Genomic DNA, 68,561 nt, shown 5'->3' with positions numbered 1-68,561 from the left:
TGGGAACTGGAGCACTTTGTATTTTTTTTTTTTTTTGAGACGGAGTCTTGCTCTGTCACCCAGGATGGAGTGCAGTGGCGAGATCTCAGGTCACTGCAACCTCTATCTCCCGGGTTCAAGTGGTTCTCCTGCCTCAGCCTCCCGAATAGCTGGGATTACAGGCGTGCACCACCACGCCCAGCTAAGGAGCACTTTGTTTCACTTACCTGTTGCTGGCCATTCCTTGTGGGAGTGAGTGTGGGAGCGAATGTGGGAACCAGAGCAAATGAACGCTGGAACCGGCCAGTCGCTCCTTCTGGCGGGAGCAGGCTCTGTTCGGGCCCTGCAGCATCATCCATGTTCTTTCAGCTCTGCTGTCAGGGGATGGCCAAATACCAACCAGTTCAGTGGAGGGTCAGGGTGGCAGCCCCTGCCTTCTCAGCACCCAGGTTCTTTTCTGGCATCCAGGAAGAAGAATCAGGTCACATGGACTGCTTGAAAGGTGACAAATGTAGAATACTTTACTGAGCATTGGGTGGCTCTCAGTGGAAAGGGAGGATGGAAAGGGGATGGGATGGTGATCTTTCCCTGAAGCCCCACCATCCCCGGCAGGGACCCTCTCCAAAGCTGCACCATCTGAAGTTAGCCAGATCTATCCAGAGTCTCCGATGCTCAGTTGCTTTTCTGCTCGCCGCTCAGTCGCTTGTATCCTCAGTGCTAAGTCACTTGTGTTGATCTGCCAGCTGAAGTCTTTTATGGGCAGAGCATGTGGGCAGGCAGGCCAAAAAGGTAACATTTTTGGGGAAAAATGGGGTCCTTTAGGGCTGAGGTTCCAGGCTTAAGGGTAGGTTTAGCCAGTAGCCCAGCCCTTCTGTATCAACTTGACGGAGTGAGGGAGGCAGTCAAGCATGTGTGGGGACCACTCCAGGCACAGCAGCTAGTGCTGATGATCATCCTAACACACAGGACCTTGAGCAGAGGAGTGACAGGCCACTTGAGGAGAGGTTGCGAGGCTAAGAGCAGAAACAGAGAGCCCAGTTTGCAGGGAGGTAATCCAGGTGAAGAGCCCCTGGCACTCAGAGTGAAGATAGTCAGAGGTGGCTGGATGCTGGGCATCACCTGAAGATAGCACTGCAGGGAGTTCTTGAAGGACTGCATATTACAAAAGAAAGAAGTCAAGGAGGCCTCTGAGTCTTTTGTCTGAGCAACTAGATGATAGGAGTTGTGGGATGGAAGATGGGGAGTCAGTTTCAGACATGCTAAATTTACATTGTCTTTTGGACACCCAAACAGATCTTTTAGAAGTCTCATGCCAGTAATCACTCTTGTTACTAAATTCTGTATCCATCAGGGTTTTTGCCTGCAAAGAAGAGAAGCCACACTCTGAAGCCAGTTTGTTAAAGGATGTTAGGTAAGCCATAGACTCTTCAGGAAGAACTCCCAGGAAACAGGCTTGAAGGCAGCACAGCCCAGAGGAAGCCCACACTTGCCACCATCTGCAGGTGCAGATTCAGTAACCCATTCCACTTGGCGCTATCACCAAACTTGTGGCACCGCTGCTTATAGAAGCTGGAGGTCTGCAGTTGTTGCTTCCAGCATGGATTCAACCAGGTGCCTCCTTTTTTTAGGACAATTAGCTCCCAGCTTACAGGCTTCTGTGATGTGTGTGACTGATTATGTGTCTGAGCTCCAGCTGCAAGGGAGGCTGGAAGGCTAATTTCTGGCTTCTATAGCAGGGAGGCACAGACACCAGAGGGGGAATTCCGGGTAACTAAGTATAAGAACAATTATCCACAAGGAAGGAGCAAGGACTAACACTGATGGCGCACTTAATAATGTTCCAGACAGGCCGGGCGCGGTGGCTCAAGCCTGTTAATCCCAGCACTTTGGGAGGCCGAGACGGGCGGATCACGAGGTCAGGAGATCGAGACCATCCTGGCTAACACGGTGAAACCCCGTCTCTACAAAAAAATACAAAAAACTAGCCGGGCGAGGTGGCGGGCGCCTGTAGTCCCAGCTACTCGGGAGGCTGAGGCAGGAGAATGGTGTAAACCCGGGAGGCGGAGCTTGCAGTGAGCTGAGATCCGGTCACTGCACTCCAGCCTGGGAGACAGAGCGAGACTTCGTCTCAAAAAAAAAAAAAAAAAAAAAAAAAGTTCCAGGCACTTCGCTAAGCACTTGATATAAGATAAGGGAATAAACCCCTTATCTAATCCTCACAGCAATCTCATGATGCTGTCCACGTTTTCATTTTACACATGAGGAAACACGGTTAGCGAGATTAAATGACTTGCCAAAAAGGTCACACAGCTCCTAAGCAGTGGAGACAGGAACTGAATCTAGGAAGTCGGATCCAAGGACACTGGGATTATGAAGCCCGTTTTATAGATGAGCAAATTCTAAGTTAGATTTGAGGTTAAGTAACTTGTCCAAGGTCACACAGCTTGTAAATGATCAAGCAAAGATATAAGATATAATTCCAGTTTGGCCTGGCTCCAAAGCTGGTGCTCTGTTTCCTGTTCTCTACGGCCTTGAGCAATTATTGAGCCCCAAAGGAATACAGAGGTTAGCAAATCCCATAAGCAGAGGCTTGTCAAAATGCCTTATGTGGGCTGGGTGTGGGGGCTCATGTCTGTATTCCCAGCACTTTGAGAGGCTGAGGTAGGAGGATCACTTGAAGCCAGAAATTTGAGATCAACCTGGGCAACAGAGCAAGACCCTGCATCTACCAAAAAAGAAAAAAAAAAGTTAGACAGGCATGGTGGCATGCACCTGTTGTCCTAATTACTGGGTTACTTGGGAGGCTGAGGTGGGAGGATCACTTGAGCCCAGAAGTTTGAGGCTGCTATGAACCATGATCATACCACTGTACTCCAGACGGGGCAACAGAATGAGATTCTGTCTCTAAAGTAAAAAAAAAAAAAAAAAAAAAAAAAAGGAAAAAAGGAAAGAAAAAAGGCTTACGTGGGAAGTATGAAGAGCTGAGGATAAGACGAGTGACCTGACACAGGTAGATTCTTTTCTGGGATCTCAGTTTCCCCCCTAGAAGGCCCTGGGTCTATGCTTGTCAAAGGGAGGAATGGGGGAATGAGCAAACAGTGGAGGGACGTGGATGACAGAGGAGGGTCTCTATTATTATTCATATCATTCGAACACTCCGCAAATCTCTACCCAAATCTCTAGAGCTTTGATCTCGAGTCTCCGCCCCTTGGAATGTCCTTCTTGGTTGTGGAGGCTGCTGCTGCTGCAGCCTCTTGGCTTCGGGCTCTGAAGTGCTCCCCATCTCAGGCCCAAACAGGAATAAAATCAGTTCCTTTCTCTGTTCCTCTTACTAGACCGAGCTCCACTGGGATTGTCTGAGGGAATTCTTGTGAAACCAGAAAAAATGTTCAAGAAACGAGGCAACAACAACAAAATAAAACCCAGACAAAATAGTACGACATGAAGTTAAAAGATCGTGAGGAAAGATAAGGCGTGGTAGGTCCTCACCTGCCTCTTTTTGAAAATCTCATATTGGAGTCCCTGTCTATTTTAATCCCCTCTTTAAGTCATTCATTCATTCATTCAACAGATCTTCATTGGGTGCCTATTCTGTGTCAGGGGTTGGGAATAGACGGAATTGTGAGCAGAACAGACGAGGTCTCTGCCCCCATGGGCTCACAGTCTGGTGCCTGAGGCAGACAGGCCGATGGGCAAGTGCCATCGGTGATGAGAGGGATGGGCTGTACTTTCAGATGGGGTCTCCTGACCTGGCCATGGTGACTGGGGAGGCGTCCTAGGATGGGCATGGGCCAGGAAGCTTCCATATGTCATTTTGTTGATTTCTCACAACTGTGTGAGGTTGCCATTGTTGCTTCCATTTACAGATGAGGAAACTGAGGCTCAGAGAAGAAAAGTTCCTGGCCCAAGTCACCCACACCAGTGTTGATCTGGCTTCCTATCTCCTGCTCCTAGCATGACCTATCTGGCCTCTAACAGTTTTTAACACTTTTTAAGATTGTGCTGTGGCCTCAATTTTCTCCAAAAGGTACCCTGATCTCTCCCGAGGAAGATCAAAGCTGTCGGGGGACACAAGAGTGTCAGAACCAGAGTGTTGGTGCAGAGGGGTCCTGGGTGAATAACCCAGCAAGGACAGACAGTCCCTAAGGATGGCTCTGCACCCACACGCTGGGTGTGACACTCATGTTGTAGCAGGACAAGCCTCAGACAAAACTCCTCAGACACCTAGTTAAAGAAGGAAGGGGTTTATTCGGCCGGGGGCATCGGCAAGACTTCTGTCTCAAGAGCCGAGCCCCCTGAGTGGGCAATTCTTGTCCCTTTTAAGGGCTCACAACTCTAAGGGGGTGCGTGTGAGAGGGTCGTGATTGATTGAGCAAGTAGAGGGTATGTGACTGGGGGCTGCATGCATCGGTTGCACCTGTAATTAGATCAGAACAAAACAAGATAGGGGTTTTCACAGTGCATTCCTATACAATGTCTGTAATTTATAGATGACAGAACCAATTAGGTCAGGGGTCGATCTCTAACTACCAGGCCCAGGGTGCAGCGCCGGGCTGTCTGCCTGTGGATTTCATTTCTGCCTTTTGGTTTTTACTTCTTCTTTCTTTGGAGGCAGAAATTGGGCATAAGACGATATGAGGGGTGGTCTCCTCCCTTAATGTGTCCTCTGACGGCTTTGATCTTCCTGAGCTTTCTTCCCACCCAGGAATCCCTTAATCCGTCTTTGCTGCCACCAGCACCCTCAACCTTAGAGACACGCCATCCTCACCTGAACTCAGGCCAAACTCTCAAACATGATTCCTTTCATCTCTTGCCTTCACCACGACTCAGTCATGTTGGGGTTGTCAGAAGGAGCATTTGTCAAGACGGAGGGAAACCTCAGGGAAGTGAATCAACACCAAACCTATAAGAGTCAAGCTTGAGATCCAAAGGTGGGGTGTGGGTGGGGAGGAAGGTTAGCTTCCCCAAGCTCTTTGCTCACTGGGGGTCCCAAGTGGAGACTCTGCCTGTCATTGACCCCTTCATTCAATGGGTACTCACCGAGGGCCTGCTCTGTGCCAGGCATGGGGCTAGTGGCTGGGGCTACTACAGTGACTCAGGCAGAGTCTGCCCCATAGAGTCTTGTCGGGGAGACCAACAGGTAACAGTCACCTCCATACAGTATGCTGCATTCCATTAGGGGGAAGCCCAGGGACTCCGGGCCATACAGCAGAAACAACTAACACAGTCTCGGGAGTCAGGGAACATTCTTTGGAGAAAGTGCTGGGCCAATACACTAGGAAGATGTTGGATTTGATATTTGATATTTGGTGGCGGTGATATTTGGTGGAGGTGATGATATTCGCTGGAGGTGGAGGTGGTGGTGGTGGTGGTGGTGGTGGGGTGTGTGTGTATGCGTGTGTGTGTGTTGGGGGTGGGCAGTTCTGGGCAGGGGGAACTGCATCAGTGAAGGCCTGGAGGTGTGACTGAAAGTGGCGCACTGGAGGAGCTGGAACTTGAACTTGCTGGGGCTACTGTGCAGAGGGTGAGGAGGGGCTGATGAGGGATGACGGAGAGCTGGTGGGAGTAGGGGGTCAGTCATGGAGGACTTGCTCATAGTGGGGAGACTGAACTGTACCCCGAGAGTCGCAGAGAAGCACATGTCCCTTTTGTTTTCACCTTTTTTTAGCCCTGCAGTGGGGGAGGAGAACCTGTTGGTCAGGAACTGCCCACAGCTTTTGTTCTGGATAAGCCCCTCATGGAGGAGGTCACAGGCAAGACGAGTCTTCATCCCGACCCACAGAAGCAGCGTTGGACTGGGGAGCACCACCTGCCAAACTCCCAGCCCCACTGAGTAACCCTCAGGGCAGGGGCGTGTCCCTGCGTGGGAGCTCCCACGTGCCTGTCACCGCCCCCCCCACCTCAGAGGCTCCTGCCTCCGACCTGAGCGAGCTGTGTCTGAGTTGGGTCCCTTCTCCCTCCAAGGAGTGTGCTGCATGGACACTGCCTCTCTCCTCATTTGCCCCTTCCTCCAGGTGCCTCCTTCTGCACCCTGACCCCGCTCCAGGCTGTCACCTCCTCTGTATGGCAGCTGGGCCTCATCTGTCCTGGGACGGTGGCAGCCTGTACAGAAGTCATCTTCCTTATTTCTCACTACCACCAGCTTCCCAGAGGGGAAACTGAGGCTCAGAGAGATGACATAACTCAGCTCTCAAAGAATCTGAATGGGTGTGACCCGCAATCCCACCCTCTTTGCCTCATGCTGTCTAAAACAATCACAGATGCCTCCCACGAGCAGCAAAGCTCTGGAAATGTCTTCTTGGAAAGCAAGCAGCCACCCATGAACAGTGAGTCTCTGTCCCAGGTATTTCTTGTCTCTGGGCCTCAGTTTCCTCACCAGACTCCTCAGTGCGTGGAACAAATGCAGTGGCAATGAAGGAATGAGGGCACCAGGGAGGTTGGGCTCCACTGACTTTTTAAGTCATGGAAAATCCATGGTCCAAAAAGCTCTCAGCATTTTCTCTGCCCCTGGATCTCACATCCATCTCAGGCCCCGCCAGCCCCGCTGCCCCAGGGGTCCTACTGTTCTCCCTCCTCTCAGGCCCAAAGGAGAACAAAGCCAAGAGCCTTCCCTCCATTCCCCTTGGCATGACTAACACATGCTGGGATTTTCCCAAAGGAACGTCTGTCAGCCCTAATTGAAAACTCCGCAAAATACAAAGGAAACAAAGCAAATTCAGAATCCACAGCAAATAGCCACGTTTGAGGTACAAAAATTTGGGGCAGGGGATGCTTGCTGAGAGTATCCCCTTCATACTAGTTCTTTTTTTTTTTTTTTTTTTTTTTTTTTTAATTTTAGGTGGAGTCTCGCTTTGTCACCCAGGCTAGAGTGCAGTGGTGCGATCTCGGCTCACTGCAGCCTTGACCTCCTGGTTCAAGTGATCCTCCCACCCCAGCCTCCCGAGTAGCTGGGATTATAGGCACCCGCCACCACACCCGGCTAATTTTTTGTATTTTTAGTAGAGACAAGGTTTCACTATGTTGGCCAGGCTGATCTCAAACTCCTGACCTCAGGTGATCCACCCACCTCAGTCTCCCAAGTAGCTGGGATTACAGGCACATTCCACCACACCCAGCTAATTTTTTGTATTTTTAGTAGATACGGGGTTTCACTATGTTGGCCAGGCTGGTCTTGAACATAATAGTTCTTAACTGGAGCCCCATCCTGAGTTCTTTGGGCCCCTGGATATTCCAGTGTGTGTTCCCTGGGGTGTTAATTAATATAAAATAACCCCAAACAAAACTCTTGTGGTAAAATCCAGTGGAAAACATGGAGATAAACAAACTAAACCTTTTCTTCTTTTCTTTTTTTTTTTTTTTTTTTTGCAGGACTTCTCAAAGCTTTTGGCCTTGGCCTCCCAAAGTGCTGGGACTACAGGCGTGAGTCACTGCACCTGGCCAAACCTTTTGTTTGCCTAAAGTGCTTTGTAAGTTTCCAAGAGGAGGCTACAGAACCCAGAAATCCCCTGTGGATTTGAGCACGAGATGCGCTGCTGAATTCATGGTGGGAAATGCTGATGATCTCTGATGGAGGCTGCCGGGTAGCTGCTGCCCTCATCCTGACCTGCCCTCCCCAGCAGGACGGGGGACTTCTAGGAGGGGGAGGGTCCCCACTGAAGATGGACACGTGTCTTGTCAGAGTTTCTGAGAAGCTCCAGGCCTTAGGCAGAATGGGACAAGGAGAAAGAGCTGGGTCTCTACTCGGGACTGCAGAAGCTCAGCATGCAGAGTAGTGGGGACAGTGCCCCTCCTCTATCCCCACCTCCAGCACCCCCAATATCTCCTTTTCCCCCTGATCCTTCCCCTGATCAGGCCAGGGCCCTGTCGTTGTCCCAACAAATGCCCACACCAGTTCATCACACCTTGTTTTCTCTGATGTCCTCGCAGTCACACAGCTTGTGCCCCTGAGCTGGGTACACTGTCCTTTGCAATGTGTGCTAAGAGAACTGTATTGCTGATAATAAAGACAAAATTTAATGACTCCACTGGCTGAGCTTCTGGTAGGTCCCAGGCACATTAGACAGTCTCATTAATTCTCACCTCGGCAACTCAAGGAAGGTCTTGCTGTCTCAGTACCCTGAGTCTTAGGTTCAATGACTTGCCCAAGGTCGCATAGCTTTTAAGTGACAGGGCCTGGCTGACTTTGCTCTGAAGTGAGTCCTCTTTGCAATACCCTACCCTGCTGAGCCTCTCCTGTGTTTAGAGAAGGCTTCTCCTCTGAGGTGGGAAGACCTGACTTTGACCCTCAATTCTCAGATGACAACGGTCCAGTCAGATGGGAGCTAGCTGTGCTAACTTCTAAACAAGTCACTTCTGCAAGGAGAGGCAGAGGCCAGTGCTTGTTGAACTCATGTGTGCAAGCGTGACCGATAAAGGAATGGGGCGAGGACTGAGGACTCCCTGGCTCTACTGATTTATCATTCTGAAAGTCATCAATCTTAAAGAGAGATCTGCATTCCCCAAGCTTTCTTCTCCCCGAGGGCCCTCTCCTATCTCTCTCCGATGTTGTGGCTCCCCTCAGCTGCAGGGGAAAGCTTTCTGGTTTTTCTCTTAGCTCCAAACACGAACAAAATAAAATCCTCTTTGCCCTTCTCTTAGTCTCTTCTCTTCCTTCCCCTTCTTGGTTACACTTTGGAATTTCAGAGGAAAAGTTTGCCAAGTCCAGGGAAGACTTTACGGAAATGAACAAGAACCTATAAAACCCCACGAACTATCCGTGAACTATATAGCCAGGTGTGAACTGTTTCCTTCACAACTGTGGCTGCAGCGGCCCCTTGTGGCCGTGTTACACGCCGGGAAATTGAGTGTCAGAGAAATCACAGTTTTAGCACTGAGGGGAGAATCACTGCACCTGGCCAAAGCTTTCGTTTGCTTAAAGTGCTTTGTAAGTTTCTTTAGCTTACAGAAGCTGAGGGGAGCTCTTTATCCCTTAGAGAGGTGGCCTCCTCCACTCTTCTGTGGCCCAGAGAGGGCAAGACACATGCCCAGGGCCACACGGGTAGAATGCAGGCATTTGGACTTCCAGCCCTCCTGGGGCTCTTTCTCTTGTACTGCTCTCAGCTCAACGTCCCTTTGTTGCTGTAGGGAGGCCAGGGAGCAGCCTGGAGTGTGGGGCCTGCCTTTGCCCAGACGGCCTCCCTCTGACCGTTCCTCTCACACAGCACTGAGCAGGGTCAGGGGTGCAGAGGGAGGCGGTAGGAGGAAGGAGCCCGCCTGCAGGCAGGTTGTCGAGTCCCCGCGCGGCCTCCAGGAGGCGCTGTGGCGCCGAGTTGGGGAGGCCCTGGGCTCCTCCCGCACCGGTGGCGGAGGGAGATGTTCAGTCTGAGGAGAAAGGAAGCTGCCCCCTTTCTGGGGAGCTTGCAAAGCCGTGGCCTTGTGGCCAGCAGCCTGCCCTGTCCGGAGCCGAGGCTGGCTCCAAAGCGGACATCACCGCCTCTCTCCGGGCTCCCGTGGCGGGCCGTGGACGCATCCCACAACTACCTACAGCAGACTTCACTTTGCAGACGCAGCTGCTTCTCTCTTAGCCTCTGAATGCCCGGTGAGGTGGGCAGGGCAGGATCACTGTACCTGTTATGGACTGGAAAACAGTTTCAGAGAGGCTGAGGGCTTGCCCGAAGTCAGCCAGCTGATGAAAGGTGGAGCCTGGCCTCAGGGCTTTGGACCGCCAAGCCAGCGCCCAAGCCCTTTCCTACACAACTCATGGCTCCCCCGAGTTTGGCTCAGGGTAGAGGCGGAGATGCTACAGAGGAAGGCAGGGGGCTTTGGAGTCAGCTCCACTACCACCTGCCATGTCATGTAACCTCCCCGAGCCTCAGTTTCCTCATCTGTAAAATGGGCAGTAATCCTCTCCCTTGGAAGGTTGTTGTAAGGAGTGAACATCATGGATGTCAAGAGACAGCAGAGTTGCCAGAATCAATGGTGTCAGTGTGGGGGCCTTGGGGCCCTGCCCACTTGTCAGTACAGTCACTTCCTTGGAGATCCAGGCTGGGAATGTCAGAGCCTGGCTCTTCCTCATTGAGGTGCAGTGAGCTGCCTTAGTCTGTGGTGCAGGGCGTGGGGGTGGACGTGCTCTGGCTGCTGTGAACCAGTGCAGAGATGGAGCCAAGAGAGGCCGAGTTTGGTGGGGTCAGGGATGGGGCACGTAGGAGGACGGTGGGATGAGTCACTCACCAGCTCAGATTGTGGTGTTAAGGGGAAGGAGTGTGGAGGCTGGGCCGGGCCTGGCAGCACCAGGCACAGACCTACCAGGCAGGGAGGCAGCCCTCTGGGACCAAGGCATGATACCCCGCCAGTCCCACTTGCCCAGCCTCTGCGCTGCCCTGAGCTCCCCAGGGGTGAGGGTGGGCAGAAGGAGAAATGTGGCCTGGGACCTGTCAGCATGTGGGTCTGTGTGAGGAGAGACGGGGTAAGGGTCTGGCTGCTTTTTTGTCCTGCTCACGGCCCCTCTTGGTCTTCTAGTGCCAACACCTTTCTTCCTGCCTGTGTGCTGGGGATGGGGAATGCCCCTCCCAGCCAACCCTGTGGGGCCACCATCTAAGACAGACAGACCGCAGTGGCCACACATGTACCAGGCATGTTGCACCTGGCTGTCCATGTAGATGATCAGCCACACCGGCATCCACCAGGGACCCCACAGAATATGATGGACTCTCAGGGTTGACCGAGTGTAGAGAGAGAACTCTTTCTGGAGGTGTGGACTGGAGCAGCAGGGATCAGACAGCCCAGAGTGGAGCAGTGGGAAGCTGTGGAATGCGGAAAGGGAGTTTGAGGGGGTGTGGCTAGGGGAGGGCTGCCCTGCAGGAGCCTCAGAGCTGTGGCCAGAACCATGGCTGGGAAAGAGAGGTGAGGGGATTGATACACAGGCCCCGTTCTTCCTGTTCTCCATCTTCCGCTGCTGCCTCCTGATGGATGGCTGATTCCAATGGGGCAGCTGGAGGGAAGGGAGACAGTGACGCAGGGATCAGCCTTCCAGGTACAGAGCAGGGCAGAGGAGGGTGGAGAGTGGATCTAAGGATCCAGGGAGAATTATCAGCACAACCAGTGACTGGGCAAGGGGGGCACAAATACGAGCCAGACCCCAGCCTCGAGGAGCTCACTGGCTGGTAGAGGGGACAAGAGCCAATGAATTCTCACCCATATAGGGAGAGGACAGTGCCCGAGAGAGGGTCAGGTAAAGCAACAGAGGAGCTCAGAGGAGGAAGAGTGTGTGCCAGGGATCACACAGGCCTGAAGGAAGAAGTGATGTATGAGTCCCACGTTACTGCTATAACAAGTAGTGGCAAACTCAGTGGCTTAAAACAACACAAACTTACTATCTTCTAGGCCTGGAAGTCAGAAGTCTGAAATGGACTTTATGGGCTAAAATCAAGGTGTCATCAGAAATGCTTTCCTTCTAGGGGCTCTGCAGGAGAATCTGTCTCCTGGCCTCTTCCAGCCTCCAGGGGCTGCTTGCCTTCCTTGGCTTGTGGGACCTTCCTCCTTCAAAGTGCCTCACTCTGACCTCTGCTTCCACGGTCCCAGCTCCTCTCTGTGACCTTGACTATCTTGCCTGTCTCTTACAAGGACCCTTGTGATTACCTTGGACTCAATAGGATAATCCAGGATAACCCAACCCCCATTTGAAGATCCTTAATGTAATCACATCTGCAAAGTCTCTTTCTGCCATGGAAGGTACATACTCACAGGTTCCGATTGGCACATCTCTGGAGGGCCATTATTCTGTCTACTCCAGGCAATGGTGAAGAGGCAGAGTTTCAACCTGTAATGGCCGAGGGGAAGGACCCTGGAGATGGATGGGATAGCCTGAGTAGAGGCAGGCATTTGAGAACCTAAGCACCATGGCCAGCACTTGTGTGAAATTGCAGGAAGACTGTGATTTTGGGGGACAGGGCTGGAAAGCCTGCCTGGACATGGCCAGTGCCTTACTCCATTTCCAAATACATGCAGTTGGCCTCTGAGGCTGACTGGCAACCGTCAGTGCCTGTGGAATGGCGGGGCTGGCGGGGGCCCTCCTGGATGTGAGGTGAGACTTGCTGTTCAGTGTCCATCCCTCCCCGACCCACCCTTCTCCAGGCCCAGCATGGCTTTATTCAGGATCTGCATGGTGAGTCGGACTCTTGCAGTTGTCCCCTCTGTGAGGCCCTCCATTGGCTTGTCTCTTATCCACCCACAGCCCCACTGCCAACAGGCCCGCAGGCAGCACCAGTCCCCTCCCCTGCCTTCCCCAGACTCCAGACCTTTGACTCTCTCCCAGTGTTATGCCTCCAACACACTGAACTGCTCCTTGAACTCCCTGCATTGTCTCACCTGGCCAGGCCATTTCCCACAGCTTTCCCTGTGCCAGAAACACCCACCACCTGAGCCCTTTTCTTTCCACTCCTCATTCTTCAAGTCTCAGTTTTTTGGAAGAACACTTTCCCCTTCCCTCCACCCTACTGCACAGGGAGCAGTGAGCGACTCCCACAAAAATCTTTTTTTTTTTTTTTGAGACATGGTCTCACTCTGTCACCCAGGCTGGAGTGCAGTGGTGTGATCATGGCTCACTGCAGCCTCAACCTCCTGGGCTCAGGTAATCCTCCCACCTCAGCCTCCTGAGTAGCTGGAACTACAGGCACACATCACCATGCCCTGATAAGTTTTTGTAGAGATGTTACCCAGGCTGATCTTGAACTTCTGGACTCAAGCAGTCCACCTGCTTGACCTCCCAAAGTGCTGAGATTATAGGTGTGAGCCACTGTGCCTGTCCTCTCACAAAATCTTTTATAAAAACCCGTACCTGGCCAGGTATGGTGGCTCATACCTGTAACCTCAGCACTTTGGGAGGCCGAGGCAGGCAGATTGCTTAAGCCCAGGAGTTCAGGACCAACCTGGGCAACATAGAAAGAACATGTCTCTAAAAAAAAAAAAAATTGGCCCAGGCATGGTAGTGCATGTCTGTAGTCCTAGCTACCGAGGAGGCTGAGGCGGGAGGATCACCTGAGCCCAGGAGTTTGAGGCTGCAATGAGCTAGGATTGCGCCACTGCACTCTACCCTGGGTGACAGAGCAAGACCCCGTCTCAGCAAACAAACAAACAAACACACAAAAAACCCCAAAAACAAAACAAAAAGCTCTTCCCAGCCCACACGTGCTGAGTGGTTGTCTCCTGCGGTGATGATTGACACATGCCATTTAACCTTCACGTTGCTGTAATAGCTATTGATTTTATGGAGTGCCAGATACTGTGCTTCACACCTGATTTTTCATTTATTCCCCCGAAAGCCCTCTGAGGTTGGTGTTGTTAGCCTCATTTCAGAGGCGGGGACACTGAGGCTCTGACAGGTGAGGTAACAGGCATTGCACGACATGGCTTTGAAATAAAATGGTGGCTGTCTGAATCAAACCCAGGCCACCCTGGCTCCAAGGCTCAGGCCCTAAACCACATGCCACACTGGTGTGATTATGGTCCATGTTTTATAGGGGAGTAAACTGGAGCTTGGGGAGGTGAATACCTGGGCCTGGCTAATGAGTGGCTCTCACCCCAAGGTGTGGCTCTTTTCAAAGGCCAGGCCTGTCACTGCCTTGGTACATGGTCACTTATTAATCTTACCTGCTACACTATACTGCTGGGCCTCTGTTTTTTTAACTATTTGTATAGATCCTTCCCTCCCCCACTCTTCCCTCTCCCATCTGCAGGGAGCTTGCTGGGGGCCTGGCCTGAGTCTCTTTTGTCTCGAATTCTGCATGTGGCATAGGGCCTGGCTCAGAGCCCATGCACAGCACACGAGTGAATGAGGGAATGAATGGTGTTTCCTGGGCATGGCTTTGGGCAAAGCAAGAAACTGCTCAGAGTGGCCATCTGCAGCCAGCAGATCCAGAAAGACTGAGGCTGTGAGCTCCTGCAGGGCCTGGGCCTGGGGTCCCAGCACCCCCCAAACCTCTTGGCAGATCTGAATGCCCAAGTTAGGTTTTGTTTTTTTACAAATATATAACTTTGTACTGAATTATGCATGTATTACTTCTTCCCCAATATATATGTAATATATATTATATAATGTATAATATATAATTGTTATGTTATATATATTATATATAATATATAATTCTGTATAATATAATATGTAATATATTAATATATTTGGGAAGAAGTAATACATACATAATTCAGTACAAAATTTTAAAAGTACAAAGGATATTCAGCAAAACATTAGTCTCTCCATTCTTTGAATGCAGTCTCTCAGCTCCCTTCCCAGAAGCATCCCCTGCTATCTCACTTGCTTGTGTATCCTTCTAAAAAAACCAGTGCATTTACCAACATAGATGTGCATATCTTCTTCCCTGGCACACACATAAAAATAATAGCAAACTGTCTACATTACTGCACCATCTTACATTTTCACTTAATAAAACACTTTGAACATCTTTCCTATCAATACTATGCAGAGCTGCCTCATTCTTTTTGATGGTGGCACAGTATTCTATTGCATAGGTATCATATGTATTTATCGTATGTATCATGTAATGAACATTTGGGCATTTCTGGTCTTTTGCTATTATAAATAATACTGCAGTGAGCCTCCTAGTACTTCATGTCATTTGGCACATGTGCAGAAGTACATCTGAAAGATAAACACCTGTGAGGGAAATTGATAGGTCAAAGAATTATATTAAAAAAAATTTTTTTTTTTTTTGAGACAGGGTCTTGCTCTGTTTCCCAGGCTGGAGTGCAGTGGCACAATCTCAGGTAACTGCAGCCTTGAACTCCTGGACTCAAGCAATCTTCCCACCTTGGCCTCCTGAGTAGCTGGGACTAAGGTGCATGCCACCATTCCTGGCTTAAGATTTTGATACATATTGGAAATGACTGTTTGTAGACCTTATACTACCAGCAATGTGTGGCATGTCCAGTTCCTCATATTCCCAACAAATGGTAAGTTAGCAAACCTTTTTTATCGTTACCCGTCTGACATGTAAATCATGGGATTTCATGGTACTCTAAATTTGTATTTCTCTTCTCGATTAAGGTTGAATGTTTTCATAAGTCTAAATGCAACTCGTAGCTCCTTTTCTGGGAACTGTTTGCTCATATGCTTTGCCCTTTTTCCTGCAGGGTTCTTGGTTTCTTGCTTAGTTATTTGTAGAAGCCCTTTATAAATATTAAAGATATTAACCTTTGGTCTGTGATAAGGGTTGTGAATATCTTCCTGCTTTATTGTCTCCATAAATTGTGTTGCAAGAGTTTCCCAGTTTATCACTTTCCACTTTCACTCTAGTTATTTGCCTTCATGTTCTTATCGCCTCCTATTGTAATCGTCCTCCTATTTCCAGGAAATTTCTCTCACATTATCTGATTTAAAGCCTGTTACCTTCATGAGAGACGAATATTGATATTCCCATTTGTTTGGGGAGGCAATTGTCTGTGGATCTTTTGTATTTCTGCACATCTTGCAATCAGAGGCACTGACGGCTTTTGTTCTGGTCTGTGTTTTCAAGGATGTGTTAGTAGCTCCTTTTGTGGGAACTGTTCGCTCATATTCTTTGCCCTTGGACGATAGAGATGACGTCTTCCTCTGGAAAAGAGGCAGGTTTTTTTTTTCTTTTCTTTTTTTTTTACTGTTCTGTATAATAATAACAATATTTCTCTCTGGAGCAAAGATCAAACAGGTTTTCTTGCAGCCCATCATAAAAAATTTGGTTCCCCAAAGTGTGGAGTTCCTCAGCTGTGATGCAAAACCCATTGTACATGTAGTGTAGCATCCACTAGAGTCAAGCTTTGTGTTGTCCTCATGGTACTTGGGGGGAGGGGGCTACTTGCTTAAGCTTAGTTTAGTAAGGCACAAAGCTGGGATTTGAACCCACAGCTCTTTGCAACATAAAGTTCAAGTTGCTTGCTGTGCTGTGAGTCTTTGTCTCTGACCCAGGGTCTCGTGTCTTCTGCCAGCATCCATAAAACTGTGGCAGGACAACTTTTTAACTTGCAAAAAGAGTAAAATTTTTGACCTTTCAGTTCTTGGCAATTTGGCAGCTGTGCCAAGTGAGGCTTTGATCACCTGCATCCAGGGTCACCCAGACAGAAAGCAGCAAAACTAGGTGTCTAACCTCACACTGCAAGCTTTAGTTATGCTAACGTGGACTTCCTCTATTAGCAGGTAAACGGCCCACAGCTAGGCTTCTTTCAGCCACTTTATCTTGCTTTCAGCTTACCCACTTTCGGCTTATCCGGGCCTCGCTCCCTCACTCAGGGTGCCCTCCATCTTTGTCCCTCTCCCATATCTCATGGATCTCATGCGTCAGGCTAGTGGTTCTCACACTTCAGTGAGCCTCAGAATCACCTGGAGAACTTATTAAAAATTCAGACTTATTAAAGATGCAGGTTCATTCACAAAGACTCAATTCAGTAACCCTGGCTCCCCTCCCCATGAGTTCTGTCCTGAGGGTGGAAGGACCACACACTGAGTTCCTGCTGTAGAGAACCGGCTGACCCTGAGAATTTGTGAGCAGGGATTTGATCAAAGCTGGCTTGAGACAGATGAGCCTGGTGCTGGGGTGAGTTGCCAAGAGAGGTCAGCTCTGGGGGAGGTGGCTGTGGTCCTTGGGTCTTGAGGTGATAAGGTGATGATGAGGGGAGCGGCAGAGGGAAGGAGTGAGGGGATGCTGGGATAGGGCTGCAGACCCAGCTGGGCGATAGCCCTGTGTTTCCAGCCTCAGGGCTTCCTGCACCTGCTGTCTGACTCACCTGGTACTTTGCATGTGTCATCTCCTGGCTCAAACAATCACTGTTGGCTTCTGCAGGAAAAAAATAAAAAATCAAATCTGGTGGCTTGACCTGTGAGGTCCTTTGTTGTCTGATTCGAAGCAGCTCTGCAGCCTCTGCTCCCCGATTTTCCTTTGGCACAGTGGTTAGACCGCATGGTGCAGGCCCAGACCCTGTGGGTTCAAATCCCAGTTCTGTGCCTTACCAAAATAAGCTTAGGCAAGTTTAATTTCCTAGTTGGCAAAATGGGAGTGATGACAGTGTCTATTGCATAGGGGAGCTTCGATGATTTAAAAAAGTTCATGGATGCCACTTACTTGAACAAAGTTAGGCATAGAGGAAGAGGCCAATACATTTGGCCTGTCTTTGTAAGATTTCTTTTTTACTGGAACTTCCCACTATCTGCCACCTCCATGTCCTCACTCCAGGCACCATTTACTATGGCTCACCCTAAGACTATGCACGGCTCCCTCCTCCAGGGCGCCCTCCCTGCTTACCCAGGCCTTGGTGTCTCATTCGGGGTGCCCTCTGTCTGAGCTCCAGCAGCCCCGGGTCTGTGTCCCTCCTCTGACCCTGGCCTGCCTCCTGCCTTTGTCAGGAGCCTATAGTGTTTACCTCTTTCTCTTCCCCGAGCTCAGGTCGTCCCCTGGGAACAGACACCCTGGGTCCCCTGCCTGCTGGTTTCTGCTGAGCGGGACACCAGCTGTGAGACTTTAGGCAGGCGGAGGCCCCATTCTGTCTCAGTTTTCTGACCTACACAAACTGCCGGAGGTAGGTTAAAGCCTGTGTTTGAGCTTTAAAAGGGGGAGAATCTTTGCTGAAGCAAAATCTCACAGAAAGCTGAGTATATAAAACCAGTGTGAGTGCATGTGTGAGAAGGCCTGCGAGTGTGTGAGTGTATGTGTGAGCATGTGTCTGCATGTGTGCATGTCTGTATGAGTAGGTGCGAATGCTGTGTGAGGTGTGTAAGTGTGTGTGAGTGTGGCTGGTCACAGCAGATCCGCTCAGCTCCCACCTCCCTGCTTAGGGCTCAGCAGGCGAGGCTTGAAAATCTCTGGGCTAGAAGATTTCTGTGCCCCCATCCTACCAGTGTAGGAGTTTTGTCTAAATCATCTTGCTGGGATTTTAGATGTTTATTGTGTTTCTTTTTCCTTTTTTTTTCTTTTGAGACAGAGTCTTGCTGTGTTGCCCAGGCTGGATTCAGTGGCTTGATCTCGGCTCACTGCAACCTCCGCTTCCCAGGCTCCAGCAATTCTTCCTGCCTCAGCCTCCCTAGTACCCACTCCCTAGGCGCCCACCACCACGCCCAGCTAATTTTTTAGAGATGAGGTTTCGCCATGTTGGTCAGGCTGGTCTTGAACTCCCGATCTCAGGTGCTCCACCTGCCTTGGCCGCCCAAAGTGCTGGGATTACAGGCACAAGCCACTGTGCACGGCCGAGAAGAGGCTTATTATGTTTCTTCACAGTCGAGGTGAGGGTAAGGATGAGGTAATATGGACACGGCAGGAACGGGAAACTTGGGGTACCTGAAGCCTCCTCTCTTCTCCCCATGCTCCAGCCCTTTCTTCTGAAGCCCCAGACACGGATCTCCCTGTTGGGAGGTGTTTGTTTGGTTTCTGTGTGCCAGGTCCTCATTGTATGTTTACTGAGCAAGGACAGATATCTCTGGTGGATCTTCTCATCCCCACAGGCTCCAGCCCTAATCCCAGGCAAGGCCTTTGGAGGAAGCACTTTCCTCTCCAACTCTAGCACATTCCACTGGAGGGGGAAGGGTCTTGGCAGGACTGAGCCAGGGCAGGGCAGAAGATGCTTCCTGGCACTGTGGTGCCTCCCTGGTGCTGGCCTGGCTGGTAGGCCTTGGGTCGGTGCTTGGGCAGCCTAGTGAGGGCTGACGCTGGCACTGGGTAGTTCGTGCCTGGAATGGACGTGAGATGCCTAAGGAAGCCAGTGAGGCTTTGTCTTCTGTTAATACTCTGTGTGTGTGTCTTTGGGGTGGGGTGGTGTTCCCTTTCAACTGACTTCAAAAAGCCCTTCAGATACCAGACCCCTGTCATGGGATCAGGCGTCACCTGCTCTTCCTTGGGGCAAAGGGGATCTCCCCCGTTCTCCCTCATCTCCCCCTGAGTCCCCAGACCCAGGCATTCCTGGTGTTCCCAGCTCCTGGCAGCCCATCTCACTATGCAATTCTCTGTGGTTTCTGCCTGATGAATGTTTATCCTGCAGCCGGTTGGAGCCGGGATGAGCAGGGCCTCGGCATCCTGTCTCCAGAGCAGCTCTGAAGCTCCTTCCAGCTGCTATTAGGAATGCCCCTTCTCCCCCAGACTCCTGCTCACCTGGTCCAGAAACTCACTCACCTGACCACCCCTCCCCCAAGTCTGCAAGGCCCCGCTTGCCAGCCTAAAGCCAGTGGAGCCTGGAATGAGTCAGAGTTGAAAATAATAAGCACTCCCCTCAACCCATGATAGAGGTGAGAAGTGCTCACTGCTGCTTTTTTGAAAACGTGGAAAACACAGATCTTCATTAGAAATCATCTGTCTCTTGGCCGGGCGCGGTGGCTCATGCCTGTAATCCCAGCGATTTGGAAGGCTGAGGTGGGTGGATCACTTGAGGTCAGGAGTTTGAGACCAGCCTGGCCAATATGGTGAAACCCTGCCTCTACTAAAAATATAAAAATTAGCTCAGTGTGGTAGCAGGCACCTGTAATCCCAGCTATTCAGGAGGCTGAGGCAGGAGAATCACTTGAACTCGGGAGGTAGAAGTTGCAGTGAGCCGAGATTGCGCCACTGCATTCCAACTTGGGTGATGGCGTAAGACTCTGTCTCAAAAAAAAAAAAAAAAAAGAAAGGAAAAAGAAAGTCACTTCTTTTCATAGCAACCCCTAACTGTGGGCTCCATCTGTGAAGGCAGGGCCCAGGCGGACACAGCCCTTGTCCATCCCCTCCCTCAGCGGGCATCAGCGCTGGGCTGGCAGGATCAGGGTAGAGTCATTGCTTGGTTAGTAGAGACTAATTCTGCCAGAGTGCCTTCCAATACAGATCCAGGAGGGCCCGGGTGTGACTCCTGTCCTTCTGGAGGGGGATCAGCTAAACCACCGTCCCAGATCAGCTTCCTGACTGCAAATGCGAGGCTCACACTTTAACCAGGAGCCATGCAAGATTCTCTCCTTCCCTTGTCCTCCCCATGAATCATCAGCCTGACCTGTTGGCTCTGCCCTGGAGATATCCCTTGCACCAGGCCACTGTTCCTGAAGTCCTCTGATGTCTCCCTGGAACAAGCCCCCAGTGTCTCTCACCTGGACTCTGTTAGAGCCTCTTATTAGATCTCCATCTCCCTGGGCCCCACGGTCTATTCCACAGGGAGTAGCTAGGGGCTGGGAGGGCATCCCAGTGCTCCTCTGCTCAGAGCACCATTACTCTCAGGATAAAAGCCAGTGCCTCCATTAGACTGCAGACACCGAGCGCTTTGTCCTGGCCTCCCCTGGGCTCATCTCCTGCACACCCTCATTCTGGCTCACCCCTCTTAACTGCTGGGCCTGCTTGGTGTTCCCTGAACAGACCAAGCTCCTTCTTCCTTAGGGATTTTGCCTCTGCTGTGCCCTTGGCCTGGAATGATCTTCCCTGGGGGTCTGAGGGCTCCTTTGCCTCATTCAGGTCTCTGTTCATGCGTCACCTCCTCAGAGAGGCCTTCCCTGATCACCCCTCAGTGGCCTTCCCTGCTGACCCCCTCCCTGGCTTTGCTATTCTGCCCCCTACCCCCAAATGAAAGCCCCAGGAGGGCAGGCAGCTTTCGACTGCCCTGCTCTTGAAGCCCAGAGTCTAGAAGGTGCCTGGCACACCGAGGGTGGACCATAATTCGTGTTAAATGAAAAAAAAAAAAATAAATAAAAGGGCTTCAGGAGAAGGCTCCATTTTGGCAAATAATCATTAAAAGTTTACTATGCTGGAGTCAGCCCTGGGGCTGGGAATCCAGGCAGGCACCTGGACATTTCCTTTCTCTCTGTCCTGTGTCTGGCACTCTCCCTGCCCCAGTCCAGATGGAATGGGTCACAGCTTGAGGTGGGGCGGAGGCGTCAAATGAGGCCCAAATTGAGTAGGGCAGGGCAAAGGTCGAGAGAGACACCCCTGGCTAAGATCGGTGTGGGGGAGGGGAGCCTCCCTGTGTGGAGTGAGCCTGAGCCTGCTCACGTCCTCCACTTCAGGGAGAGAGAGTGAGGAGGAAGCCAGGCCCCTGTCTTCGCAGGCTGTGGAATGTGGCACCTGAGGGAAGCTGGCCCCTGGACCAGGGACTATTCCCTGCAAGACTCGGCTCTCCCTCCCCACCCACACCATCTGCCCTGGTTCCGGTCAGGCTGGTTTTTCCTCCCCTGAGGACTCGGAGAGGAACACCAGGGGCCATCCTGACCTAGCTTACTTGCCCTGCCCTCCCCCTTTCCTGGGTTTCCACTTCTCAGGAAGCCTCTGAGATGGGCTGCAGCCCAAATGGCCAGACCTGGGCTGTAGGGAGGTTCAAGTCCCGAGAGCATCAGCCTCCTGACCCGAGGGCGGCTTTGGGCTGCTCATGACGTGGCCAGCGCTGCCCTGTCCCGGCTGCTGGGCTCTTCAAGACGGTGAATAGGATTCTTCCCCATCTGGGCAAGAGTCAGGCTCCCCAAGAGATGGATGGGTCCCAGGGCTGGGGGATGGTGGTGGCAGGGGTCTTGCTTAGCTGAGACTGTCCAGGACTCGGCCAGCATCTCTGGTACACAGCAGTGCTTTGTGCAGGGTCCTTGTCTTTCATCACTCCCATTTGTCATCAGGTCATAACAGCATGTCTTGTCTCTGTCCTTTACTCTCTAGCCCATCACTATGGCTAGGTTCAGACCCTCTCCTCTCTAGCATAGACTATTTTAAAAGACCCTAGACTGGATTCTTTATCCCTGGTCATCCCTGCTTCCCTTGACACATCAACCCATTCACCACACAGAACCCACATCCCATCCCTGATGAAAATGACTTTCCATGGTCTTGCAGCTCCGCCACAGCTGACCTTGTCCTCAGGGTCCCCCTCCCCTCCCCTCCTGCCATGGCCCAACCATATTGAATTGCCAGTAGTCTCCCAAGCTGGGCCTGGTTACTCATCTCGTCCAGGCCCCCATTCTCTTTACTCTTCTGCCTGAGAAACACCTACTGGTCTGTCAGCTTCTTGCTCAAGGGCCATGGCTCTGTAACTAAACAGCTCTCAATGCCCCCGGCAGACATAATTCCCAGCGTCTACATACTTGATTGCATTGCTTGTTTTGAGGCATAAATGCTACTGGCTCAATAGCTCTAGCCTGATGGCCCACATGGTGGCTCCCACTCCAGCACCCCTAAAGATCCTCCAGCTATTTCAGAAAGTCCCCAGGGCAATGCCTCACATGTGCCCACAAGGTGGCTACTGTCTTGCATAGAATACCCTGTGCTCTGCCATCAGCTGTAGCTCTACAAGTCTATGCCACCACCTGGGAAAGCCTTGTTGCTTATTGTGAGAACACCCAGGGGAGCCAACTTCAGATGCTTCCAGACCATGGATCCTTGGAGAGCCAGAGTGGGAGTGGCTTTCTTCAGGTGTAAGTCATTGGCCGCAAGGAGCTCTCCCTGTACTCAGACTCTTCCAAAGTTCTTCTTGTCCCTTTCGCCTTCTTGCTTCATAAAGAAGTAAAACTAGCCTGGCGGACCCAAGGGTGGAAGCAGGAGCATAGAAACCCTTTCCAGGGTCTCTCTTTTCCTCACATCGAATTCTCCCTCTTCCAAAACTTCCTCTCTCATTTCTCAATTCAAGGCTAGGGTTGGTGTGGATGAGCGGAGACAGTGATGTCAATGGTGAGGGTAGGGAGGGGAAGAGGGTATTGACTATATTAAATATGGCTAGTTCTAAATGTCCTTGGTTTAGTGTTACTTAAGAAATTATTTATTTTAATTAATAAGAAGTACACAAATACATTTAATTAACAAGAAATACACAAATACATTCTTATAAAACTTAAAACCATAGAGATTACGCTTAGGTTCCTGTTGGCTTACCATCCTTCAATTCCTTCCTTATCTATGCATATATTCATACATATTCATATGGGCCTTAGCAATAAGTCATCTTTTGAGTGTATGTTGACATGAATTGATCATGTTAAGGTTGTTGCTCTCCAACTGGATTTACTGTACCCAACAACTAGTGTTTTTTTTTTTTTCTTTTGAGATGGAGTTTTGCTCTTGTCACCCAGGCTAGAGTGTGATAGCTCCATCTCAGCTCACTACAACCTCTGCCCCCCGGGTTCAAGCAGCTCTGCCTCAGCTTCCTGAGTAGCTGAGATTACAGGCACCTGCTGCCACACCTGGCTAATTTTTGTACTTTTAGTAGAGACGGGATTTCACCATGTTGGCCAGGCTGGTCTCGAACTCCTGACCTCAGGTGATCCTCCCACCTTGGCCTCCCAAAGTGCTGGGATTACAGGCGTGAGCGACCGTGCCCGGCCCAATAACTAGTTCTTTAGGGTTTTCAATGTCACTATTCATTGTCATTCCTCATTCCACTTCATTTCTAGTCCTCCACAGCATGGATGTTACATAGTTACTCACCACCTCCCTGCCATTAGTGATTGTGTCTGCACTACAGCAAACAATGCTGCACAGGGCATCCTTTTATCTGTCTTCCTCAATACATGGGCCAGGGTTTCTTTTGGGTGAACGTGAAGAGTGGAACTAATGGCTCATGGGATGCGTGAATGTTAAAAAATGACGACATTGTCAAATTGCCCTGCGAAGTGGTTACTACAACCCACCTCCCACCAATGTGTTTGAGGAGGTTCATTTACTCCCAGCTTCCCTACGCTTGACATCATCAAACTTTGTGAGCGGGCCAGTCTAATCAGGAAAAGTTAATCTCCTGTCTTCTCCTGAATTGGGGAGAGGGGGTCCCCTGGCTGCCTTAGTTGGGTAGGGGTGTGGGAGGGGGCCTGGTGCTGTTGACAGAAACCTCCAGCCAGCCCTGCTTGTGGCCCCTCTTCCACTTTTCCTCTCCAAGTCTGTGGTGCTCCAATTCCTGAACTTCTCTAGAGTATGTTGAAAATGTGCTTGCTTCTCATGGACTTCCTGCTTTCTCCTCTGTTGACCCCTTCCTAATCCCCCAAACCCTAGGTCTCAGCTTTCTCTCATCTTCTGTGTTACCATTTTTGAGCTTTAAAGCTTTTGTTGACATTTCTCATCTTTGGCCCTCCCTCCTTCCTTTCCTTTCCTTTCCTCTCCTCTCCTCTCTCCTCTCCTCTCCTCTCCTCTCCTCTCCTCTCCTCTCCTCTCCTCTCCTCTCCTCTCCTTTCTTCCTCCCTTCCAGCTGGGTCTCACTCTGTCACCCAGGCTGGAGTGCAGTGACACAGTCTTGGCTTTCTACAGTCTCCACCTTCCAAGCTCAAATGATCCTCTTACCTCAGCCTCCTGTGTAGCTGGGACTACAGGTGCACACAACCATGCCCAGCTATTTTTTTGCATTTTTGGTAGAGATGGGGGTTTGCCATGTTGAGACTAGGCCAGTCTCAAACTCCTGAGCTCAAGGAGTCTGCCCGCCTCAGCCTTCCAAGGCGCTGGGATTACAGGCATGTGCCACTGTGCCTCGCCTCTTCTTCCATTTTCTTAAAATACTCCTTAACTGTCATATCATAGCAGGGTTTCAGGAAAGAGTGAAAATTGATGTAGCTATTGAACCTATCACATTTCACCAAAGCTAATACACTTCTATACTCCCCCTACCAGATTGTCAGCCTCTTAGAGGCAGGAAATGTTTGTATTTACTTCTGTGCCCTGGCCCCTGGCAGCATGCATAGCACAGAAGCAGCCCTTGATGGATGTTCACTGAATGAATGGAGGAGCGGGTGAGGAAGCACCTGGTGCTGGTGGTCCCTGGGGAAGGGGAGGGCGTTCAGGTAAGGAGCTACTAATCGACAGGACATGCAAGCTCATGAAGTTTTCCACTCATTTACCTTTCCTCTCCTCCAGGTTATGAACAGAGCCTTCTGCTTTGCTCATGGACATTAGTCTGTCTCCTCTGCTAGGCTCAACTTGGAGGAAACTTGCTTGAATGGCCCGTTGACTGACCAAACAAATAATTGTATATGGGAACAGGCAGGGCAAGTTGGGATCTTGGCATATGATACAATGCCTTTCCCAAATTGGTGGCTTTTTCTCCAGGGCAACAGAAGAAGGCACCTTGACCCCTTTCTCATGAGAAGAGGGCAGCATTAGCGATCGGGACTGTGGCTTGAGGGAGTTAAAGATTTTGGCCCAAATACCCAGTCCACTACTTATTTGTGTGACCTTGGACAAGGTATTAACCATTTTGAGTCTCAACTTTCTTGACCGTAAAATGGGGACAATAATACTTAATTAACATGATTCATTGAGGTAATATATGCAGAGTGTTTTAGCATGGAGCCTGGCCCAGTAGATGTTGGCTATGATTATTTACTGTGTTATTATTACCTTGGTCATCATTATTCTTGTTGCCATTATCACACCATGCCATTCTATCCAAGGACTAGGTCTCTCACCCCCAGCTTCTTTCCTGTGATCTCCAACCACTATATCATTTCTCCTGGGATGATGAAAGCTCCCCTACCTTTAACCTCTCCACTCTGGGAACCACCTGCATCTGCTGAAGGGTAAGAAGCTTCGTGCTTATGTCTGAGTGGAGATGCAGAGAGGGCCTCAGCCTCAGTGTTAGGAGTTAGAAACGAATTCCAGATCTGCCACAATTCCGTCAGTTGAATCATCATGTGACCCCAGGAAAGTCACTTTGCCTCTCTGAGCACCCTGGGGCTGGACTGGCGTTTTCTGTAATTCATGGGTTATTAATAGATATTTAAAGATTCCATGGTCCAGTACATTTGGGAAATACTGGTTAAAGAAAGTTAAATAATAACACTTGTAGCCAAAATTATAGTAACAAATACTATATAACAACAACATTATATAATAATAATAATAATGCTGTTTGAGTGCTCACTATTTGCCAGGTGTTGTGATAAACCTTTTACAAGCACCATTACATTTATTACTTGAAGCAGCCCTCTGAAATAGGTATCCTCCTCCTCATCATCATTATTATCATCTCTATTTTACAAATGAGGAACTGAGGTTTCCTAGGCTTTTGGTACTGTGCCTTGTGAAACTCCAAAAGAGAGTCAGAGAGAGCAGAGTTTCTGATCTTACTTGACAGGGATCATCTCTTTTCCTACAGGGATCCTATAGTGCTGGGGTTCTGTAGAATCAAGTTGGGGAAGGCTGGGCAGGATCCTGCCTGGGATTGCTTTGAGCTCACTGTTCCATACCCATCACTTCCGACCCTCTGTACCCCTCTTCTGCAGACCCCAGACCTGAGACTGGAGACATGAACTTTGGATGGGTGCTCCTCTGACCAGGTTCTGCCCTCCTGAAGCCAGAGGCTGACAGGAGCCTCCTGGTTGTGAGCACTGTTTCCTGAATGGGAGCAGCAGCTTGACCCCCAGTTCCATCTCTGGGTAGGGCAGCCTCTATAGACAGTTCTCCTGAGTTCTTGAGGAATCAGAAAGTGCCAAAGGCCACATAACTCATGGCCAGGCACTGTTTCTGGCCAGAGAGAGGGAACAAGGCATTCTCCCTGGCCCAGCCAACAGTTCAGTCTGGGGTTGACTGCCCTTGGAACTGGCATGATAAGATTTTGAGGGAAGGCACCCAGTGGAGTTGTTTTGGGGGCTGAGACTTCCTTGGAAGGGAGAGCAGGGCCTCCGTCACTCTTGACTAATGGTCAAGAAGCTGGAGGCCAGAATCTGTTACTCCTGGCTGTGGACCTTCGGCAAGTTCCTGCCTCTCACCATGCCTCTGTTTCCTCATCTGTAAAATAGAGATAAGAATAACCTTTCCACTGGGCTGCTGTGAGGATCCAATGAGATCCGAAAAGGCCTTGTAAACTGTGCTACCCTATAGTTAACTGTTCTTCTGTTTATGGTCTTAGAGTAGGGGGCTGGGACTCCAAGTGCCTCTGAAGGCTAGGGAGCTCAGAACACCTTAATATTATGAGTAGAACTTTGATTCTACTCTTTGCCCTTTAATACAAAGTCCCTCCCCAGACCATGCTATTAGGCCAGAAAAACAAAGCTGCCTATTGGGGCTTGGTGTGCATGGCAACTATCTGGTCAACCTCCCCTTCTCCCTAACAAGGAGCAGGCCTCCTCCTCAGGGCCAGATAAGGGAGTGACTCAGAGCAGACCAGTCCCAGGGCGCTGACTTTTATGGCTGGTCTTGGACTCCTCTTTTTCCCTCTTGGGCTCTCCAAAGACCTTCAGTCTTCCTGCAACTGATTCACTAAACAGCCTCAGACTGGCCTTCATGAGGGCTCAGAGTGGTTCCTGGTGGGTTAGGGGTGTGTATTTATGGGGTTTCCTGCCCCAGTTCCAGGATGAGTTGGCAGCTAAAAGATAGTTTGCTGGGAACTTAGGTTTCTGAGGCCGGAGACAAGTCTCCACCAGTCACAGGTGACCCAGGCGATAATACACAGAGAGGAGGGCTGAGCTGGGCCACCCCTCTTTTCATGAGGGGAAACTGAGGCCCAGAGATGGGCAGGGACTGGCCTGTCTCCCTTAACACCTTCTCAGGAGGGCCTCTGTTCCAAGCCTGGGTGAATGCTCTGCCATAAGGACAAGAAGGAATCATGGGGAGAGTTCTGGGGACAGGGGGTCATTGGGGACAGGAACTGGGGTGAGGCTGTTGCAGCACCCTGCAGTGCCTGGCAGGGGGCATGGCCCTCCAAAGAGATCCAAAAAGGCGGGTGGAATTGTTGAACAGAACAAGGGGTGGGGCTGTGTGGGGAGGAAGGCCCTGCCTCTATTGTCAAAACCCTTATCTTGTGCCCGGGCACCTTGGTGTTGCTCTGCCCAGCTCATTCAAGCACTCGTCTTTATACAAGGATGAGGACATGCATTCAGCAGCCCTCTGACAAGGAGGGCAGGGATTCATCCTATTTTTGCCTTTCAGTGGCAGATGCTAAATGCCTCAAGGGCAAGTTACTGGCCTCTCCCAGGCTCTGCTTCCTCATCTTGGAAATATTAAAGCAGCCCAATACTCATGTGGTTGAATGAATGCATGCTTTGGGGGATGGAAGGGAGGGGATTATCCTGGTGGCCAGGGACGAGTGGGCTTTGAGAGTTCCAGAGTGGGGGTCAGGCTGGAGCCTGGTGTTGCAAAGGTGCCAGCTGCCAGAACTGCTCCCTGCAGCTGTTCTCAGGAGTCTGTTGTCACCTGGGGCACTGAATAGCAACAGCAGGGTGAGGCAGCTTTGTCTTGGGAGGGCTGGGTTCATGCAGCTCAAAGTGCCCTCATCCGGAAACTGTGCTTTTGTCAGAGGGGACTAAAGGGGAGTTGGGCATGGGTGTTCCTAAGAAGCGGTTCTGAGAGGCTGTAATCTCCAGTGGAGGGCGGGAATCTGTGAATGCACTTTGTGGGGGCGGGGGTGGGCTGGTTAGGATCGCAAGCAAGGGGCTTTTAACAGGGAGTACTCTGAATGGTTATTCACTGGGGCTGGGCACGCCTGTAATCCCACGCCTGTAATCCCAGCACTTTGGGCAGCCGAGGCGGGTGGATCACTTGAGGTCAGGAGTTTGAGACCAACCTGGTCAACATAGTAAAACCCTGTCTCTACTGAAAATACAAAAATTAGCTGGTCGTGATGGCGCGCTCCTGTAATCCCAGCTACTCGGGAGGCTGAGGCAGGAGAATCGCTTGAACCCGGGAGGTGGAGGCTGAGGCAGGAGAATCGCTTGAACCCGGGAGGTGGAGGCTGCAGTGAGCCGAGATCACATCACTGCACTCCAGCCTGGGCTACAGAGAGAGACTCTGTCTCCAAAAAAAGCAAGAACAAAATCACTGGGTCGGGGGTGTGCAGGAATATGACCCCAGAGGGACTGTAATGCCCAGTGGTGTCAAACTCTGGGTGATCTAAAAGGGTCAGAACGTGGCTTCCAGGGACAGGGGTGTCTAAGTACGTCCCTGATGGGGGAAAGTCCAGAAGAGGGTCTGCAGAGCGAGAGTGGGGGCGCGGTGTGGGTCGGAGCTTCTGCGCGGACCGGGGCGGGGCAGCTCTGGAGGGCAGGGGCCTCTGGTCTCTGGGAGGGGAGGGAATTGACCAATGGGGAGAGCGCCCATATTTGCTCTCAGGAGGCTGCAAATTCCTCAGGGCTCAGATATCCGCCCCTGACACCATTCCTCCCTTCCCCCCTCCACCGGCCCCGGGCATAAAAGGCGCCAGGTGAGAGCCTCTCCGCTCTTTCCGCGAATCGCAGCGTCTGGGACCAGGGTCGCTCCGTCCGTGCTCCGCCTCGCCATGACTTCCTACAGTTATCGCCAGTCGTCGGCCACGTCGTCCTTCGGAGGCCTGGGCGGCGGCTCCGTGCGTTTTGGGCCGGGGGTCGCCTTTCGCGCGCCCAGCATGCACGGGGGCTCCGGCGGCCGCGGTGTGTCCGTGTCCTCTGCCCGCTTCGTGTCTTCGTCCTCCTCCGGGGGCTACGGCGGCGGCTACGGCGGCGTCCTGGCCGCGTCCGACGGGCTGCTGGCGGGCAACGAGAAGCTCACCATGCAGAACCTCAACGACCGCCTGGCCTCCTACCTGGACAAGGTGCGCGCCCTGGAGGCGGCCAACGGCGAGCTGGAGGTGAAAATCCGCGACTGGTACCAGAAGCAGGGGCCCGGGCCCTCCCGCGACTACAGCCACTACTACACCACCATCCAGGACCTGCGGGACAAGGTGGGCGGAGGCCCGACCGCGGGAAGTGCAGTGCACCTGCCGCGGAAACCCAGCCCCGCGGGCCGGGCGAGGTTCCAGGAGGGGCGGCTGGCGGGAGTCCGTTAGGACGTGGGAGGGTCCACAGGTGGGGCCGAGTAAAGGGGGACAGGAGATGTGCGGGACAGGACCTCGGGGCTGGATGCAGAGGCCGGGGTGGTGGAAAGGGGAGGGAACTGGGCAGGGCAGGTAAGTAGGTGGGGCCTCCGGAGGCGGCGGGGGCAAGGTCTGAGCGCCGGGAGGAAGAAGGGGCGCGGGTCAGCGAGGCCTGAAGAGTGGGGAGAAGATGGGACCCGGCTGTAGAGTGCCCAGAGGTCTAGGCCAGGGGCCGCGCTGCCGCAGGAAGATGCGAGAGTTTAGCTTTGGTGATCTGGTCCACCCGGGGCCAGTCTTGCCCCCCTACCACCGCAGCATGGGGCCTCCTGCATTCCGTTTCTCTGGCCGGAAGGGTCTGGTGTTCATCCCTCTCAGGCTTTGGCCTCCTCCCACTCTCCGGCCCTGGGGCCCGTTCCTTTAGGAAGAATGGGAGAGCCGGTCGTGGCCCCTGGGCGGGGTAAAGGAGGGAGGCTTGGTAAACCTCTGCTCGGGAGGACCCGGTACAGCGGCAGCTCCCTGTGGGAGAAAGAACGGATCTGCGTCACAGGCTCTTACAGGGGAACCCTAAGGGGCCTGAGGGGTAGGGCTTGGTCTCCACCCGCAGGGAAGGAGAAATTTATCGGGTCGTGAAGAAATGTATCAGAAGCCATGGAACATTTACAGCCGCACACGCTGGGTCCCCCAACACACAGATCCCCAAAATATTTTCCAGTGCTGTACTCGTGGCATAGACCCAGACCTACAGAACAGGAGGAAGCGCTAGAGATGTCAACAGCCAACAAAAACAGTGCTTTACACATGCAGTTTCAATTTAAAATCACACAATTTAAAATGTTAAATTAAAATTTAAAATTACACAATTTAAAATTAAAATTTAAAATTACACAATTTAAAATTTTAAATTAAAATTTAAAATTACACAATTTTAAAATTGTGACCTACAGGGGTTAGGCACTGTGGCTCACGCCTGTAACCCCAGCACTTTGAGAGGCCAAGGTGGGGGGATTGCTTGAGCCCAGGAGTTCTAGACCAGCCTGGCAAACATGGTGAAATCCTGTCTCTACTAAAAATACAAAAATTAGCTGGGCGTGGTGGTGCATGCCAGTAATCCCAGCTACCCGGGAGGCTGAGGCAGGAGAATCGCTGGAACCCAGGAGGCAGAGCCTACAGTGAGCCGAGATTGCACGATTGCACTTCAGTCTGGGTGACAGAGCGAGACTCTGTCTCAAAAAAAAAAAAAAAAAAAAAAGCCGGGTACGGTGGCGTGTGCCTTGCAGTGAGCCGTACGTGATCAGTGCCACTGCACTCCAGCCTGGGGCAACAGAATGAGACCCTGTCTTCAAAAAACAAAAACAACAACAAAAAAAATTGGGACAATAAGTACATTTTACTATGCCCCCTTACGCGTTCTTTTTCTCACCTCTGTGTGTGTGTGCAAACACACACACATGAATGGGTGAAACAATTCTCACCATACTATGGGAAATCCCCTCTGATATTTTATAACCTATTTTGTTGCATTAAAAAAACTACACAATCGGCTGAGCGTGGTGGCTCACGCCTGTAATCCCAGCACTTTGGGAGGCCGAGGTGGGCAGATCACGAGGTCAGCAGATCGAGACCATCTTGGCTAACATGGTGAAACCCCGTCTCTACTAAAAATACAAAAAAGTTAGCTGGGCATGGTGGCGCCTGTAGTCCCAGCTACTCGGGAGGCTGAGGCAGGAGAATGGCGTGAACCCGGGAGGTGGAGCTTGCAGTGAGCCGAGATCGCGCCATTGCACTCCAGCCTGGGCAACAGAGCGAGACTCTCAAACAAACAAACAAAGAAACAAACAGAAAAACTATACAATCACCACCTGGTGCATTGACTAATGAGTGATGGCCTGCTCTTTGAAAAAACAGAACCCAATTACCTTAATCAATATAAGCTGGCTGTTGTGAATGCGCCCCTTAGGTCAGAAAGACCTCAGGTTGGGGTGAATTTGGATGAGGCATCATCCTAAACTTTATAGTTTCCACCTCTGTAAGATAGGAGTACACGCTGACCTAGCAGTGAGGTTCCAGAAGCTATAAAAGATGAGATACAAAGTGCCTGGCACATAATAGATACTCAACAAATGGGATTCTCTTCCCTGGGGGCAAAATGTGCTTTGCGTAGTTGGAGGGGAGTGTAGGGGGGACAGGTATAGATAAGATCTCCCCCGCATCTGGTTTATAGACCTTCTTCAGGCCATTTAGAGTTTCATTGCACACAGGTCTCAGAGATTTCCTCCCCAGGCTTGCCTTCCTGCCCTCCCCCGCCCATGCCCCCCTGGCTCCAGTGTTTCCTCCTGCCCTAGCTCCTGGGCATGGACTATTTCCAAGGCCTCCCAGAGAGTGGGCAAATGGGCGGCAGATGTTGGCTAGGGTTTTGGTCTCTAGGGAGCTGGGGTATATTCATTTGCTCCCCTCTCTCTTCTGGGAAGAAAGCAAGTGGGCAGTGCCTGTGTGTTGAACTGGTGCCAACCTCTGCCTCTGTCTTCCAGATTCTTGGTGCCACCATTGAGAACTCCAGGATTGTCCTGCAGATCGACAATGCCCGTCTGGCTGCAGATGACTTCCGAACCAAGTGAGTGTCTCTGCCCTGGGTGCTGCAGAAGCCGGGACCTGGGTAGGGGTTGGAGGCTTTGGAATCTGCCCTCACCTAGCCTAGCTGGCCTGAAGCTAACCCCTTATGGACTCCTGAAATCTGGGGAGGTAGGGAAGTCTTCAGAGATGCCGGGGAAGCTCTGCCTGGCTGCAACTATTTCCTTTGAAAGGTTTGAGACCGAGCAAGCTCTGCGTATGAGCGTGGAGGCCGACATCAACGGCCTGCGCAGGGTGCTGGATGAGCTGACCCTGGCCAGGACTGACCTGGAGATGCAGATTGAAGGCCTGAAGGAAGAGCTGGCCTACCTGAAGAAGAACCATGAGGAGGTGGGTTTCAAGCTGGGTCTTTCTTCCATCCTTCCCTAACCTCCCAGGGCTGAAGACTCTTTTATTCTGTATTCTCTGACCATGGTAACACTTGGTGCACCCTCACCATGGCCCTGGGTGTGGGATTATGGATCCCAGGGTTCCAAGAGGAATCAGTGATGACCCAGTCTGTCCCCCAGTGCTAGTTACTAGGTCTGTACCTGAAAACTAAGCCCCTTTGGCCTGAAAGGTGGGGAAGTGACCTGGGCCAGGCCCAGCGGGGTCTGGGCCCTGACATGCCCATCTCTGCTATATCTTTTCAGGAAATCAGTGTGCTGAGGGGCCAAGTGGGAGGGTGGGGAAGTGACCTGGGCCAGGCCCAGCGGGGTCTGGGCCCTGACATGCCCATCTCTGCTGTATCTTTTCAGGAAATCAGTGTGCTGAGGGGCCAAGTGGGAGGCCAGGTCAGTGTGGAGGTGGATTCGGCTCCGGGCACTGATCTCGCCAAGATCCTGAGTGACATGCGAAGCCAATACGAGGTCATGGCCGAGCAGAACCGGAAGGATGCTGAAGCCTGGTTCACCAGCCGGGTACGCAGAGGGAAGCAGGCACCCTTTGGGGGTTGGCAAGGGGAGGGCTTCGTGTTCCCTACGTGAAGGTCTGCCTCAGTGCTTATTTCCTCTTCCTCCTCTCTATGCAGACTGAAGAATTGAACCGGGAGGTGGCTGGCCACACGGAGCAGCTCCAGATAAGCAGGTCCGAGGTCACTGACCTGCGGCGCACCCTCCAGGGTCTTGAGATTGAGCTGCAGTCCCAGCTGAGCATGGTATGTGTCCCCCTGCTTCCCTGTGCAATGCACACTTATGCGCTTACAGCCTAGGGCAACCTGGCTGGTGGCTGTGCCCACGCCCTGTCTGGTAACCAGGCTCTGCTGAGTCACCCCCCCCCCCACCCTCAGAAAGCTGCTTTGGAAGACACACTGGCAGAAACCGAGGCGCGCTTTGGAGCCCAGCTGGCGCATATCCAGGCACTGATCAGTGGTGTTGAAGCCCAGCTGGGTGATGTGCGAGCTGATAGTGAGCGGCAGAATCAGGAGTACCAGCGGCTCATGGACATCAAGTCGCGGCTGGAGCAGGAGATTGCCACCTACCGCAGCCTGCTCGAGGGCCAGGAAGATCACTACAACAACCTGTCCGCCTCCAAGGTCCTCTGAGGCAGCAGGCTCTGGGGGCTTCTGCTGTCCTTCGGAGGGTGTCTCCTGGGTAAGGGGATGGGAAGGAAGGGACCCTTACCCCTGGCTCTTCCCCTGACCTTCCAATAAAATTTTATTGTCCAAGGGAGGAAGGATGTTCGATTTGTTATTTCAGCCCATGGAGAAATGGGTTAGGCCTTGGCCGTGTTTAGGTTTTATTTGAACCAAAGTTCACTCTGTCCCAGGAAAGCGGGGGGAGGATACTCACATACTTTGCCTGTAATGGTAATTCCTGTTTGCAGAAGCAGAAGGCTTCATTTATTCAACCTGTTCCTTAAAATAACCTTGTGAAATAAGCGTTGCTTCCTTTTTACAGAGGTAAACTAAGGCTCAGAGAGGTGAAGTGGTTTGTTCTATATGTAGCTACTCTAACGCATGGCAAAGGTGGGATTTGAAATTGTTTTTGCTTCCAGATTTAGTTTTCTTTCTACTCCCCGGGGGGTTGAGGTATCTGTGTGAAATTTATTGAACACATACTATGTGCCATTGAATAAAAAACAGCCCTAAAAGGTAGTGTGAGCTGCATGTTATAGATCAGGAAATAGGCTCAGAGAGGTTCAGTAACTTGTCCAAGGCCACACAGTGACTACATGGTAGAGCCAGAACTAGAACCTAAGTTACCTGATTCTTAGCCCATGGTGCCATCCCCAGCCAGGTGGTCTCCTGGAGTTGATGCCCCTGGTGCCCATCTTGCTGACATTCCAGTCTCGCTCCATAGGAAGGCTCAGGCTGGGGATCCCTAGGGGCAGTTCCTCCTGACACATTTCTCCACCTCACCGAAACGGGATTTGGGGCCAGGCATCCTGCTTGGAGCAAGGCTGGGGAGGCTGTACCTGTCAGTGTGTGTTGTGTGTGTGCATGCACTAACACATTCACCCATTTTTGGGGCAGCCCTGCATAAGCCCTTTAATGCCCACCAGCCCATACCTGGGCCCAGAGCCTGGAATGGGACCCAGCAGTGACCCAGACCTCCCAAAGAGACCCCCAACTTGGCTTGCCTGGGGCCTGCCCTGGGCCAGCAATAGAACGAAGTCCCAGCTTCCTGGTACAACTCTGCCCTTGGGTGGGTATGGCCCTGCTCCTGTGGTTTACAGTTCAGCTGCCAAGAACTGAGGCCAATTCAAGGTAAGGAAGAGGCCCCAAAAGAAGTCCCACTTCTTCCTGGTGGAGAGGTGAGGGCTGCAGGCCCAATCCTGTGAGTAACGGGGACAAGTGAGGGATATTAGTTCCACACCCCATGCTGCCAAATGTACTCAGCACCCTGCTAAGGAGACCGGAGACCCCATCATGGCCATGGCCCGAAGGAGGAGCTGTTTCCTCCATTTCCTGTGGGTCTCAGGTTGATTATGAACATGTAACCCCAGAGCCCCCCTGCTGTAGCCTGGACTGGGACCCCCTTCTGCCCCCTCCCCAGCTGTCCTGTTCTGGCCTCCAGCACCCACAAACCCCCACCCCCCACTTAACTTCTCAGGAAGCCTTGGAGTTAGAGGGAGAGGCCTGGCTGCACCCCCAGCTGGGACTGCCCAGAAGCACCTGTCCCTGCCCATGAAAGCCTCCCTTGTCATAGCTGAAACCTTCCCTCTGCCTCAGGGGCCCCTGGAATGTGGCTGTGGGGCGGGGTCTGGGCCCACATAGGTGGGGCAGGTGACTGTCAGGTCTCAGGCCCGAGTGTCAGGAATGAAGCCTTCCTTTGTGTGTGCACTGTGCGGGGTGGGGCTGGACTGGAGACCTGGGATAGGAGAGAGAGGGGAGTGGGGGAGTTGGGGGGAGCGCCTCTACCTCCTGGTCATTGTGGCCACTTCAGTCTGTTGAGCATTTCCTGTGAGTCATCTTGCTCCATCTGAGAGTCAGGCTGGGCTGGAGTTATTCCCATTTTCCTGATTGGTAGACTGAGGATCAGGGAGAGGAGGGTCATTACCCAAAGCCACCCACCTGGTAAACCGGAAAAGAGCGGTTTAAAGGTATGTCTCTGGGCTCCAGGTCACGCCCTCGGTCCGTGGCATTTCCCTGAGGAACAGGGGAGGTGTGGGAGGGTTCTAAGGTTGATGAAGACTTCCTTCTCTTTGTGCCCTCAAATGCTCACTATGGCCCTGAGGCTGGCGGAGTCTGTTAACAGCCCCAGTTTAAATCAGGAACCAGGCTCAGAGACGTTGATTCTCTTTCCACCGGGCTGCACTGCCTCATTCCAAGGAGAAACGGCTGACTCCACAGACGGCCCCATCTGGCTGCAGTGGGCAAAGATCAGAAACTGGCACAGCATCCTGGGCAGGCTGCCTGGGGCAGGGCCCGGGGCTACAGCCTGGGCTGGGGCCAGACAGAGCTTTATCCTCGCAAGGCCATCCCACCTGGGCTAATGAAGAGGCCCCGGGCCCCACCCAGATCTGGAGCCCACGGTAGCGGTTTGGACTGAAACCAGGGGTTTGTGTGTGAGCTGCCGCCCCTGGCCCGGGCCTGTGAGTGTAGGGAAAGCCACCTCGCGGGGCTGCTGGAGGAGAGTCAGGTGCAGAAGGGGATCTGGCTGGGGTCCAGCCCTTCCTCACCCCGGGGTGATGGGCCAGTAATTGTTCTTGTGTTAATTGCTGGGGCCACAATGTCTGCAGAGGCTTTTAATGAGCTCTGGATGATCTGAGTTTGATTATTTTTCTTTCGGAGGAAAAGAAAATACCCTCCCACCATGAGACAATACCACACTGTGTGTGCCCAGCACTGGAGGCCAGGCTCACTGTGGAGCTGGGCGAGAAGGAACCCACCCCCAGCCTTGCTGGCTGGCAGTTCCCCTTGCCAGCCCAGCTCAGATGCAGGAATGTGGAGTCTGCAGGAAGGACTCTTTTTCCCGTGCCCTGTTTGGTTGAGGGTGTGAGGACCTGTTTGAGTCCTGGCTTTGCCCCTTACCACTGGTGCCACCTGGCACAAGTTGCTTCACTTCTCCAAGTTTCAATTTCGTTCTTTCTGAATCTTGGGTGGGGGTCACCCTCTGTTGGGAGGATGAGAAGAGGCGATGGAAGCAAAAGTCCTTTGTGAATCACAAAGTGCAGGGTAGAAGTAAAGGATTATGCTATTACAGCAAAAGAAGAACCTAAGAACACCCTGCGTTGCCCCACGGGCGCTGGCTATGGCAGAGCGATGCCGCTGAGCCGAAGAACATGCTGAGGCTCACAGGGCATGTTCTGATGCCCAATGACAAAGCCCCTCCTGGTGAGGGCACTCAGGCCCAGGTGCTGGTCATGCACCCTGGCCCTTGCATGTCTGGCACCTGGGTGGGGATCCAGGAGGAGGCAGGATGGTGACTGTTGGGCCGCACGGCTTCCCTGGAAGTGAGAGTTGAGAGTGCCCCCGCCACAGGGAAATGCAGACTTAAAAAGGTAAATGTCCACAGTCTCACCGTGGTAATTGGTAGAGTCAGGATTTGAACCCGGGCCTCACAGTCTTACCATGGTAATTGATAGAGCCAGGATTTAAACCCCAGGCCTGAGGGACTCCGGAGCCCTGTCCACTTCACCATGCTGCAACCTGGGCTAGGAATCCTCTTCCTGAGTTTCTGTAAGCCCTGGGGCCAGGTCCGGAGGGCCGGGCCACACCTCCAAGAGGCACTGCCCACAGGTGTCAGTTGTCCCTGGAAAGGTGTCCCTGAGCCGGTGGCAGAGAAAAGGGCTCTCCTGAGTGTTCAACTCCCCATCTTTGTGAAGTGATGCCTTGGTCTTCAAGATCTCCAGTGTCTTCCAGCCTGCCCGCCAATCTCCCATCTCTTCCCTTCCACAGCACTCAGGCACATAGAGCCTTCTGCAGCGGCCCCTCCCCAGCCAGCACTTGACAGGACAGATGGGGGCTAATCTGGCCCTGCTAAGCAGCAACATGCTGCTTGGAACTTGCCCCAGCCTTATCAGCGGAGGTCTGCCCCAACACATCCCAGAAGCGAGCAAAGGTTCAGCGCTATGCAGTTGGCAGGTGTCGGGATCATCAGTCATCCCCTTGTCAGCCCCGAGCCTGCTGGGCTTTTGTGAGGGTGCCAGGGACATAGGCTGGAGGCTGGCAGGAGGGGAGTAGAGGTGGGAGGAGGGGAGTCCATCTGCAGCACCAGGGAAGGGATGGATGCTGGCTCCTCTGGTCACCTCAGCTGGAACACTACTCAAGGTCCCTGGCTCCTGTCCTCCAACTGGGGGTCCTGCATTCCCATCCCCAGAGGCCTCCACTCCCCCTGAGCCCTGCAGTCTCTCACTCACTCACAGGGTTTTGAGTTGGATAACACAGTGTAATGATCAAGAAGTAGACTCCCAAACCGAGAACACAGAGCTGTCCCCTTGGGCAGAGGCTCAGGGCTCGGGGCAGTGGAGAAGTCCAGCTGAGGGCACAGTGGCTTGAGCTGCTCTCAGTTCAGCTAGAGGCTTTGGTAGCTGTGCTGTGATGAGAGTTCACTCCCTGCTGCTCTCTTCTGGCATGGAGAGATGAACCTGTAATCCAAGTGTTAAAACCGTGCCCCGGGGAAAACACTATTAATTCTGAATCATCTCTTTTGTTGCATTAAAAAAAATAGAAGAGAAAAACTTCACACGAGCCACTCAAGGTGTGCAGGCAGCTGTGTTTGTCAGGAAGGCAGAAGGAGTTGGCTTTGCTTTGGGGGAGGAGACGAGGTCCCACAGCACCCTCTGAGGGGAATATAAGGAGCCCCAGAGTGCAGCCTGGCCTGGTACCTCCTGCCAGCGTCTCTTGGGTTTGCTGAGAACTCACGGGCTCCAGCTACCTGACGATGACCACCACATTTCTGCAAACTTCTTCCTCCACTTTTGGGGGTGGCTCTACCCGAGGGGGTTCCCTTCTGGCTGGGGGAGGTGGCTTTGGTGGGGGTAGTCTCTATGGGGGAGGTGGAAGCCGAAATATCTCAGCTTCTTCTGCTAGGTTTGTGTCTTCAGGGTCAGGAGGGGGCTACGGGGGTGGCATGAGGGTCTGTGGCTTTGGTGGAGGGGCTGGCAGTGCTTTTGGTGGAGGCTTTGGAGGGGGCATTGGTGGGGGTTTTGGTGGTGGCTTTGGTGGTGGCGATGGTGGTCTCCTCTCTGGCAATGAGAAAATTACCATGCAGAACCTCAATGACGCCTGGCCTCCTACCTGGACAAGGTACGTGCCCTAGAAGAGGCCAATGCTGACCTGGAGGTGAAGATCCGTGACTGGTACCAGAAGCAGGCCCCGACCAGCCCGGAACGCGACTACAGCCAATACTTCAAGACCACTGAAGAGCTCCGGGACAAGGTGAGTCCTCAGATGTCAAAGAGAGGGGAGCAGGTGGCTGGTACCCTGTATGTGGCTCTAATGTCAGTGTTACTGCTGACTCGAGGAAATCCTTTCCTGCCCAGGCAACGACTGTCTGGTGTGTAACCTCAGCAAATTTGGAATGCACCTGCTGTCCAGGTGCAGAGGCTAGTGCACATCTTCTCAACTTGGTGGTGCTGGGGATGGAAGGGAGGGGTCTTGGGAATCTGGTTAGGACCAACAGGGGCACAGGTGGGGGCAATTATAAAGAGCCAGGGGCAGTAGCTCACACCTGTAATCCCAGTGCTTTGGGGGGCCAAGGTGATAGGACTGCTCGTGTTCAGGAGTTAGAGGCTGCAGTGAGCTAATGACTGTGCCACTGTACTCCGGCCTAGGTGACAGAGTGAGAACCTGTATCTAATGGAAAAAAACAATAATTAAAAAAAAGAGCAGCTCGCCTTCCCTACCTCATGCACCCTGCAGGCTTCTGCATAAAGTATTCCTTCACCTCTTTGGCAAGAATGGGATTGGAGTGTGGCCTCATGAGTCCCAGATGCTAGAACCTCTTGTCTTTTCCTATAAAGAGGCCTTTTGTGCCAAAAGTACTGTTGGGTCTTAGGAGACCTGGGAACTCATTACACATTCTGTCACCCACTCACTCACCTTTTTACTCCCTGAGACTGGGTTCTTCATTTGTAAAAGGCCTTCTTTAGCTGCCCTCCAGGTTGCTACTGGCTGGAATGTTCTGTAGATCCATGGCTGTGTCCAAGATGTGCAGGAGGCAGTGACCATGAGCTGTCCACAGGGGGGCTGGTGGAGTGTCTCTGAGAGAGCTATTGTCAGAGCTGACCACACCCCACTCCACCACTCTTCTGGGCAACCAATTCCCACAGGCAGTACTGCCTCCTTGGTCTTTCGTGCCCTGGAGACAAGGAGGGCAACTCCTCAGGTGTCTCAAGGAGGCTGGTATGGGACAAAACCAGAAGTGGACACTCAAGATGCGGCTGGACTCTGCCCACCCCAGAGGCCCTACAGATTTTTGTTGGTGGTGTCAGAGGGGTGATTGTCAGTGAGGGGCTGGCCTTGGGTGCAGAGTGGAGAGCAGCAAGGGAGAGAGAGGAGTCCTCTAGGCACCAACTCTGTCTCCTGCAGATCACGGCCACCACCATCGACAACTCCCGGGTCATCCTGGAGATCGACAACGCCAGGCTGGCTGCAGACGACTTCAGGCTCAAGTGCGCTCCCCCCTCCCTCTCCTCTTCCTGCGTTGCCCACTTTACTTGGCCTTCTCCTGGGTCTGACTCAGGCAGCCAAGACCCCTCCCACTTCCTTCTTTGGCCTCCCTCTCTCTCCTCAGGTATGAGAACGAGCTGGCCCTGCGCCAGAGCGTCGAGGCTGACATCAACGGCCTGCGCCGAGTCCTGGATGAGCTGACCCTGGCCAAGACTGACCTGGAGATGCAGATCGAGGGCCTGAATGAGGAGCTGGCCTACCTGAAGAAGAACCACGAGGAGGTGAGAGCTGGCCCCCATCACCCTTGAACCTGAGAGAGGTGGGGAACTTCTTCCCAAAACGCACTTAAATTGCCCAGAGGGAAAGACAGCGGCTCCAGGAAGCCCTCCCAGATTTTCGCGAGATTAAGTCGGTGGGAGGCAGAGTGGGGCTGCTGGTACTTCCTCATCGTTGGCCTGGGGCTTAGTGGTTCAGAAACACCCCCAAACCCCAAAACCAGGTGTCCTCATGGAGAGGAAGGGGCACTGACCTGTGGTAGCCCAGACCCACAGCCGGGCCAGGTGGCCAGTACGAATGACTGACTTCCTCATTGGCTTTGTGAGCTCACATCAGGGCCCTACAGTCTCGGGGTCCTCCCTTTGGTAGGACCTAGAGCAGCAGAGAGCTCCTCAGAGTTGAGGGGTCCATGTGACCGAACCTCTTCATGTGCAATGGGGAACATCGGTTGGGGTGCGTTAGGGGCAGAGCCAGGATTGGCATGTGGGACCCCAGACTCAGGTTTCTCTTCTGCTCTCCGTCTCTAAATGGGCCCCTCCCACCCTGCAGGAGATGAAGGAGTTCGGCAGCCAGCTGGCCGGCCAGGTCAATGTGGAGATGGACGCAGCACCGGGCGTGGACCTGACCCGCGTGCTGGCAGAGATGAGGGAGCAGTACGAGGCCATGGCGGAGAAGAACCGCCGGGATGCTGAGGCCTGGTTCTTCAGCAAGGTGGGCCTGATCTCCTGCCCTGCCCTGCCTGCCCCAGCTCCCTGAGTCTCCGAGGAGGCCCCGGGACTCACTTCTCTTGTGCATGATCTGCAGACTGAGGAGCTGAACAAAGAGGTGGCCTCCAACACAGAAATGATCCAGACCAGCAAGACGGAGATCACAGACCTGAGACGCACGATGCAGGAGCTGGAGATAGAGCTTCAGTCCCAGCTCAGCATGGTACAGCCACCCTCGCCTCATCCCAGCCTCTCGGGTGGTAGAAGCTCCCACCCTTCCTGGCTAGTTAAGCCTTGGAGTTCTCAAGCCCCCTCAAGAGGTGGTTCCCTGAACTCCATTCAGTGCCCCCTCCCCGCTTGCCCTCAGTGGCTTCCTTTCTAGTCTGATGTGTCTATGCATCTGTCACTCCTCCAGAAAGCTGGGCTGGAGAACTCGCTGGCTGAGACAGAGTGCCGCTATGCCACGCAGCTGCAGCAGATCCAGGGGCTCATCGGTGGCCTGGAGGCCCAGCTGAGTGAGCTCCGATGCGAGATGGAGGCTCAGAACCAGGAGTACAAGATGCTGCTTGACATAAAGACGCGGCTGGAGCAGGAGATTGCCACCTACCGCAGCCTGCTGGAGGGCCAGGATGCCAAGTAGGCGCCTGGGCACCGGGGCAGGAGTGATGAGGGCTGCTTGTGGCTGCGGAGCATGGTCATCCTAAGGGAATGGCAGGATGTCCCTAAGCAGCCTTGAGGGGCTGTGAAAAGAGAACTGAGCAAGGAGGGAGGATCTGGACTCTGCACTCTGGTCCTTGGCTGTTACCTGGGGCAGGTCACTTCCTCTCTCTGGATCCATGTTTCTTCTGTAAATGATAGAGGCTGGGCTAGTGGTAGTGAAGATCTAGTGCTCATTCCATTCTCTGCATGAAATAGATGGGTATTCTTGTAGTTCACAATTTGGACAGGGCTCGGTGGCTCACACCTGTAATCCCAGCACTTTTGGGGGTCTGAGGTGGGTGGATCACTTGAGGTCAGGAGTTAGAGACCAGCATAGCCAATATGGTGAAACCCAATCTCTACTAAAAATACAAAAATTAGCCAGGCGTGGTGGCGGGTGCCTGTAATCCCAGCTACTGGGGAGGCTGAGGCACAAGAATCACTTGAACACGGGAGGCAGAGGTTTTAGTGAGCCGAGATCGTGCCATTGCACTCCAGCCTGGGCAACAGAGCAAGACTCCGTCTCAAAAACAAAACAAAACAAAACAAAAAACCCCCGAAAAACAAACAAAACAAAACAAAACAAAAAAAAGATTCTGTCTACTTGGGGGTAGCAGGCCTGGATGCGTTAGCAGGATGTCCCACCTCTAGAGGGGTCAGGTGTGTGGGTGGCGGTGGTGTAGGGTCTGAAGAGGACTGCATAGCATCTACATGAGCTTCCCTTAGAGACACCTGAGCTTGTGCCCTTTGCTTAAATCAGCTTCTTTCTTTCTTGCAGGATGGCTGACATTGGCATCAGGGAAGGTAGGAAGGGCCTCACTCCTCTGGTATGGGGTGGGGAGGGGAGATGTTGAAGCCACCACTCCCTTTGGAATAGGGAGGAAGGAAAAAGAGCCCAAACATCCCATTAGGTGGGAACATTCCCGTTCCATTAGATGCCTCTTCCCCGGTGGGACCTCCTGTCAGCCCCAGGTGAGATTGGGGCTGGTGATTTATTGAGAAACTTCCGGGTTGAGTAGGCTTCGTTCAGGGCCTGTCTCTCCCCAGGCCCCATCTTCATACACTTCCAATAAGATGCCCACAATTCATCCCCCTTCACGTGCAGCTTGAAAAGCCCTGACATTGTTGTCCCTGCTGGGCATACCTGCCATTGCCACTGCCTGTCTCTGTGATGAGCAATTCAACACCAGATCTCTGGCAGCTCTTGAGGGATTGGCCAGTGGCCATTCTCAGGGCTGCTGTCTAGTTTTCCCAGAGCCTCGCCAAGGTCCTGGCCACCTTGGGAGAGAGGGGAGGTTCCCCCACTCTAAAGCCTGCTCCTTCTCTCTCTAGCCTCTTCTGGAGGTGGTGGTAGCAGCAGCAATTTCCGCATCAACGTAGAGGAGTCAGTGGATGGAAAGGTGGTTTCTTCCCGCAAGAGAGAAATCTAAGTGCCCATTGCAGGAGAAACATCCCTTGCCACTCCCCACTCTCATCAGGCCAAGTGGAGGACTGGCCAGGGGGCCTCAACGTGCAAACTCCAGTCCCCGCCTTCAGAGAGCTGAAAAGGGTCCCTCGGTCTTTTATTTCAGGGCTTTGCATGCGCTCTGTTCCCCCTCTACCTCTCCCCGCCTTCTTTAGAGCAAGGAGGTGCAGAAGCAGCTGCGTTGTGTAACAAGCTCATTTGTATGGTGTCTGTTCATGCAATAAAGAATTACTTTTCCTTTTGCAAATATCTCTTGGTAGTATATCCATTTTTTGTTGATGGGGTCCTGGTTGGCCTCTGACCTCTGAGGAGACCCAGGGTCCACGTGGTGACATCTCCCCCTACTTTGGTCTCTTCCCTGCATGGCCACAATTCTTCTGGGTACCCAGGGCACTGGTGGCTGGGGCAAACATAGTGCTACTCAGGTGATTTGCTCTTCTGGGTCACCATGGGGTGACCAGGGAAGTGAAGGTGGGAAGGTTCCCTAAGAACAGTTTGGTGTACCCAGCACAGAACTCGACACATCTTATAATTATGAATATTTACCAAGTGACTGATTGCATTGATTGCCTTGGTTCACCACCCCATGACTGGCATGATGCCACACACACTCACCCAGGGGGCTTATTTAATCCTCACCATTGTAGGTGGTCGGGATTTATTATTTCCACCTTAGAGATGAGGTCACTGGAGGCAGAGAGAAAAATGACTTGCCCCGGGCCTTGTGGATGGGTGATAAGCAGCAGGGCTGGGTCTAGGCCTATATCCATAGGATTCCAAGACCAGGGCTGGTTCTAGGACCCCAGGCCCTCTCACAGCCTGCTGCCAGGACCCTGCTGCTTGCTTCTGACCCTCACCACATGTGCTGCTCCAATCTCCCCTCCTTTCTAGCCAGGCATAACTGACCTCCAGAGTGGACAAGCCAGTTCCCAACTTGATCCCCCTGCAGGCTGTCCCCCATCCCCACTGAAGCTGATGCCTCCTCCCAAAAGGCACTTATATTGCCCAGAGGGAAAGACACCAGTTCCAGGAAGCCCTCCTAGATTTTCCCAAGATTAAGTTGAAAGCAACGTCAACCCCTCTTACCCTCCTTAATCCAAATCCTGCTCCGGCTCCCCATCCCTGGCAACTCCACCGCAGTCCTGCTAGAGCAGTAGCATCCATGCACACATTGTTTGTGGCCTCTGGTCTCAGGCTGTTTTCTTTGAGCTCTTGGATTTATCATCCCTAACAGAGGGCGAAAATGAGGAAGCAGAGAACTCTGGGTGCAGAGGCTGGGCTGACTCAGGCCCTGGGGTGAGGATTGGGGGTGGGGAGGGAGAACCGGTTTCTCGGTCTCACTGGGAAGAGCAGATTGGAGGTGCTTCTGTTCTTTGGAGAATCTGATATTTTGGGGGAAGGGTCAAGCCCTCTGAGAGGGTCCCCATGTGTCTTGTTGTGCAAAGCCCCTTCCCCACAAACCCTGGTTGGAGATAAAGTGGTGCCTGCTCTTTCCAGGGGAGATTTAATTAAGAATGTGCCTCCTGAGAACACACACAGGCGAGACTCCCCCGGGGCTGGAGGAAGGAAACGGAATTTAGCGAGTGTCTATGATATATGTCAGGCCCTGGGTTGGGCATTCCGGGATGGCGCCTCATTAACTCTTAAAACAGCTCTTTAAGTTAGTATCAGTCTTCAGCGTCAGTTTCAGAAGAGGAAACTGAGGCCTGGAGAAGTTTAGTAACCTGAATGAGGTCACAAGCCAGGAAATGGTGAAGCTGGGTCTGGGACTGGTCGCTCTGATTCCAGACCCTCGCTTTGCCCTTTAAGTCGTGACGTGACAGAAGCTGCAACACTCTTCTTAAGAGGTATGCTAACTAAAAATCTAAAACCTGTCTTTTTTTTTTTTCTTTTTTTCTTTTTTTTTTTTTTTAAGAGGCCAAGTCTCGCTCTGTTGCCCAGGCTGGTCTCAGCTCCTGGCCTCAAGTGATCCTCCTACCTCAGCCTCCCGAGTAGCTGAGATTATAGGAGTGAACTGCTGCACCCGACAGAAACCCATTTCTTAACCTCTGCGGGCAGCATGCCAAATGCCATACAGTCATTAAGGTCAGAAAGATTGTCCTCACGCCTAACCATAGTCTCTCATGCTGTGGTTTAAGTTCACCCTGACACCCAAACCATTAGCTGCCAGATCCCCCACGTCCTGGGAACAGTCAGTCTCCTTCCCACCTCTCTTCGGTCCCTGGCAGTGGAAGCTGGTGGCCTGGTTGCTGCTTCTGCCTCACTGGCCTTCAGGCCTCTGTCAAGAGGTCTCAGGCCTTCCAAGCAGCCGGCAAAGGGTTTTCTCAGCCTTTAGTTTCCAAAACTAACAACCTCTGTGAAAGGTGCAGAGAGGCAAGGTGACTTCGCCTATGGGCTGCGTCCGGCACGCCTTCTCTCTGGGCCAGACTCTGGCTTGGGGGTAGGAGGAAAATCTCCTATCTCCCTGAAGTACCTATTTCTGCTTTCCTGGGATGCCTGGAGGGGCTGTCAGAGAAATCCTTGGAACTTGCCAAGTCTCATCCCCAGCCTGACCCTGGAGTGAGACACCCGCATCCAGGGATGGCTCATGCCCTGCTGAGCCTTTAAGTAGTCTCTGGGCAGAAAGGGTGCACCTTCTGACTGCCCTGGGCTGAGGTCAGGCTTGGTTTCCAGCCAATCAGAGAAGCAGGCAGTGGGTGATGCCCCACCCTTCTTCCCACAGAGAGATGGCTGCTTTCCGACCAGAGATTAGGGCCTTGGGTGTGTCCTCTGCTCAGGCTGGGCTTCCTAGACCAGGCATAAGACTTGCTTGCCGCTATCTCCCTGAGGACTGCGGCTGGCCCCTGCCTCTCTCTGGGTTTCAGTTTCCCCATTTTTCACCTGGGAGTCTGGCTGGACAAGATGATCCTGAGGGTCTCTATGAGATGATCTGTGTCCTGGGACCTCGGAAGGGAGCCTGTGACAGCAGGGACTGTGTTTAGTGTCTTCACTGCTGAATTCTCAGTGCGAGTGCTAAACAAATACTCGTTTAATGTGTGAACTTGCTTCTCCTTTGCTTTTTCCTGCCTTAGACATTCATCAGTATGCTGGGCATGTGCCCACCTGTTGACCACCTGGTCACCTGTCCCTCCATGGGCAGCTGGCAGCACAGGGGGAAATAAGCAGCAGACAGCTTTTCTCCTGCAATTTTTTTTTTCTGTTACTACCTGTGGCTCTCCTGAATTGGAGCCGGGGTGACCCCACTGGATACCACTCACCTTTGCCAATCCTCACCTAAAGCCAGGGGACAAAATATCCCTGAAACGGCATCTCAGACATTTATCCTGAGCTTTCCTGTGCCTCGAGCAGGATTTGCGGGTATATTCAGCAAAGGTCCCATCTTCAGGGAACCTGATATGGCGTGGGAGAAATAAACTAGGAAATTCACCTCCTCCCATTTGCCTGCTTGCTGTGGGCGCCGTGCTGACTGTAGGGACCAGAAAGGGAAGGGAAGCAAAGTAATGTGTCCCTGCCCGGTGGGGGCTCAGAGGAATCTTGACAGGTCACTGAGCAATGCTAACCTTGCATTTCCTCATTTGTAAAAGGGAGGCAGTAGCAACCTCCCGCCTGCCCAGCACCTCCCGTGTCTCAGGTCTTTGAGGAACCTGGAATATTAACTCATCCAGTACCCATTTTTCAGTGGTGACTACTGAGGCCCTGAGAGGTTGAGTGACTTTCCCAAGATTACACAGCGAGTCGGTGGCGGATGGAGGATTGAAACTCAGGTCTACCTTGTCCAAAGCCCTTGCTGAGCTCACTGGGTATCTGAGAAACCAGTGGTGGTGTAAAAAGGATTTTAAAAAGTTGGGTGCTGTAGAAATGCAAGAGCCTAAGGCATTGAGCTTCAGCCTTGAAAGACTTCTGAGTGGTGCTGTGCCCAGCAGGCATCTCTGAGGAGTGGGAGCTGCCCAGAGGGCCTGGGGTGACTCTCTGGGGAGGGGTTGCCTTTCAAGAGAGGCCTCTTCCCTGTGGAGGAGACTTGAGACCCTTTTTGAGGTTGGTCAGTCGTCCTGGATTCTGGGTCCCTTGGAGTCCAAGGAGAGAGGTGCCTGATCCAAGCAAGGAATTCCAGATTAGAATCTGAGTGACAGGGTTGAAGCCTCACCTCTGCAGATAAACAATCTAATGACTGTGGACAAATCTTTGAGAATCAGAGACTCAGAAAGGCGACTTGCTGAAGGAAACTTAGAAATCATTTCAATGTAAGGCCCACGATGGGCTGGTGGTGCGGCTGGAAATTCATGCATTTTTCCCCTCTTATTCCTGAACCTCTTATTCCTGAATTCTGGGCCTTGGCATTCTGGGCCTCAGTTTCCCCACAGGTGACATGAGGGGGTTGGATGAGAAAGTTCCTACAACAGTTTTGTGCTGAATGAGCACTCCCACGGGCCCCCAAGCTTTGGAGCTCAGACCAGGAACAGACAGCAGGCAGGCCGCTCCATCAGGCCATCAGCTGCTCAGGCCTAGCTACGGCAGGAAGCAGGACGGTCCACCATCCCGGCCTGGATTGACAGGTTGGCCCAAGAAAGGGAAAGGCCGTAGAAGATACCCTTGCTTGGACGGCGATGGTGCCCCCACTGGCCTGAAAGGGGCCTACCATGGACACAATTGCACTTTCGAGTTTGGGAAACGTGTTTAACCTTGCTGGGCCTCAGCTTTCTCACCTGAGAAAAGGGTACAATATAAACAGTAGAGTGGCTTTGAGGACCGAATGAGATTACGTCTGCGGAGTGTTTAACACAGGCTTCAATAAATGTTAGCTAGTGTTATTTTTATTATCTTTTAACATATATAGAATGAGAATATAGAAAAAAACCCTACTTTTTCCTATCTATACCTATGCTCAACATAGAACAGTTCCGTGACCTCCCACCAAACCATCCTCTGAAACCAACTGGGTGTCCTAGAAGTCAATGCTATTCTGACACTAACTGTAGTTAGCATGGACCCCACAGATTAGGGGCTCAGTCCCACCAGGCTGCCCCCACAGCCAACTTCAGATGCCAATTGCAAAGAGTAGGTCCCCAGGTGACCCACAACTTCTGTCTGACTTGGCTATAAATCACCACAAGGGGTTGATGACCCGCTTCTCGGGTTCGATAATTTGGTAGCACAGCTCGCAGAACCCAGGAAAGCAGTGTACTTATTGTTGCCAATTTATGACAAAGGGTGTTTTAAAGGCTCAAAATGAACAGCCAGATGAAGAGATACACAAGGCGAGGTGCAGAGGTGTCTTGAGAGCAGGAGCGTCTGTCCTTGTGAAGCTGGGGTGCACCATCCTCCTGGGACACGGATGTGTTCTTGCTCACCAACCTGGAAGCTCTCTGAACCTCATAGTTCAAGGATTTGTATGGAGGCTTCATCACATAGCCATAGTCAATTACAAACTCAGTGTCGGGCCCCTCTCCCCTTCCCAGAGGACCAGGGATGGGGTGGGCTGAAAGTCTTTGTGGTGAGCAACCTCCCTCCGGGAGCCCAGCCAAGAATCACCTCATTAGTACAGAAGATGCTCCTTTCACTAGGAGATTCTAAGGGAGTAAAAGTTCTATGTCAGAAACTGGGCTCAAAGACTAAATATTAGAACAAAGATGCTCCTAGCACCCTTATTTATTACTCACCCTTATTACAAGGGTTTCAAGAACATTCAGAGATCATACATCTGAATTCACAGCAAGGCTGCTGAGATGTCATCAGGTTAGAGAGGGCCAGAGGCCAGGTCTAAATCTTGCCTTCTTGGTGTCCTTGGATAAGTGACTTTTCCTCCCTGAACCTTGGCTGCCTCGTCTGTAAAACGGGGCTGATTTAAACCCTCTCCCTTTGTGAGACTCAGTGACAGCGTGTGAAGCCTAGCCTTGCTTGCAGGGGGTACTCATGAATGCAATTTTGCCGCTCCTTCCCTTGAAACGTTACTGGGAGGAGACTGCAGTCATTGGGTTTCTTGTTGTTGTTGTTTTTGCTAAAAAGCAAAGCAGAAAGCTTAAGACGAGGTAGCAGTGCCTAAGCCCCAGTGCTCTCTCCTTCTTCTATTAGGACCAGGATGGAAATAGGAAAAAAAGATGGGTCCCTGGTTGGATGTCTGCCCAGCTTCCTCCCAGAGGGCTCTGGGATTCACTGCAGGTTGGAGGAAGGCAGTCCTGTGTCAGGGCATTACAAGTCCCCGCTAAGCAGGGAGGGGCTGTGCCCTGACCCCACGAAGGGAAGAATGTCATGGGCCACTCCGTGTTTGTGTTACTGGGGCTTTGGAGGATCTGTGGCATTGTTACTCTAAGAGGCGTTGGCCTGAACCTGCTTGTCAGCCCTGGGAGGTTTGGGGCATTGTTACCCCAGGCCTGGCAGGTTCCATTAATCACCCTCTTGTCAGTTTTGATCCTCTACCGAGAGAGCAAGAGCTCCTGCTTTGGGCTGAATCACCTCTTTTCAGAGCGAGAGCTGAGCCATCAGCTTGGGCAGGAGGGCCGGGCAGGGTCAGGGGTCAGCCCGAATCCCTGGCCTCGCCAGGCTGTTAGAACACTGGCAACGTGCCCTGGCTCTGTCCCTGCTGATACCCCTGTGGGAAGCACAGGCCCGCTTCTCTCCCCCAGAAAACAAAGGCCCAGAAAGCCCTGACTCAGATTTCTCCTTTCTGGTCTTGCTGAATCAGTGAAGGGGGTTCCAGGAGAACCTCATGCCTGTGCCACCCCACCCAGCCCCTGGCCTGGTATCATCCAGAACGTTGTGGCTGCTGTGGTCCAGAAAGCTGATCCCAAGATGCCGTCCACAGCAACCCTGGCCCCTTGGTGAGTGGGGACTGGGAGTCTGAGTTCAGAGTCCTCCATTGTCAGCCCTGGAATGGAGGGCCTTCTAGCCTGGCCTCACAGATGCCATCTGAGGTCCTTTCCTCCCAGCCTGAACGGGGAAGCTGCCTCTGGCAGGGTTCTTACATAGTCCCTGAGTTTCTCAGCCACATCTCAGGATCCTAAGCAGAGACCCTGGTCCCAGGTCCTGTGTCACATCCTCTTATGTGACCTCTTGATCAAACACTCACAGATTGGGACAGACCTCATATGACTAGCGTACTAGAAAGGACCCTGCTCACGTTATTACAGGGCCATCTTCCTGGACATGGCTGTGCCCTAAAGCAGTTAGTGTCATGGAGTGATTCAACCTGAGCGCCAGACCGACCCAGGGCATATCAACCTCAACACTATTGATATTTTGGGTCTGATAATTCTTTGCTGTGGGGACTGTCTTGCACCTTATAATATGTTTAGCAGCATCCCTGGTCTTTAGCTATCAGTAGTACCCCCAAGTTGTGACAACCAAAATGTTCCTAGACATTATCAAACGTCCTCTGGGAAGCAAAGCAGCCTCTAGCTGAGGACCTCTGAACTTGTCTATGGGGACAGAAGCTGGAAGAGTGGTTACATCAGGGGTGTGGAGTCAGGTAATTGACTGGGAAAAGGCACAAGGACATTTATGGAACGCTGGGAATGTCCTGGGTGGTGTTTACACAGGTAGTGCATACCCATGCATGACATCAAGCTGGACACGTGACCTATACATTTTACTGTATGAAAAATGTACCTAAAAAAAATGTGCCTTAGTGTCAGACAGAACCAGACTTGGATTTCAGTCCTGATTCTGCCCTTAAGGTTCATTTTCCTCATGTGTAAATGGGGGCAATAGTAGGACCCTCCTCCTGGGGCTGCTGTGAAGGTTAAATGAGACGACGAGTATAAAGTAACTTCACCTGGTTCCTGCCTATGGTGAGGGCTCTGAGAATATTCGCTATGATAATGCACAGGGCCACTTCCTCTTTCCCCGCCTGAGTTTCCACAGCTGTGTCTGATGGCCCCTAAGATCCCTCTGTCACTGTGACTTTTTCTGATGGCCTGGGAGGTATCAGTCTAAATACTTTCAAGGCAGTCTAAATACTTTATCAGTCTAAATACTTTCAAGGCAGTTGATTCCATTGGACCAAGCCAAGTTTGTCATCAGAGTTGCTGGGGCCCCTGGAGTAGATGAAGTCCTAAGAAGAACCCAGGACATCCCAGTCAGAAGTTTTAGGTATAGAAAAAAGGAAGGTCGAGGGCTACGGTGATCTTGGAAAGCACAGAGCCACTCTGCAGCCACCACTTTCCTTGCAGAAGCTCCTGGCAGGCGTCTGCATCTCAGGTCCCGTTCAATACTGGGTGGGGCTCAGAGCCTGCAGAGTGAACTCCTTAAGTGGAGGTGAAACAGAATTCACTTGTCAAAAGGGCAGTCTCAGGCAGAACGCTGTCCCCTCTGAATCATTCCTTTTGTTAAGGATTAAAAAAAAGCCATCCCCAAAAGGCACAACCCACCCTGGAGAGAGCAGAGATAACTAAGCTTGTGGGAAACAGAAGTGTAGTTGGCACCAAGTCAGAGGGTGGGGAAGGGAGGAGAGACGATATCCAGCCCCCGTGGAGGTGTATAAAAGGTGTCCACTCCGGGGAAGAGCCACAGTCCTCAGCCCAGGCCAAGCAAGCTTCTGTCTGCACCTGCTCTCAATCCTGCTCTCACCATGAGCCTCCGCCTGCAGAGCTCCTCCGCCAGCTATGGAGGTGGTTTTGGGGGTGGCTCTTGCCAGCTGGGAGGAGGCCGCGGTGTCTCTAGCTGTTCAACTCGGTTTGTCTCTGGGGGATCAGCTGGAGGCTACGGAGGCGGCGTGACCTGTGGCTTTGGTGGAGGGGCTGGTAGTGGCTTTGGAGGTGGCTACGGAGGTGGCCTTGGAGGTGGCTTTGGTGGGGGTTATGCTGGTGGCTTTGTTGATTTTGGTGCTTGTGATGGTGGCCTCCTCACTGGCAATGAGAAGATCACCATGCAGAACCTCAACGACCGCCTGGCTTCCTACCTGGAGAAGGTGCGCGCCCTGGAGGAGGCCAACGCCGACCTGGAGGTGAAGATCCGTGACTGGCACCTGAAGCAGAGCCCAGCTAGCCCTGAGCGGGACTACAGCCCCTACCACAAGACCATTGAAGAGCTGCGGGACAAGGTGAGCCCTTGGAAGCTGGGGAGGGGTCCTCCATGCAGGGCAGAGCCTCCAAGGCCAAGAAACACAGTGTTGTGGGGGACCAGGTGTGGATAGAATTCACATCCTTCTTGCAGGGGAAAAGCCTACTCTTTTACTACTGAGAGTCTCTATCTCTGATGGACTTTCTCATGCCACAACTCCCCAAATGCGTTTTCTCTCATTATTCATTTTTATGATTGTTATTACTCATGTCAGTTTTTCTACTGCTTTCCAAACAGTTATGTTATTCATGAGTCGATCTCTATAATCCTAACCTACTGAGTTATCTGGAAACATGACAGGTTTAAAAGCCACTAAGAATGCGGGAAATCAATAGAGAAAGAGAGACATGTTCATTCATTGCCCTGGGAATAATTGTTTACTTTGTAGGGGTCCCATTCAAACTGGTATTCTCAACTGGCGATGGCCAAGGTTGGGGAGAGAGAGGCAGAGGCTTAGTCTGTGCTGAGCCTGGGTGCCCTTTGTCAAGCCCTGTCTGTTGTGCTGTGATATCAGCCTATTGGAGCAGAAATCGACCAGCCTGGGCTGAGTCCCGGCCATATGGAGTAGGCTTTCAGTGCTTTGGAATATAAACATTTAGACAATAAATTCAAATGGATGGGAATATTTGTTGGATTTCCCCACCACTCAGCGGGGAGGTCAGCTCCAGCAAAGTGATTGTGAGATATGTGGCACCAAACTGAGTCCCTCCTGACTTTCAGGGGAGGGATCTCAAGACAGTGGCCTAGGGAGGGTGCTAGTCTGAGGCTGCTGAGACATGACGAACCAAAGATGTTCTCAGCAGGTCGTTCTTCAGAAATGCACTCCCTGCATCTTCCCCAGGGTGCTCAGACATGGAATATTAAAGTGATAGAAACGACTGAAGGGGATACAGCCCCACCCCTCACTTTACAGAAGAGCAATGGAGGCCCAGAAGGAGATGCTTTGTCCCAGCTCACAGGACAGTTTAGAGGCAGAGCCCCATGGGAACCAGGTCCTGCCCATGTTTTCCCAGGCCACCTCCTCAAGCACATGGACCCCCCCAGAGAGAGCTTGTCTAACCTGCGGCCAGTAGGCTGCATGTGGCCCAGGACGGCTTTGACTGAGGCCTAAAACAAATTTATAAGCTTTCTTAAAACATTATGAGGTTTTTCTGCCAATTTCTTTTTAGCCCATCAGCTATTGTTAATGTTAGCGTATTTTAAGTGTGGCCCAAGACAATTCTTCTTCTTCCAGTGTGGCCCAGGGAAGCCAACAGACTGGACACCCATGCCCTAGAGGTAACTTTCTTCTGCATTTTGTAGATCCTGACCGCCACTATTGAAAACAACCGGGTCATCCTGGAGATTGACAATGCCAGGCTGGCTGCGGATGACTTCAGGCTCAAGTGAGTTTTTTTTTTTCCCTCCTTCTCCTTTCCCAGGAGTCTCTTAGTTTAGACAAAAGCCCATCTGACCAATGACATTGGAGCATCCCAGGAGTGAAGGTCTAGAAGTATTGGAGTCCAGTGCAGGGGTGGGGGGAGTGTTTCGTATCATTTATGTCTTGCTTTTTCAAAAAACATTTTTTTTTTTTTTCACTATTTTAGGTATGAGAACGAGCTGGCCCTGCGCCAGAGCGTGGAGGCTGACATCAACGGCCTGCGCCGGGTGCTGGATGAGCTCACCCTGTCTAAGACTGACCTGGAGATGCAGATCGAGAGCCTGAATGAGGAGCTGGCCTACATGAAGAAGAACCACGAGGAGGTGAGCGGGGATTGCGGGCTGCCCTGGGCTGAGCCACCTCCAGTGAGAAGGAGGAGCCCTCCCCTGCAGCTGGACACAGTCCTCCACTGTAGGACCTGGAAACACTTTCCAGAACACTCTGCCAGCACTCAGAGCCAAGGAGAGGGAGGATGTGGGGCCTCACACATCTTCCTTTCCCATCCCCACAGGAGATGAAGGAATTCAGCAACCAGGTGGTCGGCCAGGTCAATGTGGAGATGGACGCCACCCCGGGCATTGACCTGACCCGCGTGCTGGCGGAGATGCGGGAGCAGTACGAGGCCATGGCAGAGAGGAACCGCCGGGATGCTGAGGAATGGTTCCACGCCAAGGTACCCGGCCCTCCCACCCCACATAGCCTTATCCCATATAGCCGGGGAGCTGGGCGGACGCAGCCTCTTGGTCAGGCTGCTTGAGCTGAGCTTCCCCATCACCTTCTTCCTGCTTGCATTTCAGAGTGCAGAGCTGAACAAGGAGGTGTCTACCAACACTGCCATGATTCAGACCAGCAAGACAGAGATCACGGAGCTCAGGCGCACGCTCCAGGGCCTGGAGATTGAGTTGCAGTCCCAGCTGAGCATGGTATGCCTGCGGCCTCCTGCCCAGTGGCCACCACCTCTAGGTTTCTCTCTGGCCTGGCTCCTGTAACTTCTTCTCTGTGGCTCCACCAGAAAGCCGGGCTGGAGAACACGGTGGCGGAGACGGAGTGCCGCTACGCCCTGCAGCTGCAGCAGATCCAGGGGCTCATCAGCAGCATCGAGGCCCAGCTGAGCGAGCTCCGCAGCGAGATGGAGTGCCAGAACCAGGAGTACAAGATGCTGCTGGACATCAAGACGCGGCTGGAGCAGGAGATCGCCACCTACCGCAGCCTGCTCGAGGGCCAGGACGCCAAGTAGGTCCTCTCCAGCCTCTTTCTTAGGATAGTGACTGCAGGACCCTTGGGTGTCACAGCAGGCAGCGCCTTAGAGATCCACCCCCTCATGTCAGAGAGGAGACCCCTCACTGAGTTTACGGGACATTTCCTTGGTAGGCTGCAAGGTTAACACCTTTAAACTTTCGGATTCTGGCCTCTGAGTTCCACTGGAGGGAATAGAGACCGTGGAGGGAACATCTGATATTGGAAAAATATGAGCTTGGATTCAGCTCAGCTGAACAAAGCTATTACTATGGTGCTTTAACAGCCTTTAGACCCTTAGCAGAGATCAAGCCACCTTGTAGGCTCAGGGCTCAGGTGGAGGGTTGTGGGTTTGGGTGATCCAGAGGGAGGACGAACGCCCTGAATCTTGTGGCTAATAATATCTCCCCTAGAGACCTCTCAGACAGACAGACAGGCAAGACAGACAGGCACCTGATGCTGCTGTCTCTTGAGCTGGGGGCACAGCTAGGAGGCACTAGAGTCTAGCCCAGGGGCTCCAAGTGACAAGCCGAGGCACTCCCCCAGAGGAACAGGTAGGCACCTGCCCTCAGTTACCCTCTGCTCATGGCCACCTCTCTCCTTTCTCCCAGGATGACTGGTGTCCCTTCCTCAGCAGGTAAGGGAACAGCCCCATGGAGTGGGGGGAGGCGGAGTTAGGCTCCTGTTCACTGCCCCAATGGGGGTGGGAGCTGGCGGGGAGGGAGGGAGCCAGTGCTAGGCTCTCCAGTGTAGGGGGGTGGAGAGCTGGGGTGGAAGTGGTCATTTGCTCATTGATTTTCCTTTTGAAATTGATGGCTCTGCCCCATAGAGCTATTGGGCTGTCTTGGCAAGAGCCATCTTTGGGGACGATAGAGTCCCCATCCATGAACCACCTGACTAATGAGGAGTTTGCGAGCCCTCCTGGGGGGTCCTGCCCTGGCCTGAGGTGGGTCTCCTCCAGCCTGAGCGTGTTTTGTCTCCCGTTTCCCAGGAAGCGTCAGCCCCCGAAGCACCTCTGTTACCACAACTTCCAGTGTCTCTGCTACCACCACCTCTAATGCCTCTGGCCGCCGCACTTCTGATGTCCGTAGGCCTTAAATCTGCCTGGTGTCCCCTCCCTCTGTCTTCAGCACCCAGAGGAGGAGAGAGCTGGCAGTTCCCTGCAGGAGAGAGGAGGGGCTGCTGGACCCAAGCCTCAATCCCTCTGCTTTCAGGACCCCACATCCCGACTGTCTCCTGAGGATGGGCCCTCTGTGCTCTTCTCTTCCCATTGGATCTCTCTCCTCTGTGACCTGGATACTCTTTGGTTTCTCAACTTCTCTACCCCAAAGAAACGATAATTCAATAAAGTTTCCTGCCTTTCTGCAAACGTATTTTTGATTCTGGCCTGGTTTCTGAGGTGGCCCCTGCTAGGGCCCTGGTTTAGGGGGTGAGGGGGACACAGCTGGGCGGAGCAGCTAATCCAGACAAGGACAGGCCTAGGGAGCTTTCTATCTAGGAAGGACAGACACAGGCCCATGGGCCACCTGAGCACACAGGCACAACAGCAGCAAACAGGGGACACAGGCACCTCACAGACGATGGTGTCCAGCAGACATGGACAGATGGAACACACCAGAGGCAGCGCAGGGGCACGTGAGCCAGTTCAACAGCCTGGCAGATGAGGATATTCAGTGAGAACAGCAGCGATGTGCTGATAGTGGAGTCAAGGGTGGGGGAAATGTGGGTGTCAAGTACAGAGGCCTCTGGGGCAGGCTGCAAGGGGCCGGTGAAGGGGTGATCTGGGGAGAAGGAGGCCCAGGCCCCACCTGCTGCCTCCCTGCTTCCTGCAGAGCGTGTTTCTTCTCAGGCAAATGGCTCCCTGTTGGCCTGAGGCATCCACTCCTAATGTCCTCCCTGGCCCACCGCTAGGTCCCGCCACTCCCAGCCACTCCTGGGACCAGCTCCCTGGCCAGCCGCTGCACTAACCTGGCCCCTTCTCTCTGCACTCCCCGCTCTCTCCCTGCCCCTCTGGCTGCCCCTGTTCTGATTTGCAGCCTCCTCTTGCTCTGCTCACTCCTTACACGTTGACTCGCCCCCTGGATTCTGGTGTGGGTGTTCTTCTCTTTTTCCTCTTCACTGTCCCTGCGGGTCATCCAGGACATGCCCATGGTTACAGTTGCCCATATGTTCTGAAAACGCCCAAACTTGAATCTCCGCTGAGGTCCCTCCCAGTCTCAGACTCCCATTGTCAACTGCGAGCCAGACATCACCTCCTTCAATCCACCCATGCAAAAGAGCGCCCAGCATCCTCCTAGATCTGGTCCTTCCTTGCCCTTTATCCTGGAGAACCTGAAAAGCTGAGCCAGGAGCCCGGATCCTGGCCTTGTCTCTCTCCCTCACCCCCTTCACAAGGCTTCCCATGGACACTGCATTAGTCATAACGTCCTTTCTCGTCCTAACTATGGGCATGTGGGCACAGCCTCCTTGCTGGCCTCCCTGCCTCCATGCTCCACACTCCAGCGGGGGTGATTACTGGAAACTGAATCTTCTTCTCAGCTTAGAGACACCCCAACCGCTCCCTGCTGGTCACTGAGGAAAGCCTAGACTCCTCGCCCGTCTCCCGGTCCTGGTGGTGCAGCTTCTTCTGGCCTCTCCCCAGCTCTGGCTCCTACACTAGCCTCCCTCACCCACCTCAAATTCCTGCCACCCCAAAGTGCCCTCGAGGAAGCAGGCAGGTGGCTGGGCACCCTGGGGATTTTGTTCAACGAGAGACCTCCATCTGACCCAACCTTCCTCTCTCCTTTCTCTCCACACTCCTGACTTGGTTTTATTGGAGACTACCAACTTTTATTCAAAATTCAGATGAGATGGACACCCCCTCCTTTGCAGCACCCGGCTGAGGTGGGGCACAGTTGGGTGTTCACATGTGTGTGCCCATCTGTCCTAGCACTGACAGTGTGCTCTAAGGGGCAGGGCTGCGCCTTCCTCAAAGGGGGGTCTGTCATCCAACGGAGTGCAGGTGGGCTCCGTCAGGGCTGAGGAAAGGCAGAGATGAATGAACAAACTGGGGAAATGCCCCTCCAGTGCCATTTGATTTTTGTCATGGGGCTTAAGGCAGAGGGTAGATGGAGCTCCGGCACCCTGGCCATCTGCCCCCTTCCTCTGGCACCATCCTCATATTCCCTCCCCTCCCCTCTGCTGCTCCCTGTGTGGTTTATTCTCCCCCTTCCTTGTCTTCCTTCTCTTCCCCCACCTCAAGCCTGGGTATGGGCTGCACGCACTTGTCTTATTCACACAGCGGTTGCTCAGACATGCCTGGCACAGCTTGCTAAACCAGCAGAAAGGTGTCCACCCTCCACCATTCCAAATCCCACCCCAGACCCCGCCACCCGCACGACAGAACAAGGTGGGGCTCCACTCAAGTTCACGTGCCTGGAACGGCGCCAGGAGCTAAGGCGTCAAAGAGAAACAGGACGTGCCCTTGCTCCCGGCACCTTTTAACGTTTTTTGTAACCTATTTGGTCAGCAGCTATCTATTGAGTGACAGCTGTATACCAGGCACTGTATGGGGTCCCGGAGAAAGAGAGGCAGATGAAAGGAAGCCTCTGTCTTCAAGGAGTCCATGGGTTAACAGGAAGGTAGGAGGAGACACCCACACCAATGAACTGTCACAGTCTTCACAACTCTGCTCAGGTTTCATCGTTTGCTCTAGGTCTTCTCTGGTCTTCCCCACCGATACCAGCAAGACCCTGTGCTGTCAGCAATGACTGGAGTGCAATGTTCATGGAGCCTAGAGCCACAGGGACCTGATTTGCATTTGTAATCCTGGGCAAGTTACTCAACCTGCCTGGCCTCACTTCCTCATCTGCTAAGTCTTCCTTCCTCATAGGTTAATTAAAGTCCAAGTGCTCAGAACAGTCACTAGTGCACAGTAAGTGCTCAGTAAACAAGATACCTCTGGTCATGATCTTTCTGGTTCTCTTTTCTAAGCTATGCGCTCCTTCTGGGTAGGGCCAATTTCATTGTCAGTCTCATCCTCATACCTAGAATGTTATAAGGGCTGAATGGAGAAATGAGGGAATAAATAGATACAAGCCATGGGAAATGAAAGTTGTTAGTAAGCATTGTACAGAGGGCACAGGAGCCCCTACCCTAGACTGAGAGAGGGGCCTGGGGTCTCAATGCTGAACTACCCTGGCTGCTCCAAGGCACCATGGGGTCCAGATCCCAGGGCTTACAGGGCCTGGAGCAGCCTCTCTTCCTCAGACCCTGGGCAAGGCTATTTAGGGGCAGCCCTCTCATTCTCTGAGCTAGTTTTGCAGAACATGGTGGGGGTGAGGGTAGTTGCCCATGGGAGCAGTGACATGAGCTGCACTCTAGGCCCAGTGGGGACTCTGGCCTGAGAGCCTTTCACCCAGACCCCAGGGAGGACACTGAGAAGCTGGGCCCCATCTGGGGACCTCTGTGGCCCCATCAGGAATCCCGGGGAAGCTCAGAGGGCAGGCCAAGAGCAGGTGTTTCTGCCAAAGCTACCGCAGGAGCCTTCCCGAGTTGGGAATAGAAGGTGGTCATCTTGGCTCTATGGTCAGAAGGGTGGGAGAGGTGGTGGGTGGTGAATCCACTTCATTCTCCCTGGGACTCAACTCTTTATCAGGTGTGGGGCGGCCATTCAAACGAGGGCAGATTTATCAGGCCTGCTGGGTTGACCTTCCCAGGGTTGACCTACATGCCACGCCCATGCCAGTCTCACACTGATGCTTCCCAGTGCTGTGGCTATGAGGAAACAGCCCCTTTGCAATGGCACCTGGCTAATCTCCATGCCAGTGATTGTTTGTGAATGAGGCCATGTCAGCACAACAGATGCTGGAATGAAAGAGATAATGGAAAGGGGGACACAGTAGCATATCCTTTATTCCCATCCTTTCTTTCATTTCATCTTTACAGCAATCCCATGAATTGGCGCAGCTGTGCCCATTTTACACATGGAAAGACTGAGGTCTGGACAGGGTCAAAGACCTGCCCAGCGGGAGAGCTGGGACCTGTGGTTCCAATGTGCTTTCCAAGACTGGGGCTGGTCCTTTGCCAAGGGTCAAGCATTCAGCTCCAGGAATCTGGGGGGAGAGGCGAGGCTCTCTCCCAGATCCCAAAGCCTAGGGGATGAAGGAATCAAGCCTGTGATATTCCTGGGGTGTCTTGGCACCTCAGAGCCTGGTCAGGCACTGGAGGGAGGAGGGCAGCGGGTGGCCCACACAGGTGGAGACACATGGCGCTGTTCTGTGACTCCTGGCATTTCAGCCACTTCCTCCTCACCCTGAGCAGCAGGCACCTCCCTCTCTTCCAGGCTCCACCCTGGGGAATGAGCCAGGTTGCTGCCCTCCTCAATGCGGTGGCTGTCCTGCCCGGGCCCTGCAGGGGGCAGGCTCACCCCAGAAAGCAGGTCAGTGCCTCGATGGCCACGTGCTGGGACACAGGGTGGAGGGGCTGGCCCCTAGACCCAGTCCTGGCCGGGCCTGATCTCAACATGGGGCCCCAGCTGGGCCCTTGACAAGCAGGCTGTGGCTGCAGGCATGTTCTAGGCCTGAGACCCCCTTGGTGCCTATTCCCCCTCTGTGTTGGGTGATAGCTTTGAGGATCCATAGTAGATCCTGAGTCCCAGCCAAAGGAAGCCCTAGGGGAGGATTAGGAAGCGAAGTCATAGCAGGCGGTACAGGGTGATGGGTGTGATGGACTTTTCCAGCGGTTTTTTTTTTTTTTTTTTTTTGACGGAGTTTTGCTCTGTCACCCAGGCTGGAGTGCAGTGGCATGATCTCTGCTCACTGCAACCTCTGCCTCCTGGATTCAAGCAATTCTCCTGCCTCAGCCTCCCAAGTAGCTGGGATTACAGACGTGCGCCACCATGCTCAGCTAATTTTTGTATTTTTACTAGAGACAGGGTTTCACCATGTTGGCCAGGCTGGTCTTGAACTCCTGACTTCAGGTGATCCACCTGCCTCAGCCTCTCAGACTGCTGGGATTACAGACGTGAGCCACTGCGCCTGGCCACTTCCAGCTTTTCTTAGTCAGCTGTGGGGGCCCTTCCTTCCTCCCTGCCTGGGTCAGGGCATCTGAGGGGCTGCCCAGGGACCTGCCCTCTTTTGGATGGTGTCCCTGGGACTATTGGTGATTGGAGCGGAGCAGAATATGTGGTTTGTGTCCCTTTGAGCAGCTCCTCTGGGGGCTCCAAAAGAGCTGGACACACTTCACACCCTCCATCCTCTTGCAGAGTTTGAGAGAAAATAAGCAGGTGGCAGGTGTTGCTGAGACTTGCACAGGTACCTGTTGGGGGTGGGTATTTGGGGGACTTGGCCAAGAACTGGTATCCCTTTTTATGAACAGTCATAATGACTGTGGCTTCTTTCATCCAAGGATCTCAGACCAGTTTGCAAGTAAAATCCACAGTGTCAGGCATGGTAAATTACAGTCCGGAGCCCACAGTCTGGTTTGTAGACACGCTTTTGTTAGGAAGAGAGTCAAATCAATTGCATGCTGGTCCCTGTAAATGCAGACTACAAGTCCAATCAAACAGGGTGTTTGGAAAATTCACTTTATGGTTCAGCTAAGTGATACTTGAATCAAGGGGACGCTAGACACTGAGGTACCAGCTCTTTTCTCCCAGTGGGCCTGGCCGTGCATCTCCCACAATCACAGCTTCTCCAAGCACACCAGGGAGAGAAAGGACGCTCCGAAATGCTCCAACCATAAAAGTGGGGTGGGGGAATTAGGGACTCAGTGGGTCTGAGCAGGAGACTGTGGACTCTTCCAGATGGGAGCTGGCAGCCAGTGCAGCTGTGCAGGGAGAGCTGGCCCCAGGGGAGAAGGCGGTGGGCCCTGAGATGTGGAAGGCTGAGCTTGGCCACAAGAGGACCAGAGAGGTACGGCTTAAGGCTGGGGTGAGGGTGGCTCTCTGGGTATCTACCATGGCAAAAGCAGCTTGGAGCAGAACCTTGAAATCCTGGGCAAGTGCAAAAACCACACCCCAGGGGGAGAGAAAATACTTCTGTGTTTTGCGGGAGAAGAGATTTCTAGAGTAACTCTGGGCCTTTTCAAGTAGGACTTTGAAGGCCTGATGAAGGTCAAGGCCTGATGGGGGCTTAGGACCAGGCCAGGAACAGTAGGTTGGGAAGCTGGACCCACGCTCCTCGTAGGGCCCTAGCGTCTCAGGAGGAGCCACCGCTCAGGAACAGGACCAACGCTGTGGAGGGGCAGCCAGGCAGTGGACGGGACCTCCTTCACCACTGAGTGCATGTTCAGATCATCTTGAGCCTGGTGAGGCTGGGTGATAGCAGTGGGCAGGCAGACATTTGGGGCACAGGCTTTGGGGTGGGAAATGGAGCAGAGAGAGACTTGCCAAATCTTGTCCAGGAAGGTCTGAGTCATCCTGCTGAAGGCAGCTGCCATGAGGGTGGAATGTCACTGAGGTGGCCAGGATGGGAGGCAGGATAATTCAGCCTCCGCACCTCCAAGTACTGTTTGGACTTGGGAGGGCAAGAATGACAGCCACTGAGAGCAGGGTGTGACAGGACAGGAAGGCACGGTTCTCCAAGGGAAGCCCTCTATGCCTGACCCTGAAAACAGCCAGCCATGGTGACAGGCCACAAGGGAAGGAGGGAAGGAACAGCTGCATTTGTTTGGCCAAGCCTCTCAACCAGCGATGTTTCCTTACTGAAGGTTTCAGACACAGGATACCCAGTTAGATCAGAATTGAAAGTAAACAACAACAACAACAACAACAACAACAACACACACACACACACACAAACTCTATAAGTGTGCTCCTAATACCACATTTAAAAAATTTGCTGAATCTGGCAACGCTCTCTTTATCAGGTCTGTGAGTGGCCCTTAGTTTTCTACCATCAAAACTGAATAAACAAGACTTTTCCTGGAGTTTTTGGAAAAATTACATTGCTGGCTAGAAAGGTCTTAATGTAGGGTTTCCCCCTTCTGTAAGGCTTTCTTCAACTTTGTGTACCTGTTGTTGCATGTCTGCACTAGCATCTAACCTAAGCTGACAGTGTATTTGGCATGAGCTGTTGATGGGGTTATTTGACACAGAATATATAGAACCCTGCGTCTCAGGGGAGGGGACAGGGCTCCCAGGTGCTTTGTCACTTGAATGTATTCTTTGTTCCAAGGAAAATTCAGTTGTGTGGAGGAAATGAGGATGAGTTGTGGGTCTCCCAGGGTCCTGGGTGACCGCTGGGTGCTGGGTGGATCTGAAGAGGTTAAAACATGGAATGAACACTTCTTAGGTGCCTCTTCTGGTGGGAAGTTCTGTAGGATCTGGGTGTATGGACCTTAAGGGTGGAAGAGGCAGTAGGAGGAAACCAGAAAGATGGAGCTGGGACCAGCAGGCTGCTCTAACAGAGACAACCATCGGCCTTCTGCAGAGATCTTATTCTTGTCGGTACCCATTTCTGGTTGGTCTGGCTGCCCCAGAGGCTGCTGTCTGGTTTGTTTCCTTCACTATCTTTGGAGCCTTTGGGTGATGGTGACCAGCATGTTCTGACCAAAGCCCAGAGAAGCATAAAAGGAGATACTCTGCTTGAAGAACTCACTCCCTCCTTGGGCACACTGTGACAGTAATGCCTTGTGCACAGAAGGGACTGTTCAGAGCTGGGCAGAAGGAGACTTGGGCTTGATATTTTGGGTCTTTGCCCATGGAGAACCTTGGTTTTCAGATTGAAGTTCATTTCAGGGTGCAGACTTCTTTCTGTCAAAGAAGGAGCCAGAAACTCAGGGGTTGATGTTGAACTTGGTGGCCTTTCAAGATGGGCTTGGGGAAAGACCAGGACGCTTTCCATTCCTATGGCAGCATTCCCCTTCTTCCCCTGCCCCCAAGCTGGGATCATGGTGGACAGGGCGTCCTGTCAGCACTGCAGCCTGCAGGTGGAGTGAGAGTTTTTGGAAGCTTCTAGAGTAAGGGTCAGAGGCCAGATGGAGACTCCTAGCTGAGGGGACTGCTGCAGCTTTAGACACAATCCCAGACCATGCTCTTTGAGCAGCTGTCTTTTCTCAGACAGCTGGGTTAGGCCTCTGAATTAGTATTCCATTAAACCAGGGCAAGTGGTTTGTGCTCTGGAAACAGCACTGGACTGGGGTTCTGACTACATGGGTACTAAGAGCAGTTTTAGTCTCTTAAATCTGTGAAATGACTTCCTGTTTATCAAGCCCCTTTGGATGTAGTTCTCACAATCCCGTGATTGTGGTGTTATGACCTCCACAGACCTATTGTGAAAGCTGAGGCTTAGAGGGATGGAGCAGCTTGAACTTAGTTCTTGCGGAGTCCAGGCTCAGGGCCCTTCTCTTGTGTGCGGACGGGGTTGGCTGTGCAGTCAACAATAAGGAAAAAGGCAGGACACTGAAGGCAGCTGAAAGACTTTCTCCTTTGACGAGCTGGTCCCCTGCTCCAGGGAAGGTACATTCCTCTCCCCACAACCCTAGAGGCACCTCTCTGGTCCACAGTGGCCCTCTTGACGCTCAGGTGAGAATGATGGGGACATCTGGACATTCAGATCAGTAGACTCTTTGCTTATTCAGTTGTCCTGAGAGAAACCTAGAATCAGCTTCAGATATGCATCACACAATACAGGGGTTAAAACAAAAAAGAAAATGAGAATATTAACTTCAGATGCCTACCAGCCAGAGATCCCGAACAGAGAAGAACTGTGCAAAGGGCTTGGTGAGGGCTGCCCTCGGGCCCATTTTGCAGGACAAGCACGCTGTGTCACAAACAAGGTAAACAGAGGCATGGGTGTATTGAGGACTTGCTTGAGTGGGCCCAACAGAGACAGCCAGACTCCACACTAGTCGTCCCAGAAAATGAAGTGGGGGGTGCTTAGGGGAGGTTGGGTCAGAGCCCCAGTCTTGGTCCTGAGAGTCCAGTGGTTCTCATGTGGGAGTGGTGGTGTCCGCTGACCCCCAACCTGGGGGACGTTTGGCAATGTCTGCAGACAGTTTTGGTTGTCAACGCTGGGGCGGGGGTGGCTACCAGCATCTGGCGGTAGAGTCAAGGGACACTGTCAAACATTTTACAATGCACAGGAGAGCCCCAAACAATAAAGAATGACATGGTGCAAAGGGCTGAGTTAGGGAAACCCCATGGCAATCCAGTCCTAGGCCCTGCCAGGAGAACTGGGGAGATTGGGTGGCTGTGGGGAAGCCATGGCTGGGGCAGCGGGCGCTCTGGAGGGCTGATGCTCTGCTCTTGCTCCCAGAGGGGCTGCACAGGGGCCCACTGCCAGCTGCTCCTGGACATCTTGTCAAGGTGTCCACCTTGCTGGGAGAGGCGTGTTCACCACAGCCAATCCTTCCTGGATAATTTCAGAGAGAAGCTTATAAAATATTTTAAGACGCTGGCAAATTACAACCTTAGAAGCATATAAATGCTTCCATAAACGCCAGCTTTGCAAACCAAGCGTGTGTGGGGGCAGAGTAAGCAGGTTGCCCAAGCCTTGGGAAAGTCCACGTTTCAAGGCGGAAGACCCAGGTTTATCTTTGGTCCCTAATTCTCAGGTTCTTCTCTCTCGGCTTGCTTAACTATCTGGCAGTATTTAGCTTTTTTCTTTGTATTCCTCTTTTGTCCAAAGAATCTGCCATTGGCCATTTCTGTGACCTGTTAAGGGACCAGGAGGGTCACAGCAGGTTGTTCTAGGGTACTGATTTTACCCATGAGGTTCAAAAAGCTGATGGCCACAGAGGACACTGCCCTCCAGCTCTGCCCAGTGATCCAAGCATGCAGATTCCATAATAGCCGGAGTCTGTGATGATGTGTTCATTGACTGAGGGACTGGCTATGAGGCACGCTGACCTGCTGTGCCCGGTGGGCAGACAGACCATTCTCAGCAGTGCCATGTGAGTGTTCACACTTATGAACCTTTGCTGGTCACAGCCATAAACCATCATCAAAGACTGTCAACCTAACCTAACCTAACCTAACCTAACCTAACCTAACCAACCAACACTTCAGCAGGACCCAGTGGATTGCAAAACACTTTCACTTCTTGTTCGATCCTCCTTATATCTGTGTGAAGCAGGTGGGACAGAATGACGATCTCTGCTGTTCCGATGAAAACACTGAGGTTCCCAGGGAGGAAGTGGTCCCCTGTAGCACAGGGCAAATTAGTAGCAGAGCCAGGATTTGAACTAGGTCTCCTGCCCCTAAATTCTGGGTACCCAGACTTGACCCCAGTTGTGTGGGGAAGCAGTGGGGCAAGGAAGTAGGATTTGGTGTCAGAGAGACCTGGTTTCAGACCCACGCTCTGCCAGTCACTTCCTGTTCACCCTGAGCAAGCTATTAAACCATTCAGAGCCCCAGTTTCCACATTGGTAAAAATGAAGATAAAATCAGCCACCTCTTAGGATTGTTACGAGGTGTAATGAAGTAACAATGAGCCTGGTACATCACAGATGCTCCCTGAATTTTAGTTCCTTTGCTCCCTTTTACCATCCCAGCAGCCCAGGCAGGGGTGAGCAGCTATGAGGGCTGGCGGCAGTGGATGGGGGTAACAAGGGACAGACGAGGCTCCCCAGGGGAAGGGAGATGGAGAGAGCAGGAACCAAATGTCATTCGTGCAGCCACTCCCAATTTATGGGATCTGGTGCAGAGACTCTTTGAAGAGGCAATAAAACTCATATTCTGCTAGGAAATGACAAGAGTGGAGAGTCCTGACTTAGCAAACCAAATTCAACAATTTGATTTTTTTTTTTTACAAGGCATGGCGTTCTGGATGGGTAGCAAAAATGACACTCTAATGACATTAGCTTTCTGGGGTAGGAATAGGCTTTCCCAAGAGCAAGAGATGTGTACCATGCCAACACCCCATGGAGAGTGTATATAAATGTTCCACAGAGGCCTTGAGAGTCCAGAACCTGAGCTCCTTGCTAAGCTGCAACCTTCCTCTGCTAGCACCATGGCCACCCAGACCTGCACCCCAACCTTCTCCACTGGGTCTGTCAAGGGCCTCTGTGGCACAGCAGGCGGCATCTCTCGGGTGTCCTCCATCCGCTCTGTGGGCTCCTGCAGGGTCCCCAGTCTCGCCGGTGCCGCGGGGTACATCTCTTCTGCTAGGTCGGGCCTCTCTGGCCTTGGGAGTTGCTTGCCTGGCTCCTACCTGTCTTCTGGGTGCCACTCCTCTGGCTTTGTGGGGAGCGGGGGCTGGTTCTGCGAGGGCTCCTTCAATGGCAGCGAGAAGGAGACCATGCAGTTCCTGAATGACCGCCTGGCCAACTACCTGGAGAAGGTGCGTCAGCTGGAGCGGGAGAACGCGGAGCTGGAGAGCCGCATCCGGGAGTGGTACGAGTCTCAGATCCCATACATCTGCCCAGACTACCAGTCCTACTTCAAGACCATCGAAGATTTCCAGCAGAAGGTGAGGGAGACCTGGCCCCTCTCCAGCTGAGCAGCCCAACTCTTAGGAGGTGTCTGTCTCATTCCAGGGCCTTTCCAGATGGGACAGTAGCTTTTAGGGAATTCTCCTGGTAGGGCAAATTTTCTCTCTAGGGCTTTGGTTTACTGGGAGACTCAGGCTTCTCTGTTGGTCTCTTGCTTGTACCTTGTTGCCAGCCATTCCTCACCCCTGTTCCCTTGCTGTAGGAAGGGAAGGAAGATGTACCAAGCCCCTACTGGATACAGCACTGTGCCCGATACTTTCCTATTCCCTGACTTATTTATTCTTCATCTTGGAGAGATTGGTATTACTGGACCCATCTAACAGATGTGGAAGTTGAATTTTGAGGGGTTCAGCAACTTGCTCAAGATCACACAGCCTGAGTGTTAGATGCAGAATCTGAACTCAGGTCTGCCTCACCCTAGTGAATCTCACTGTGCCACTCTGAAGGCTATAGGTGCCAGGACTGATGGCCACTGACATCCTTGGGATGCCCCTGTGGGGCGGATGCTCCCCTAACACCTGGGGTGTGACTCAGGGCTGGAAATGCTGAAGGTGCTGGTGGTACATAGTTCGTGGCCTCTGTGAGCTGAGCTATCCCCCTACCTGCCCCCACAGTGCTGGGCCTCCTATAGCTCATGGGAAACCTCTCATTCCTCAGATCCTGCTGACTAAGTCTGAGAATGCCAGGCTGGTCCTGCAGATTGATAATGCCAAGCTGGCCGCTGACGACTTCCGGACCAAGTGAGTGGGCCAGATCAGGGAAGGTTTGCCATGCCACTTCCTTGCCTCTATCCCCTGCCTTTGGGAGCTAGTGAAGCGAGAATAAGGTTGGATGGGAAAATATGGCATGAGCCCTGGACCTCAGGGAAAAGGACCATCATGCTCCTGAACCGTCAGTCACTGCAGCTGGCCAGTAGGGCAGGGGGCCCTGCTGGTGTGTGGTTTCCTTTGCTACAGACTTGGCAGG

General features: G+C 52.5%; 4 protein-coding genes and 1 long non-coding RNA gene across 9 annotated transcripts in view; 4 read left to right on the top strand and 1 right to left on the bottom strand.

Moving 5' to 3' along the window:
• The first annotated feature begins 10,814 nt into the window (after positions 1-10,814).
• Positions 10,815-33,938, top strand: KRT19 (keratin 19). 4 transcript variants are annotated; one of them, XM_077971793.1, is made up of 8 exons: positions 10,815-10,860; positions 14,694-14,925; positions 29,028-29,529; positions 32,190-32,272; positions 32,463-32,619; positions 33,027-33,188; positions 33,299-33,424; positions 33,557-33,938. In XM_077971793.1, the coding sequence occupies exons 3-8, from the start codon at positions 29,110-29,112 to the stop codon at positions 33,809-33,811; spliced, it is 1,203 nt and encodes a 400-aa protein (XP_077827919.1). In that variant the 5' UTR covers positions 10,815-10,860; positions 14,694-14,925; positions 29,028-29,109; the 3' UTR covers positions 33,812-33,938. The 4 variants fall into 4 exon arrangements, with proteins under 4 accessions (XP_077827919.1, XP_077827918.1, XP_014975134.2 ...); XM_077971792.1 differs by having other exon boundaries at positions 10,834-10,990; XM_015119648.3 differs by lacking the exons at positions 10,815-10,860; positions 14,694-14,925 and adding an exon at positions 27,004-27,142.
• Positions 33,939-38,523: 4,585 nt separating this feature from the next.
• On the top strand, positions 38,524-43,720 carry KRT15 (keratin 15). Its single transcript, XM_015119638.3, is given in 9 exon segments — positions 38,524-38,934; positions 38,937-39,091; positions 40,244-40,326; positions 40,449-40,605; positions 41,150-41,311; positions 41,405-41,530; positions 41,723-41,943; positions 42,785-42,810; positions 43,339-43,720. Coding segments are annotated over 9 exon segments (1,368 nt in total). The 5' UTR covers positions 38,524-38,594; the 3' UTR covers positions 43,437-43,720.
• LOC144335721 (uncharacterized) lies at positions 39,920-44,694 on the bottom strand. Its single transcript, XR_013406844.1, has 3 exons — positions 44,558-44,694; positions 42,113-42,209; positions 39,920-40,054 (listed from the first exon to the last, which is right to left on the bottom strand). It is a non-coding gene; the product is annotated as an uncharacterized LOC144335721 (long non-coding RNA).
• A 7,050-nt stretch (positions 44,695-51,744) lies between these two features.
• KRT13 (keratin 13) lies at positions 51,745-56,554 on the top strand. 2 transcript variants are annotated; one of them, XM_015119642.3, is made up of 8 exons: positions 51,745-52,505; positions 53,828-53,910; positions 54,112-54,268; positions 54,457-54,618; positions 54,743-54,868; positions 54,958-55,178; positions 55,793-55,818; positions 56,173-56,554. In XM_015119642.3, the coding sequence occupies exons 1-8, from the start codon at positions 52,035-52,037 to the stop codon at positions 56,277-56,279; spliced, it is 1,353 nt and encodes a 450-aa protein (XP_014975128.1). In that variant the 5' UTR covers positions 51,745-52,034; the 3' UTR covers positions 56,280-56,554. The 2 variants fall into 2 exon arrangements, with proteins under 2 accessions (XP_014975128.1, XP_077827735.1); XM_077971609.1 differs by lacking the exon at positions 55,793-55,818.
• A 9,352-nt stretch (positions 56,555-65,906) lies between these two features.
• The window catches only part of KRT36 (keratin 36), a 4,918-nt gene continuing 2,263 nt past the window's right edge, over positions 65,907-68,561 (top strand). The window contains exons 1-2 of the mRNA XM_001106116.4: positions 65,907-67,573; positions 68,253-68,335. Of these exons, the coding sequence (XP_001106116.4) occupies positions 67,043-67,573; positions 68,253-68,335 (614 nt within the window). The 5' untranslated portion in view covers positions 65,907-67,042. The remainder of the gene's footprint in view (positions 67,574-68,252; positions 68,336-68,561) is intronic.

This window comes from Macaca mulatta, chromosome 16, assembly GCF_049350105.2.
Source record: "Macaca mulatta isolate MMU2019108-1 chromosome 16, T2T-MMU8v2.0, whole genome shotgun sequence".
NCBI lineage: Eukaryota > Metazoa > Chordata > Mammalia > Primates > Cercopithecidae > Macaca > Macaca mulatta.
This window is presented reverse-complemented; position numbering and strand designations above follow the sequence as displayed.

What these genes read in the sequence shown, in the direction of transcription:
- KRT19 (XM_077971791.1), top strand. Translation starts at nt 27,120, where the DNA reads ATGAGGGCTCAGAGTGGTTCCTG. An exon ending in AGGGCTCAGAGTGGTTCCTG is followed by an intron (nt 27,143 to 29,027) that starts GTGGGTTAGGGG and finishes CGGGCATAAAAG; the next exon opens with GCGCCAGGTGAGAGCCTCTC. An exon ending in GCAGATGACTTCCGAACCAA is followed by an intron (nt 32,273 to 32,462) that starts GTGAGTGTCTCT and finishes TTCCTTTGAAAG; the next exon opens with GTTTGAGACCGAGCAAGCTC.
- KRT13 (XM_015119642.3), top strand. Translation starts at nt 52,035, where the DNA reads ATGAGCCTCCGCCTGCAGAGCTCCTCCGCCAGCTATGGAGGTGGTTTT. An exon ending in GCGGATGACTTCAGGCTCAA is followed by an intron (nt 53,911 to 54,111) that starts GTGAGTTTTTTT and finishes TCACTATTTTAG; the next exon opens with GTATGAGAACGAGCTGGCCC. An exon ending in TGGTGTCCCTTCCTCAGCAG is followed by an intron (nt 55,819 to 56,172) that starts GTAAGGGAACAG and finishes CCCGTTTCCCAG; the next exon opens with GAAGCGTCAGCCCCCGAAGC.